This window comes from Rhinolophus ferrumequinum, chromosome 8 (assembly GCF_004115265.2).
Source record: "Rhinolophus ferrumequinum isolate MPI-CBG mRhiFer1 chromosome 8, mRhiFer1_v1.p, whole genome shotgun sequence".
NCBI lineage: Eukaryota > Metazoa > Chordata > Mammalia > Chiroptera > Rhinolophidae > Rhinolophus > Rhinolophus ferrumequinum.
Genome location: NC_046291.1, coordinates 92,835,944 through 92,908,032, shown reverse-complemented (window position 1 = coordinate 92,908,032; position 72,089 = coordinate 92,835,944). Strand labels below are relative to the sequence as shown.

Genomic DNA, 72,089 nt, shown 5'->3' with positions numbered 1-72,089 from the left:
ATGATACTATATAGAGAGAAACTAAAGAGTCCACCAAAAAATCTATTACAACTGATAAATGAATTCAGTAAAGTAGCAGCATACAAAATTAATATTCAGAAATCAGTTGCATTTTTATACACCAATAACAAACTATCAGAAAGAGAAATTAAGAAAATAGTCCCTTTACAATTGCATCAAATAAAACAAAATACTTAGGAATAAATTTAACAGAGGAAGTAATAGACCTGTACTCAGAAAATTATAAGGCATTGAAAAGAGAAATTAAAGAAGCTACAAATAAACGGAAACATCTACCATGCTCACAGATAGGAAGAATTAATATAGTTAAAATGTCTATACTACCAAAAGCAATCTTTATCAAAATACCAATGGCATTTTTCACAGAACTAGAATAACCCTAAAATTTATATGGAACCATAAAAGACCCCAAATAGCCACAGCAATTCTGAGAAAGAAGAACAAAGTAGGACGTATCACACTACAAGATATCAAATTATACCACAAGGCCATAGTAATCAAAACAGCATGGTATTAGCATAAAAACAGACACATAGCTCAATAGAACAGGATAGAAAGCCCAGAAATAAATTTATGTCTATATGATTATTTAATCTATGACAAAGGAAGCAAGAATTTGCATTGGGGTAAAGACAGTCTATTCAATAAACGGTGATGAGAAAACTGGACAGATACATACAAAAAAAACTAAGTCGGACCTCCTTCTTATGCTATATACAAGAATAAATTCAAAATGAATTAAAGACTTAAATGCAAGACCGAAAACCATAAACCTCCTAGAAGAAAATATAGAAAGTAAACTCTCAGACATTGCCCTTACTAATATTTTCATTGATATATCTCCTTGGGCAAAAAAAAAATTAAACAAACAAAAAAAATTACCTGAAATCTATGTAATTTTACTAACAATCGTTACCCCAATAAATTTTAAAAAAAATTAAACAAATTGGACTATATCAAACTAAAAAGTTTTTTCACAGCAAAGGAAACCATAAACAAAACAAAAAGACATCCTACTGAATGGGAGAAGATATTTGCCAATGATACATCTGATAAGCAGTTAATATCCAAAATTTATTAAAAAAAAGACTATACAACTTAACACCAAAAAACCCACAAAAAAATCCAATTGAAAAATGGGCAAAGGACCTGCATAGACATTTCTCCAAAAAGGACATACAGATGGCCAATAAACCTATGGCAATAAGCATGAAAACAAAAAGCAAATATGTCAAGTATGGTGGACAAAAAGAGAAAAAAAAAGCCTGTCTTTTTAAATATCATTATGAGATGCTTACACTCTCACCTGACTACCTGCAGACCTCTTGTTAAATAATAAACATATGTATGAGTTAGCTGTGTATTGTTACTTTCAGCTAAGAACATTTTGAGTGCATATAGCCTTGAAAAGAAAACATACGTATGCAACCATGAGAAAACAATGTCAAAGTTTATTAATTGAGGTTATTTTCTCTACTACAATTCTGCCAGTGACTTTATAAGAACAGATTGTTGTCACCTGGAGTCATAAGGAAAAACTTTACAAGCAGGAGGAACTTGACTAAGGCTCTGAGGGAGCAGATGAATTTCACAGGATGGAGAAGTCAGAAATGAAGAATGGCCCAAAAAGGGTCCAGATGTCAAGATTTAAAGCTCAAGTGGCCAGCTGAAATCTTCTGTCTTACCTTTACTTCAGAGATAACCCAAGTGGTTTCTCAGGATAGAGGAAATCTCCCCACCAAATGTCTGGAGGAAAAAAAAAATGCTTTCACTCAATAAAATGTTCACATACACATAGAATGAAAATTACTCTCTTTGCATACTATTAGTTATGATGCTATAGTCTCTAACTAATGGGAAAACCCAACTAAAAATATCTTATTGAATAAAGAAACTTATTAGTTTACAAAACAGGAAGTCCATTGATAAGGATAAGCTTCAGGATTAATTGGCTGTCTCAGAGGTGTCTATCAGGAATCAACAAATTTTTTCCATCTTTCTGTTCTTTATTCTTAGTGTGCTGATTTTGTCATCAGGCTGGATCCCCCTCATGATTGCAAGATGGCTGTAGTAGTATTGGTATTTAGTTATTTTCTTCCTCTGCCTCCCTCTGAGTCTTTACAGCAGCCTCAGTCTCCCTTTCTGCACACGGGTAACCTGTGCTGCCAATTTTCCTGGTGAGATGCAATGGAATGGCATTTCCAATTTCCACATTACCAATTCTGCATTGCCTATTATCTCACGGTCCCAACACAACATTTCTTAAAAGAAAAACTCCAATTGAGACAGTTTGGATGTTGTGACCAGTAGACTTCACAGGACTGAGGAAGGAATCAGTGAACTTGAAGATATGTCAATGGGACTTCTCAAACTTATCTGCAAAGATAGAAAAATGAAAAGAAAAAAAATACAATCAGAATATCCAAGAACAGAGAGACAATCACAAAAGATGTGATATATGTGTAATGGGGATACCAGAAGCAGAAGAAAGAAAGAAAGCAGCAAAAGAGATGTTTGAAGTAATACTGGCAGAGTATTTTCCAAAATTAATAACAGACAGGGAACTACATATCCAAGAAGCTCAGAAAACAAACAAACATATCTAGGCCATAATATTCCAGTGGCAGAGAACCAACACAAAAAGAAAATCTTAAAAGAAGCCAGGGTACTTGGGGGCAAAAATATTACCTTTAGAGGACCAAGAATAAGAATTACATCACACTTATCTTCAGAAACCATGCAAGCAAGAAGAGATGGAAAGAAATATTTAAAGCGTTAAAAGAAAAAGAAAAAAACCTACCAACCTAGAATTCTGAATCCAGTAAAATTATCCTTCAAATATGAAGGAGAAATAAATATTCCCTCAGAAAAACAAAAACTGAGACAATATGTCACCAGTCCTGCCTTGCAAAAAAATGTTAAAAGAAGTTATTCAGAGAGAAAGAAAATTGTGTAGGTCAGAAATGTGGAGCTATATATAGAAAAGAAGAATACTAGAGAAGAAATAAAGGAAGGAATAAAATATTTTGTTTTTCTTATTCTTAAATGATCTAATAGATAACTTTATTCAAAATAATAGCTTATGAAGAAGTGAAGCGAAGGGAATGATGGCAATGTTACAAGGGAAAGGAGGGAGGAATTGGGAATACTCCATTATAAGCTACCTGTGTTACCCATGAAGCAGTATAGCATTATTTGAAAGTGCGCTTGGATTAGTTGTAAGTCTAATTACAAACCTTAGAGAAACCACTAAAACAATTTAAAGAAGCATAATTGGTATGGTAAAAGAAGAAAAAAATAGAATAATATCAATACTCAATTAAAACCAGATAAGGTAGAAAAACAGAAGAAGACAAAAATAGAAACAAAGAACAAGGGCAAAGACTAGGAAGCACTTACAAACTGGTAGATGGTAGATAAAATCCAAATACATCAATGGTCACTTTAAATTTGAATGGTCTGAATACACAAATTAAAAGACAGAGAATTTCAGAGAGAATTTCTAAAAAAAAAAAAGAAAGAAAGAAAGAAAAAACTCAACTATATGTAGTTCACAAGAAACACACTTTAAATATAAAAACATTGATTAAAAGTAAAAGGGTGGAGACAGATATACCAAGCTAACACTAATCAAAAGAATGCTACAATAGCTATATTAATTTCAGACAAAGCAGACTTATGGAAAAGTATCATGGATAAAGAGAAGCATCACATAATGGTAAGAAGGTAAATTTTCTAATATATAACAATCCTTAGCAGGTATACACCTGATAACTCAGAATCAAATATGTGAGGCAAAAACTGATAGAATGGCAAGATAAACAGAAAATTTCACTATTATATTTCAAGACTTCAAGATCCCTCTCTCATTAATTGACAGATCCAACAGGCAGAAAATCAGTAAGAACATAGTTGAACTGAACAGCATCATCCATCTACTAGATTTAATTGATATTTATACAATATTTCATCCAACAACAGCAGTATATACATTCTTCTAAAGCTCAAATAGAACATTCTTTCACCAAGATAGATCACGTTTTGGGGCATAAAACAGACCTCAACAAATTTAAAAGAAGAGAAATCATGCAATGTCTGCTCTCAGACTATAATGGAATTAAACAAGAAATAAGTAACACAATAGACAGCTGAAAATTTTCAAAATACATAGAGATTAAGAAACACCTCTCTAAATAATGCATGAATTAAAGAAATCTCCAGAGAAGTTAAACATTTTGAACTAAATGGAAATTAAAATATGTGTACAACTTATCAAAATTTGTGGAAAGCAGTGCTTAGATGGAAATTTATAGCATTGAATGTATATATTAGAAAAGAAGTACCTAAAATCAATAATCTAATCTTCCACATTAGGAAACTAGAGAAAAATAAGAACAATATAAACCTAAAACAACAAAAGGAAAAATAAATGACAAAATTGGGGCAGAAATCAATGAAATTGAGAACAAGAAATAATAGAGAAAAATCAAAGAAATAAAAGTATTTTTCAATAAAATTAATAAACCCCTAACGAAGCTAACTAAGAAAAAAAGAGAGGAACACACAAATTAGTAATTTCAGAAATTAAAGAGGGACTAGCACTACTGATTCCATAGACATTAAAAGGATAATAAAGGAACATTATGAACAACTCTTGACTACAAATGTTGAATAAAAAGAACCAATTCCTTGAAAGATAAAACCTACCCATACTCAGTGCACAAAAATTATGCAATCTGAATAAGCTTATATCTATTGAAGAAAGTGAATCAATACTTAAAAAAATAAAAAAGTACCAAGCCCAAATGGTTTCACTGGTGAATCCTACCAAAGATTTAAGGAAAAAATATTACAAATTCTCTACAATATCTTCCAGAAAATAGAAGATATGCGGTCATCATTATCCTCATGCTTAAATCAGACAGAGACTTAACAAGAAAGGAAAACTTAGGCCAGTATCTTCTGTACACATAGCTGCAAAAAATAATAAAATAAAAAATTAAAAAGCCTGAACAAAGTATTAACAAATCAAATTTAACAATGTATAGACAAAATTATATACCCCAACCAAGTGAAATATACTATGCATGGAAGGATGGTTTAGCATTCAAAAAATAAATTAAGGTAATCCATCACATAAATAAGCTAAAGAAGGAAAACCTTATGATCATAGAACTAGAGGCAGAAAAATATTTTAAATTTTTGAAATATTCAACACCTTTTCATGATAAAAAAGAAACAAAAACCTCTTAGCATACTAAGAATAGAGGGGACTTCTTCAACCTAATAAAGAAGTCTACAAACAACCAACTCATAACATCATGCTTAATATTGAGACACTAGCCACTTTCCCCCTAAAACTGGGAATAACACAAGGATATCCCCTCTCACCACTTTTATTAAATATTGTACTGGTAGCTAATGCAATAAGATAAGAAAAGGAAATAAAATGTATACAGATTGAGAAAGAAGAAATAAGACGGTCTTTGTTTGCAGGTGACATCACAGTTTAAGTAGAAAAATCTCAAAAATCAACCAAAAACTCCTGAAATTAATAAGTGAATATAGCAAGTTTGTAGGATATATTATTGGTATTTAAGTCAACTGTTTCCCTATATGTCAACATTGAATAATTGGTATTTAAAATTAAAAACACAATACCATTTATATTAGCCTCTAAAAATAAAATATTTAGGTATAAGTGTAAAAATAGTCTACATGAAAAATACTACAAAACTCTGATGAAAGAAATCAAATAAAGTCTAAATAAATGGAGAGATATTCCATCTTCATTGATAGAAAGACTTGATATTGTTAGGATGCTATTTCTTCCCAATTTCATCTATAAATTCAATGCATATCCAATAAATATCCCAGCAGTTATTTTATAGATATTGACACTGATTCTAAAGTTTATATGGAGAGAAAAAAGATGCAGACTAGCTGACAACACTAACTGAAGGAGAACAAAGTTGGAGAACTGACACTGCCCAACTTAAGTATTTACTATAAAGCTACAGTAAGCAAGGCAGTGTGTACTGGTGAAAAATAGACAAATAGATCAATGGAATGGAATGGGTAGCCCAGAAACAGAGCCACACAAATATAGTCAACTGATCTTTGACAAAGGACCAAAGACAATTCGATGTAGCAAGCATAGTCTATATAACAATTGGTGCTGCAACAAATGAACGTCCATATTTTAAAAAGAAAAATCTAGATCCAGGCCTTACACCTTTCACAAAAGTTAACTCAGAATGGATTATAGACCCAATTCAAAATGCAGAACCACAAGACTTCTAGAAGATAACATAGGTGAAATTCAAAGTGCCCTCGGTGTGGCGATGAGTTTTTAGATACAACGCCAAAGTCATGACAGAAAACATTGCTAAGTTGGACTTTATTATTAATAAAATTGAAAACTTCTGCTCTGTGAAAGACATTGTCAAAAGAACAAAAAGATAAGACACAAACTGGGAGAAAATCTTTTGCAAAACATGTCTGATAAAGGACTTGGATTCAAAATACAAAGAACTCTTAAAACTCACCCATAATAAACAACTCGATTGTTAACAACCACAAAAAACTAGGCAAATAACCTGGACAGACCTCTGAGCAAAGAAAGTTTACAGATAGCAGATATGCATGTGAAAAGATGCTCAACATCATGTGTCATTCGTGACTTGTAAGTTAAAATGACAATGAAATACCACTGCACACATTTTAGAATTACTAAAATAAAAAAATAAAATATATGACAATACCAAATGCTGGCAAAAATGTAGCATAAAGAAATTCTCATTCATCGCTACTGGCAATGCAAAATCATAAAACCAATTTGGAAGACCAAATGTCAGTTTCTTAAAAACTAAACATAGTCTTACCATATAATACAGCTCTCCTCTATGTTTACCATTTGAGTTGAAAAACTCATACCCACACAGATTCTGCACACAAATGTTTATAGCAACTTTATTCATAATTGCCAAAAACTGTAACTAAGATATTCTTTAATAGGTGAATGAATAAACAAACTCTGATACATCCAGACAATGGAATATTATTGAACAATAAAAAGAAATGAGATATCAAGCCATGAAAAGACATGGTGGAAACTTAAATGCATATTGCTAAGTGAAAACAGCCAACATGAAAAGACGACATACTATTAGGTTGGTGCAAAAGTAATTGTGGTTTTGCAATTATTTTTAACCTTTAAACCGCAATTACTTTTTCACCAACCTAACATACGATTCCAACTACAAGCATGTTACATTCTGGAAAAGGCAAAACTACAGAGACAAAATAGATCTGTGGTTGTCAGAAGTTCAGGAGTAATAAATAGGTGGACCACGGGGGATTTTTAGGGCAGTGAAACTATTCTTTGTGGTAATAGATACATAACATTATTCATTTGTCAAAACCCATAAAACTCTACAACAGAAAGTCAACTTTGTTGTAAACTATGAACTTGAGTTAATAATGTACCAATGTTGGTTAATCAATTGGAACATATGTACCTCACTAATGCAAAATGTTAGCAACAGGGGAAACTGCACGTGCAGGGGCAGGGGTACATAGAACTCATTTTATTATGTGCTAAATTTTTCTGTAAATCTTTAACTGCTCTAAAAAAAGTAACCTACTAATTTTTTAAAGATCACTTTTCTCATTTCACTTTATAATGTATACATTATAATGTCTAACAATTAAGTTCCCGAGCTTGTTGCAACCATGTTGCTAACCTTTTTTGATATCAGAGGGATTATTCATTATGAATTTGTACCAACTGGACAAATAGTTAACCAAGTTTATCATTTGGAAGTGCTGAAAAGGCTGAGTAAAAAATTAGATGAAAACGACCTGAACTTTTTGCCAACAATTCATGGCTCTTGCATCATGACAATGTACCAGCTCACTGTCTGTGAGGGAGTTTTCAGCTAGTAAACAAATAGCTGTATTGGAACACCCTCCCTACTCACCTGATCTGGCCCTCAATGACTTCTTTCTTTACCCAAAGATAAAGGAAATATTGAAAGGAAGACATTTTGATGACATTCAGGACATCAAGAGTAATACGACAGCTCTGATGGCCATTCCAGAAAAAGGGTTCCAAAACTTCTTTGAAGGGTGGACGAGGCACTGGCATCAGTGCATAGCTTCCCAAGGGGACTACTTTGAAGGAGACCATAGTGATATTCAGCAATGAGGTATGTAGCACTTTTTCTAGGATGAGTGCGTGAACTTAATTGTCATACCTTATGTACAAGTAAGCTTTTTTTGTTCCTTAAAATAATGCCTTTGAAGCTTGACCCTTATTCTAGTTGAGCTGCTGTCCTTGGACGCCTCCTGGCATTAGCACATCTCTTTGTGAGTGTCTTTGACTTTGAAGAGCAGCTTCCAGTTTATCTGAACCAAAACTAACAAATATCATGGCTGGTTATATTTATATCTATATATCAATATAGATATAGACATATCTATACCTATTTCTCTATATCTCTCTTTATAGATATATAATAAAAAGGAGACCTATAAATGTGGCCTATAAATTAAATCTACAATCAATATGCCAAGTTGAGATGAGATGGAAAATCATTTCAAAAAGGGCCATGTCACTACAATATAGTTGTAGCCTCTATATCTGGATTTCACCCTAAATAGAAATAGCTTTGTATTATTTTTCTGATTGTCATTTAAAATGTATTCAGGGGGAAAGAAATCAGTTTAATCCTACTGCCAAAATAAAAAAGGCAGTTTTCAGTCTAATCACTGCTCCTTTGAAGGTGACACGTACTCTTTCTCTAGCTGCCTTTAGGATTCGCTCTGTTTTCTTACCAGTTTTCCTGTGATGTGTTTAGGCATAGGTTATTTATAGCATTTGTTTTGTTTAAGGTTTATAGCACTTACTGAAACTGTGACGATATCTTTTGTCACTGGGGGAAAATTCCTGGCCATGATTTTTTCAAGTATGTCTTTTACCCCATTGAAGTCTCTTCTCCCTCTGGGACTCCAATTATAACTCTTTATCTATTTTCACCATGCCTCATATATTTCATATGCTTTTTTCTGTGTTTTGCATCCTTTTCTCTCTCCATGCTTCAATCTATCCATTTTCTACTGACCTGATTTCCAGCTTAATTCTGATGTAAGTTTGTCTGCTGTGAAACTCATCTGTTCAGTTCTTAATAAGCTATTGTATTTTTATTTCTAGAATGTTCATACAATATTTTTTATAGTTTCCTGATACAATTCTTCAGATATCAACTAATTCCTTGGATATATTATTATAGTGTTCATTATTAAAGAGTTCATAGAGTCTAATAAATCCAATACCTGAATTTTCTGTGGGTCTGTTTGTTTCTGTGGGTCTGATTTGTTATTTTTAAAATGTTTAACTGTATTATAACTAACATACAGTAAACCGCACAAATCTTAAATGTACAACCCTATAGGTATATTGATTAATACTTATCAACAGTATTTAAAAAGCCCTAACAAATTAGTAAGAATAGAGAGAATCCCCACAAAGGAAAATAGACAAAGGATCTAAACACGCAATACACAAAGAGAACACATACATGCTATACAAGAATAGATCTGATAGAAGTGCAGGCTCACTGTTAATCAAGAAAATGCAAATCAAAATGGTGATAAGATGCCATTTTTCATACAGTACAACAAAAGTTACAAATTAATACAATATATCATTGATGTAGGCTGGTGAAACTGAGACTTTCATATCTATGGGAGTGGGAATGAAAATTGTTAATTGGCAGGTATCTCGCTCTGAGTTTCAAATTTATCTGCACTTTGACTCAGCAATTCCATTGTTAAGACTCTGTCATTCAGAAATTTTCAAAAAAGCAAACAAAGATATATTAGCTAATAATGTCAACATTTGTTGACAACTCACAATTTGCCAAAACTGTTCTTAGTGCCTTACGCGTATTAACTCAAATAATTTTCGAAATGACATTGAGTTGATGGATATATCCCAGTCTGAATGGTAACTGAAGTAGGAAACTAAAGTTAAAAAAGGACAATAGTGCTTGTTTTTGCCTCAAACACTAGGTAGAAGAGGCATTTTTAAAATGGCTGAATGGAGGAGACCAGGCATAGGTCAGAAAGTGTTGCCCAGGTATGTCGCAGGGCTATGACATGGAACCAGGTGGAGAAAGCCAAAGGGCTGGGCAGTCGAGGCCCCTAAAAATTTGATACCCACAGGAGGAGATTTGGCTACCTCCACACCATTATTTTCAATCATCACCATGTCTGTATGCTCCACTCTGCCAACTGGTGTGGGCTGAGGGAGAACTCTAAGACTTAGACGTACTCTCTGTCAGGGTCTGGACACCTTGTGGGAACACTGTGCACTGAGCCCCAGCCTCTCAGAGAAGGAGCCCTGCCTAGACATCAGGCAGCACCTACAGTGCAACACTATGGACAGATTTTCTGTCAAGTGTTTCTCCCTGCTGCTTGTCTCTGCCCTTCTTAAGGGCAATTCTATATCCGACTGATGTGTGTATCCTCCATACCTAGCACAGTGTCTTGCTCACATTGAACAACTAGTGAGCAACTACTGAATAAATGAATGATTTGCTCCATGGGTGGGTAAATGAATAGGTGAGTGGGTGGGTGGATGGGAGGGCAAGTGAATAGCTCACATGTGTAATAGTATTAACCCTTTCCTTATTAAATGTGGATAAAAGAGTTGCACTGGATTATGTCTAAATGTTACTCCCCTCCCTGCAAATATTTCTATATTCTGATGTAGCATATTTCTACCCTTCAAGATTGCAATTTGGGGAATTTATTTCCACCCTTTAAGCTTCACCAGTGCAGGGTAAACTATAATTAAAACAGTGCTGTTTTCTTTAACTGCTTTTTCTTTTTTTCAAAGCAGAAAGATCTTTCACACTGATTGTTTCATGTTTCTGAGAAAAACACTAACAGCTTCAGGAATGAATACAGAGTATCCATCCACTGTCATATTACGTCTTATCTGCAAATAAAATATATTTCGTGGTTATTATTTTTTATTGTTGCTGTATTCAATGAAATCCTGATGTTTCAGACTTTCATTGCCAGCAATTCTCAGCACAGTCATATACAGCTGAATCAAGGCATCGAGATGGAATAGGAAGAGCCAGTGAGGCATCCAGCAGCGTGGCTTAGCTAAAAAAGCAGCAGCTCCCTGGGGTGTGCGCTTCTCATAGCGGAGGACTGGAGGCCAAGAGGCCACGCCAAATCATGCAAGCACATTCCAAGCCTCTGTTGGGATGAGGCTGAGGTCATGTCCACTCACATTCCATTGGCCAAAACAAATTTCAGGCTAAGCCCAGAATCCACAGGGCAGGGCCGTACACTGGTCTCCTGCTGGGGAAGGGAAGAGTAAGCATTTGTTGGATGATAATACAAGTTATCACAGGGGGTCATTCAAAAGTTAACCCCTGATGGGTAAAAAGAATAAGAAAAATGAGTTACTACTTTTTGAGTACGTCCTATGTCCCAGCTGCTTTATATATACTATTTTTTTAATTTTCACCACACACTGTAAGGTGAGAGCTGTCATGCTCACATTATGTCTGAGAAAGCTACAGATAAAAGGGAGAAGATAACTAGTGCAATGTCACTAAGTCCACACCAAACATAGATGTCAAGCTAGTTCCAGCAGCCAATCTAATTGCCGGTGAGCGCTTTCAGTTTATTAGGGTACTCAGCCTCACTGGTCATCTTCTCTGATTTTGCACTTATTTATTTATGCCAATTAAGACCACACTGAAATATTCCTACACAACAAACAGAATAACTATATTTAAAAGACTCAAAATCACCAAGTGTTTGGAACTCCATACACTGCTGGTGGCAATGGAAATTGGCACTTTGGAAAACAATTTGACATTATCTAATAGTCAAATGCATGCTCTATGAAAACCCAGCAAGTCCATTCCTCCTGAATAGTGTGTGTGATGTCAATACCTGGTCTGACAATTAAGTTCGCGAACTTGTTGCAATGATGTTGCTAAACTTTTTTGATATTAGAGGGATTCTTTATTATGAATTTCTATTAACTGGGCAATCATTTAATCAAGTTTACTATTTGGAAGTGCTGAAAAGGCTGAGTAAAAATGTTAGACGAAAACAACCTGAACTTTTCACCAACAATTCGTGGCTCTTGCATCACGACAATGCACCAGCTCACACGGCACTGTCTGTGAGGGAGTTTTTAGTCAGTGAACAAACAACTGTATTGAAACACCCTCCCTACTCACCTGATCTGGCCCCCAATGACTTCTTTCTTTACCCGAAGGTAAAGGAAATATTGAAAGGAAGACATTTTGATGACATTCAGGACATCAAGGGTAATATGACAACAGCTCTGATGGCCATTCCAGAAAAAGAGTTCCAAAATTGGTTTGAAGGGTGGACCAGGTGCTGGTGTCAGTGCATAGCTTCTCACGGGGAGTACTTCAAAGGTGACCGTAGCGATATTCAGCAGTGAGGTGTATAGCACTTTTTCTAGGATGAGTTCAGGAACTTAATTGTCTGAGTTTCATAGTGTCAATGTCAATGTAGACATAACCATAGATACAGATATAGAAACAAAGAGCAATTAAAACAAAACATTATCCACTTGAGGGGACTAAAGAGAAAGGAATGTTATTAGTGTAAGCCAGGCTTCTAAAAGAGCAAGGACATGAAAGTGACATTTAACAAAAAGTTATAGAATACAGAGAAATTCGCTGGTAGGGCTGTGAGTTTTGCAGCACTTGTGGAAGGGTTTGGAGAGTCGGAAGGTAAGGGCGATGGACTCCCACAAGGGACTTAAGAGCTGAGTGGGTGAAGGGACTAGAAAGCTTGCACGCTGGGTGGTGACTCAAGTGAAAGGAATGTATTTTCTATGGTATATTGGGAAAAGATGGGGTATCATTTCTATTTAGAACCTCAGCTGGAATTGCCTGTGGGGTGGTGCTCAGGGCCACAGGGTACAAGGAGATGACAGAGATGGAGACGCCTCCCTGACACACACCCCTTAAATCATGCTGTGGGCAGAGCTGAGGCTGGGAGACTGAGCTTGGTTGTGTCTCTTTGGTACTGTCCATGTGCATTTTTTGGAAACAAAGTCAGGGACTTAAATAAATTGCTGCGAAATTTCATCTTGCTAAGTCAAGCCCATTTTCTCAGCCAGCTGAGGTCTTTTTAATGTTTTAGTTTTTGACTTGCCAACTTCAGACGATGTGTATTGACGTCCCCTACTGGTTGCTCTTTATTTACCCCACCCAGTAAGGGCTTCATCAGCACAGCATCCAGTTAGGTTAGGCCAAAGAAGGCCTCAGCATGAGACAGGTGGAGAAAGAAGTCGGGTAAGCACCCCACAGCCTACCCTGCTGCCACCTTCCCTCCGTGGCTCTGTGGGGCTGTGTTTCTCGAAAGCAACAACTCTCAGGAGGTCCCCACAAAAGGCCCAGGCCCAGCTCTCATAACATTGTCCCTACCCTGCTCTTTGAGACCTGACCATAGAGGTCATCCTAGGATGCAAGGGCCCAATCCCTCAAAACTTTCTGTACCTTCATTTCTTTTAATTGCGTCACCATTGTCACTCCAGGGCCCTAAATGATTCACCCGTGAAAGAAATGATGGCGTGTTAGCACTTGACACGACCACTTCCTTTCCCAGAGTTCTCCAAATGTGGAAGAGTCGTGTTATATTTGGTTCTTCTCTCAGTTGATTGTCTTTGTAACTTTTAGCAAGGCACTTAGGGCAGACGACCTTGATGCCATCTACATCTCAGTGCCCTCTGTGTGAAGTGAGAATATCAACATTCTTCCCCTTCCCTCCACATTTCTCCTCCTCCCACTCCCCCCGTCGCCCATGGACCTGGACTTGCAAAATGTCAATGTTATCAATACCTGTAGTCAGTTCAGTGACCTTAATGGTCTATGTGTGTTTGTTTGTTTGTTTGTTTGCTTTCTATAGGCTTATTCTGAACCTGAATACCAATTAACTGTGATTGTGTGTGGTCGCTATGGAGCTATTTCCACTGAAGGAAGAGCCCAGTGGTGTGGGAGGCTTGTATCTCCTGTTCTTAGGGTCTCCATTTCCCAAAGGAAAATGCCCCCATACGTGTGGTGCAATGAATGATCTTTTCTCATACTCTATCAGTGGCCCAAAATAAATGCCATATTTCAGTTAGTTTCATGTTCGGACCATGACTTGTTTGTGTAGTTTTTTGCTTGTTTTTCTGGGGTTTTAGCCAACATTTTTTTTTCCCTTGTGGGGAAACAGTGTATGCAGTTTCACCACATTTTCAGGTGTATCCAGTAGCTCAATTATCTTGTCTCCTGCAGCATATTATCCCTCCTGGAGTTCACCATCCTCCAGAACTAAAAGAAAGCCATGGAACCTCCCGGCCCTGCCCTCCAGCCACACCCACTGTCCCTGAATCCTGGGGCTCTCCTCCCTAGGCATTCTCCCTTGTTCTGATACATTTTATTCTCCAACAGCTTTCTTCTGTGTAAGAAGTAAACTTTTTGAGTCTTTACATATCCAAAATCTTGATTCTTCTTTCACAGACAATGATCTTTTAGCGAGGCATGATTTCAGGTTCAAAGTCAAAACTCCCTGGATTACATCACTCTCGTCCCAACATTCTGCATTCATGATGCGAGTTCTGATACCAGTCTCTGAAATATTTATTATTGTTCTGAAATTAAATAATATATAGATAAACATTTTTAAAGTCATCCCTTTCAGTCTGAAGACCTGCATTCTTCTTTATCTCTGACTATTTCCTCCTCTTCCTCCTCTTTGTTCTTCTTTGTCTTCTGTATAACTTATATGTAATTTTTTTACCTTCTACGTTTTCTGTTTATTCTTTGAGGAATTCATACTAGTTGGACCTCCTATGTCATCTCTCATTTTTTCTCTCTATTTTCTCTTGTTTTGCTCTCAGTCTAGGGGAATTTCTTAAGCTTTAACTTTGAACACTTTAATTAAATTTTCATTTCAGCCTCTGCACTGTTTCAGGAATTCTTTCTTTTTATTTGCTTTTTCTTTATCATAGCACACTACTCTTATTTTATAGTTTTAATATTTTTTCACATCTCTGAGCATATTAAAATTCTGCCTCATTTCTTTGTTTAAGTTCTCTTCTTAATTACTTCTGTTTCTTTTATTAAGGTTAGTTTTTCCTTTTGTTCACCTTGGTCCTTTTCTTCCATGTTCTGGTTCTTCTGCGTGGCTTGGTTGTCATATATCACTGTCTATCAATGTTTAAAAATGAAAGACCAGGCTGAATATTCTAAACGATTAGAAAGGATTTCCTCTTCTGTTGCCTGAATCCATGTGTTTCCTGATCAGCCTTTTTTCTGGGAGGAAAAACTCCAGCTGAGAGATCTATGTTTCTGGATTATATGGTCTCTGCTTTAGGGTGAGTGGAAGAGGAGTTTCCTGACAGGCGATGGGCCCCCAATCCCAGAAAGAGAGGGTTTTACTGAGCGGCTCCTTCCGGCACTAGCACCCTCAGCTTTCTTAGAGTTTCTTAATTTCCTTAAAGATAGCCACACGTTTTTGTCCCTAAGGACAAACTTCTGTGGCCAGCCTGACGTTTTGTACCAAAGGTGGGGAAGGGGGGAGAAGTTGCCCTCATTTCACATAGACCTTCAGTTAATTCCTTCTCTGCATCTCTACTTCCAACCCCCACCCTCCAACCTGCCTTCTCTGATCCCAGACCCCTATGGCTCTGATAGTCTTAGTACCCACCCCCTACACACACACACACACACACACACACACACACACACACACACCTGTAGCCTCCCCTGGGCTTCCTCTAGCCTGCAGCCTCCATCTCTCTCTCTGTTTCCTCCTCTCAACGTACTCCACAGCCCACTCAGCTTCTCAGAATTCTTGAAATCTCAGACATTTTGAAGGATACCCTTAGAGCCTCTTCACTGTGTGAGCTTATTCCTTCTATTATCTACCCCTTTAATATAACTGTAATGGGCTATTGAAGGCAGAGAGTGAAAGAAATAGATACATGAAAGAATCTACATGAAAGAAATAGATAAACAGTCACCCATGCCCCAGTGGCCTTGGCATGACCATTCCCATCTGCAGGTGGACATAGTCACATCTGGTTGTGATCATGGCACACTATGTTTGTGTATGTCTGTATTTCACATCATATTTTTACATTTTTTTCCCCACAGTGCCATGAAGACTTTGCTTTATCATCTGAATGAATATGAGATTCCCAAGGGAACCTGCACCATCCCCTGCATAGCACACAAGATGTAGGTGTCATTAACCCCATTTTGCACATGAGAAAATTTGAAAGCAAAGTCACAAGTGGTGAGCCAGGAGTGAGAAGCCATGTCGGCCACATTCCAAAGCCTGCTTTCCTTGCTCATGAGATTGTTCTGAGGACTAAATGAGATCAAATATTTGGAGCTCATAGCAAAAGTTTGCCAAATGTAATTACCATTCCAGGTCCCCCTCCTTCATCACAGAGCTACATACCCCAACTTCCTCCTTCCTCTTACAAAAAGGATAAAAGCCACAATGAAAGGTCTAAGGAAAAAGCCACCTCCTTCCCTTAGAGGGCTCAGAGCTCAGTTGGGGGCAGCTGGAGATGCAAATTTTAGTTCAGTTTCACACCAGCAACTTATGCCCAAAAGAAAAGGACTGTAACCCAGACAAGGCCACCTGATAGTTGGTCATTCACTCTCTAATTGCTGAAAGACTTCCATTTGTACATGTTCTGATGGAAATGTTTCCTTGTGTCTTGGAGCCTCCAGCATGAAGAGCCCCAGCACGCTGAGCAGTAACACCAGGGCATCAACGAGGGACACTGGATCCGGCAGGGACACCAGGTTGCCCAGGAGAGGTGCCAAGGAGAGTGAACTGGTAGCATTCCCCACAGTAGAGCTTTAGGGTTGGACAAACCTGGTTCAAATTCTAGCTGTCACTAAGTACCTGTATGAGCAGAAGCAATTACTTTACCTCTCTGTTCCTCAGTTTCCTTTTTTGTAAAATGAGGAACAGGGAAAAGGAAAACAAAACAAAACAAAGCACCACCTACCCTGTCATGTAATGCTGTGATGACAATAACCACATGTGGCAGGGCCTAGCATAGCACCAGGCCTGGCACATTCCAGGTGCTCAAGAAACTGTCACTATCTGTATAATCCAACACCTGCTGTGATCCGTTTCTCTGGAAAATCGCACATCTCCGAAAATATCAGAACCACCCAGGCTGACTAATATGCTGTGTCCTTTTTCCTGACTGATTCTTCTCTGCCTGAGATTCAAGCCGGCCCCTGCCCTGACATTTCTCTGCTGTTTCTCTCTCTCTCTCTCTCTCTCTCTCTCTCTCTCTCTCTCTCTCTCTCTCTCTCTCTCTCTCTCTCTTTCCTTCTTTCCTTTTTTGTGGTCAGAATCTTCTTCGCTCTACTCTTTTCCATAACAGGTTTGATTTTAGAGCTGTCAGCAACACATAAGATTTTGCCTGCGGTCACTTCAAACTATTACAGACCACCTGGTGTTCCTACTGGGTCTATATGCTGTTCCTCTACCTTTAGGGATACAGTTGGTTAGGAAGCTTTCAAAGGCAGACCATTCTGGGTTCTTAAAGATCTGCCCCTGGACGAGATGTGATCATGAGTTAGGGGCCCAAAACTGTAGCTCTTGTTCTCACAGTGTCATCAACTTTGGGCACCCTCCTCTGTGCCTGGCATGCTAAGAGCCAGCCGTTAACAAAATCTACAGGGAAGAGAGATCCAAGATGGTGGACTAGATAAACACTGTGCCTGTGTCCTTCCATAAATACATTAAAATTACAACTAAACTATATAATAACCAACCTGGAGAACCATCTAAAGTCTAGCTAAACAAAAGCCCTATGACTAAAAATATAAAGAAGAAGCTATGTCGAAACTGGTAGGAGGGGCTGCGATGTGGAATGGGCCCCAACCACCCTGTGGCAGTTGGGAATCAGGAGGGCTATCTTGGCCGTAGAGGATTCCCCCCTCCTTGGAAGAGCAAAGATCCTTAGCCCCCCACATGAGGCTCCCCAGTCCAGAGTACTGGTGCCAGGAAAAGGAGCCCCCACATCTGGCAGTGAAAAACAGTGGGGATTCCAACAATCCTGGTGGGATGAAAGGCTTCAGGAAACCCAGACATCCTCTTAAATGCCCTGAGCACAGACTCAGTCACTAGCAGGCACTCACCTTGGACTCTGGCAGAGGGACAGTGACTCAGGAGGCATTGGGGACATAAAAGGGTGCAGACCGAGGTGTGTGGCTTCAGGGGAGGACTGGAGAACAGTTGCCATTTTCCTTGTGTGAGCTTTTCCTCCCAAGCAGCTGGCATACAGTCGCCACATTTCCTGTGTTGAGCCCATCCCTATAGGTCAAATCTGAATCTGATTGGTCTGGTGAGCTCCACAGCTCTGCCCTGCTGATTCACAGGGACCCCACCCAACCCAACTCCCCCAATGCCAGAGCCACTTCCTCTGTGAGGAGCCAACACTCTTTCTTGGAAAACTATCAGAGTCTGGCAGGCCCCCAGTGGTCAGCAGCTGGTTCTGTGTGCTCTGGGACTGCTGCTGAGTAGCTCCAGGCTCAGCACTGTCATCAACCAGAATTCACATTAACCTGGTGACCACAACTCTTCTCACTCTAGTGAGTCCCTGAGACCCTGCAATTTGCATACCACTCAAGGCTCTCTCAGTGGCTGAACCTCAACAGAGACAGCATGTGGCAGCAAGCCTCGGGTGTCCTGGCTTTTTGTAGAGTTATCCCAGGCCCAGTAGTGGTGACAGCTGACTTCAGTTCACGGCAATGACTTTCCCACACATCTCCAAGTTTAGCACAGGCAGCTAACAACTGCAGAGAGCTTTGTAGCTCCTACCAGGTAGTCCCCATACAGTCACAGTCAGTGGCTGACCGGGGCCAGCACCAGAGACCCTCCCAAGGGGGCCCAGAACCAACATACTTGAAAGTTGGCTTCAGACCACAGCAGAACACTGTCCAATTTGCCCCACAAGCTATATACACAAAGGATGATTTCAACAGGCACTAGAGCCCACTGAGGCAGATCTCAGTCAGTGGGGTAAGGCCCCCCACACAGCATCCCATACGCTGTGGATGTGGCCAAACCCCATGACAAGTCAGTCTAAGGGTCAATCCCACCCACTGATGTGCCAAAAGCAATCAAGACTCAACTTCAACAGAAGGGCACACACAACCCACACAGGGAACACTCCTGGAGCACCTAGAGCAGGTGACCAGGGAGATTGTGCCACTGGGCCCCTCAGGGCACCTAGTACATAAGGCTACCTGGGAGCCTGGGAGACATAGAAGATGTACCTACTATGTAGAAACAAACACAGAGAGGCAGCCAAAGTGAGGACACAAAGAAATGTGTCCCAAATGAAAGAACAGGAGAAAAATCCAGAAAAAGAATTAAATGAAATGAAGGTAAGCAACCTACCAGATACAGAATTCAAAACAATGGTTATGAGGATGCTTAAGGAACTTAGCGAGAACTTCAACAAAGAGATAGCAAGCATAAACAGGACATAGAAACAATGAAAAATAACCAGTCAGAAGTGAAGAATACAGTAACTGAAATGAAGAATGCACTAGAAGGAATCTCCAGCAGAGTAGCTAAAGCAAAGGATCAAATCAGAAATTTGGATAACAAGTTAGGAGAAAATACCCAATCAGAACAGCAAAAAGAAAAAGAGAATCAAAAGAAAAAAAAAATGAGAAGGATTTAAGAGACCTCTGGGACATCTCAAGCATAACAACATTCACATCATAGGGGTACCAGAAGGAGAAGAGAGAGAGCAAAAGATTGAGAACCTATTTGAAGAAAGAATGACTGAAAACATTCCTAATCTGGCAAAGGAAGTAGACATCCAAGTCCAGGAAGCTCAAAGAGTCCCAAACAGGCCCACACCTAGACACATTATAATTAAAATGGCAAAGGTTGAAGACAACGAGAGATTCTTAAAAGCAGCAACAGAAAGGCAACTAGTCACTTGTAAGGGCCTTTCCATAAGACTCTCAGCTGATTTCTCAACAGACACTTTATAGGTCAGAAGGGATTGGCACAAAACATTCAATGTGATGAAAAACAAGGACCTACAACCAAGACTACTCTACCCAGCAATGTTATCATATAGAATTGAAGGACAGGTAGAGCTTCACAAACAACAAAAAGCTAAAGGAAGGAGTTAATCTCAACCAAACCAGTATTACAAGGACTGTTAGAGGGACTTCTTTAAGATGGAAAGAAATCAAAATTATGAATAATAAAATGGCAATAGCTACATATCTATCAACAATTACTTTCAGTGTAAGTGGATTAAATGCTCCAATCAAAAGATATAGGGTGCCTGAATGGATAAGAAAACAAAACCCTTACATATGCTGCCAACAAAAGACTCACTTCAGATTGAAAGACACACAGATGAAAAGTAAAGGGATGGAAAAAGATATTTCATGAAAATAGAAACAAAAATTAAAAATCTGGGTAGCAATACTTACACTAAACAAAATAGACTTTAAAACAAAGGCTATAAGAAGAGACAATGAAGGACCCAGCTATTCCACTTTAGAGTATTTACCCGAACAAATCCAAATGCTACTTCAAGGGGACGTGTGCATCCCTATGTTCATTGCAGCATTGTTTACAATGGCCAAGATGTGGAAGCAACCTGGGTGTCCATCAATGGATGAATGGATAAAAAAGAGGTGGAACATATATACACTGGAATATTGTTCTGCCATGGAAGAGAATGAGTTCTTGTCATCTGCAGTGGCATGGATGGACCGGAAGGAAGGGTGTTGTGCTGAGTGGACCAAGTCAGACAGAGAAAGACAGATATAATGTGATTTCGCTTATGTATGGAGTCTAAGTACAAAATAAACAAACAAAACAGAAATAAACTCAGAGATACAGAGAACATTTTGAGAGTTGCCAGATGAGAGGAGGACTGGAGTGAATAAAAGGGAAGGGATTAAGAGTTACAAATTAGTTGTTACAAAGTAGTCATGGGGATGTAGGGTTTAGCATAAGGGATACAGTCAATAACAGTGTAATAACTATGTGGGTGTCAGATGGGTACTAGATTTTGGGGGGTAATAGATGGCAGGGGATTGGGCAACGGGTGAAAAAGGTGAAGGCATTAAAAAGTACAAATCGGAAGTTACAAAATAGTCATGGGGATGTAAAGTACAGCACAGGGAATATAATTAATAATATGGTAATAACTACGCATCGTGCCAGGCGGGTACTAGGCTAGTCAGGGGGATCACTTCTTAAATTATATAAATGTCTAATCGCTATGCTATAACACCAGAAATTAATATAGAATAATACTGAATGTCAAAAAAAAAAGACTGGTAGGTGAGATCTATAATAAACATAAAACACTTCTTTTACAGATTTTGTTACCAATTTAAAGCAAAATATTAGAAGTGGAATTCATACCGTGTTTCCCCAAAAATAAGACCAGGTCTTATATTAATTTTTGCTCCAAAAGACACATTAGGGCGTATTTTCAGGGGATGTCTTATTTTTCATGTACAACAATCTACATTTATTCAAATACAGTCATGTCATCCTCTTCTGGAACATCGTCATAAGGTACTAAATGCATCCGTTTGGCTGATGATCTTAACTGGGGCTTATTTTCAGGGTAGGTCTTATTATCCGCGAAACACAGTAAATGGTAAATTCAATATATGATATATATGAAACAATGTGAAACAATATGATATATATATGAAACAATGTGAAAAGTAATTTCAAGTTCTAATCCACAGAAAATCAATGGGATTCCAGGTCTGGGTCCAAAAATATACAAGAGGAACTGGATCATCTCAATTAACAAAAAACAAGGCAACTACTGAGTTCTAATCAAAAGGACTTAAGAATCTACTACAGGAGCTTTTACTAATCATATTAACTTAAGCATAGTGGTACTCAACAAGCAATCAAATCAACCAATAAAAAACTCACTGATTAGGTTTTGAGGTTACCAGGCAACCAAAATATTTTGAAAACTTGAAAGGAAATAATTCAAGCATCTATCCTACTTTTCCTCTACAGGAATTGTAATTAAGTGTAGAAGATAGTCGATCAATGCCTTGTGATAAATGTGTGTGGGGGGAGGTGGGCGGGGGAAGATGGTTGATGAGAGTAAGTTTTACTTTCTAGAAGATTTTCAGCTAGTAGATAAAGTATGATAAACCTAGAATACCACCACTTTGTAAACCCTAATGAAATAATGGATCTCAATAATGATCAATAAATCATGGTTAGAAGAAGCCAATCAATCATAAAAAGAACGTTATGAAGCAAATATAGAAAATTGAATACTGATTGGATATTTGATTATATAAAGAAATTAATGCTATTTTTTTAGGTGGGATATTAGTAATGGTGATTTGTTAAAACAAAACGTCCTTAACCTGTAACAATGCATACTCAAACATTTACAAATGAAATAATATGATGCAGAGGTTTATTTTTTAAATAATTTGAGATAGTAGAAAGAGATTAGGCAAGTGAATGAAACAAGATTAACCGTTTTGGTGAAAATGCCTGAGGGTGGGTAATGTGTACTGAGGGGTTTATTATACAGTTCTTCCTATTTTATAAAATGTATGTTTGAAGTTTCCTATAATAAAGATAACAAAATTAAAAAACAAAATCTAGAGGGAAGAGGGCCCAGCCGCTCAGTCCTAGCAAGAAACATTAGGTGTGCTGCCCCTCAGCCCTCTAACCACCTCCCTTCTAGATTCTTCCAGAAAGATCTGCGTGCTGCTGGGAAAGGTCTCTGGCCAAGGCTGCAGAGCCCATGCCACGGTTCTCTCCTTGCTTCCTTGGACCCCACCCTCCCCCTCCTCACTCACAGCTTGTGACAGCTGGTTTTCTCTCTCTACTCCTCTTAAAATATGCAGAGCCACAGTTTGGTTTTCTTAAAAGCTGCCAACTTGCCAAACAGATAAGTCAAACTACGTTTCTGTGCTAATGCACAAGAATGGGGAAAAGGCCCAAGGAGAATATATTTGCAATACACATGAAAAGGTGTTGTTGTCTGTTGTGTATAAAGAGTTCAAATAAATCAACAAGGAAAATATTAACCACCCCTCTGAATGAGGAAACAGCATGAACAAAATATTTACCTAAAAGAACATGCAGTTTATAAATAAGCATGTGACAGTGTATTCAGCCTCACTAGTAACCAAGAAAATGCAAACTCGAATAAATACAAGTGTTTGTCATCAACAGAATTATTATTGATTTAAAATCTAATGCTTAATTCTGGCAAGAGGCTCTGAGATGAGCACTGGTACATCTCATCATTGATTGGACAGAATATAAATTGTTGCAGCCACAACCTGTGAATGCACTCAAGCCTTAAACACACTCCTAACCTTTGATCTAGTAATTCCATTGTTGGAAGATGAGCTAAGAAAAAAATATGAAATGCAGATATGTATGTTCACATGGCTTATCACAGCACTATTTTAAATAGCAAAGAAAAGGAAACAACTTAGTAATTATAACAAATTAAAGAGCTTTTGTACTTTCATATGGGAAAATGGTTGTGACATAAAGTTTAGTAGCAAAAACTCAACACTTAAAATCATACATTTGGTTAAATCTCAGTAGTAGAAAGCAAATGTCCAAAATGCACAAGACAGACTAGAAATAAACATACCGTAATGTACTAGAGATCATAAGCAGTTGTCAGGGTTTGGGCTTTTTCTTCTCTCCAGCCTAATTTTTTTACACAAAGAGCATCAATTACTTTGATGAAGGTCAAAACTTTTAATTAGAAATTTTAGAGAACCAAGTAAAATGTACCCACCTCACCCTGTAAGAACTCACAGCCAGGAGACAGAGACTGCAACAGGGACTCCAAGCCTCCTCCCAAGAAGGGGGCAGCACTGAGTGTGTTAGTTTGGGGTGGGGATAAAAGCAGGCAGGGGCACCCTCCCATGGGGAGCTCCTGCCCTATGTAGTGCTGGAAAGGAGGAGGAAGTTCCCCTCCCGGACTCCATCACACCCACTCACACCTTGGAGGGCTCCGCAGCTGACATCAGCAGTCGTGACCTACAGGCAACACACAGCCTGCCAGAACACAGTCCCAATCCTGGCTGCACTACCTTGGACAAGTTCTTGTCACTGCTGCCAATCTCAGTTTCCTCACCTTTCAAATGGGCCCTTGACAATATCCTCTCTGAGGGTATTTATGGGAATTAAATGAGATAACAGTTTTATTGTTACAAGATATACAAGGTCTGAAAATGAAGTTCACGAACTTGCCATCATGTGCTTCATTGGCAGCACTGTACAAACAGCACGGCAAGGTTTCCTAACCTTGGTCTATCAGTGTCTCACAGGTGTGTTCACGTCGACGTGTGGAGGTGTCTTGCTGAGTGGCGTTCATTATTGTTGATACCGTGTTTTTGCGTGCCATCGTGAGAATGTCTGAGCTTAAATTAGAGCAACGAACAAACATGAAATTCCTTGTTAAATTTGGCAAGAGTGGAAGTGAAATCAGAGACATGTTAGTCCCAGTTAATGGGGATAATGCCATGAAGAAAACGGCAGCATACAAATGGATTAAACGTTTTTCTGAGGGGAGATAACAAGTCACTGATGAAGAGATCAGCACGGTCAGTAACAAGCAGAACTGACAAAACCACTGCAAAAATTCATCGAAAAGTGTGTGAAAATCATCGGCTGACTGTGAGAAGCACAGCAGACCAAATAAACATCAATAGAGAAACAGGAAAATCTTAACTGAAAATCTTGGCATGAGAAAGGTGTGTGCAAAAATGGTCCTGAAGGAGCTAACGAATGAACAAATGCAAAGGAGAGCCGAAGTTTTCCAGGACTTTTTGGAGAGGCAAGACGATGTTTTGGGCCGTGTTTTCACTGTTGATGAAAAATGGGTGTACCAATACGACCCTGAAACAAAGAGTCAAAGTGCACAATGGAAGTCAATCAATTCTCTATGACTAAAAACATTCCACCAGTCCAAATCAGGAGTCAAAACAATGTTGTTAAACTTTTTTGATACCAGAGGGATTATTCATTATGAATTTGTACTCACTGGACAAACAGTTAACCAAGTTTACTATTTGGAAGTGCTGAAAAGGCTGAATGAAAAAGTTAGGTGAAATTACCTGAAGTTTTCTCCAACAATTCATGGCTTTTGCATCATGACAATACACTAGCTCATAGGACACTGTCTGTGAGGGAGTTTTTAGCCAGTAAACAAATAACTGTATTGGAACACACTCTCTACTCACCTGCTCTGGCCCCCAATGTGTTCCTTCTTTACCTGAAGGTAAAGGAAATATTGAAAGAAAGACATTTTGATGGTATTCAGGACATCAAGGGTAATACGATGACAGCTCTGATGGACATTCCAGAGAAAGAGTTCCAAAATTGCTTTGAAGGGTGGACTAGGTCCTGGAGTTGGAGCACAGCTTCCCATGGTGAGTACTTGGAAGGTGAGTGTAGTGATATTCAGCAATGAGGTATGTAGCACTTTTTCTAGGATGAGTTCACTAACTTAATTGGCAGACTTCGTTGTTGAGTTCTTTCTAATCCATTAATAAATATCCAACACATAAACACACTAATAGGACATTTCTGTGACTTAATATCAGATAAACAGAATCTAATTTTTCATATAATTATTTTACCTTCTTAAAATAGCCCTCATTTCTTTAAAATTAGACACTTCTTCCATGGTTAATCTTCTAAAATATATCAAATGTTTCCCTGCTAGCTAAATGACTACTCATTATTAAACATTATTTACCTTCCTTTCAGAATGGCCTGGGGTTCTTACTGTAAACCAGGGGTGCCCCTGGTGGGGAGGGGACCATATTATGATGTCATTAACTCCAATGTGCTGGGTAAGACATTGTATTATGTCATTAATTATTAGCTATCCAATGTGTTACTAACAACAACCTAATTTTGCAGATTGCTCCAACTTCATAGATGAAAAAACAGAGCCTCAGAGAAGTTAAGTAAAATGCTGAAAGCTACCTAGCTGGAACACAGTGAAGACGCAAACCCAGATGGAACCCCAACGCCTTGGCTCCTTGACTGCCCTGGCACCGTCACACCCTCCTCTCATGGCCAGAGCCCTGATGCTTTGGTGTATAATAAATGCTACTTTGCTCTTATATCTGACCTTTATAGTTTGTCAAGCTTTCTACCCTGACTGTTTAGTTAGTTCCTTAATGCGTTTTTTGGCTTGCTCTCTATAAGGAATTCTTGTTATGTTGTGGTGCTTTTAACCTGTCCTAGTCCGAGAAATTAAATAAGCAAATGTCTTATGATTATGTCTAAAGGCCAGTGGGCTGTAATTGAGTCTCTGAGAAGTCCTCCTGTAAGTGAGGTATGACGACCCGTGGACTTGTTCTTTGGTCACCTGGAGGGTCTTTCAGCTTTCTTCCAGCTCCCAACTGCATTGCAGATAACTGAAGTTGTTTAATTTATGAACTCTGACACAAGGGATACAGACCTATATGTACTACAGACCTATATGTATTACAGACCTATGTGTATTATGTATTTGTATATGTGTTTGTACTCGTATATGTATTTGTAATACAGACCTATATGTATTACAAAACAAAACGTTAAACTGTTAGAGTAACTATTAGTAGCTTCTATTAAATGGCTTTCCTGCCCACTGTTATTTTAGAGATGTTGCCTGTGTAAAACTCTGGAATGTGTTCTTGTCTCCACGTTATAGACAAGGAAATCAAGACTCAAAAGTGTCCACACCTGGCCAAAGACATTCTGCAAGTAGTTTACTTGAAGTCAACATGTACATGGCCAGTATGAAAGTTTTACTAAAGACTTCCAAGCAATGTGAGGTTCTTCATCATTGAACTAAAGAGAATTATGAAACTTTCCTGTGTCGCACAGGCAGCCCTAATAATGAGTGATGCCTGGAATGGGTCCAGCCAGTGTGGAGCTGGCAGGGCGGCTGCATCACACACCTCCAGGGGGCAGCCTCTTACTCTATTCAGTGTGGATTCTACTGCCATCTGTATACACTATGTGCAGACAGCTAGCACGGTGCCCTGGGACTGCAACAAAGCAGCCTTATTGGGAGAAAGGAAGGGGGTGGGGGGTGGTTCGGGCAATAGAAAGCCCCACAGGGAGAATCAGTCCTCAGATTTGGCAAGTAAAGGGTGTCTCCTGGGGCTGCGATTTAATACAAAGGTGAAGTGGTCTCAGCTCCCTGCCTTTCTGGGGGTGGGGGTTATAAGGCTACATTTAACACAACATTCCTTGCGGGGATGTGGGTAGACTCCGTTTAAATAACCAGAGTGTCAAAATAAAAGTCCAGTGTTTAGTTGTCTAAGTAAAGTGAATTCTCCAGAAACTCCACTATGTCTGGAAGCCTCAGACAAAAGTGATCCAAATAAATCGCACGGCCTTTGTCCAGAAATCCTTTTTTCTAAGAATCTTTCCCAAACATTAGCCCATGAATCTGGACAGCGCCCCTGAGGGGCCAGCAAGGGAGGAACTCTTCTCAGGCCACAAATGCCCTGGACTCTGAGAGGCCACACCACTTGAGTGGCAGAGCAGCCAGCCAAGATTCAAACGCAGGTCTGTCCCTACTTGGTCACCGTCCCAGACACTGCCTGTGCAGGCCTTCATGTCACATCTGGGAGTTTTTCAGTCTTATACACAGGGGAATTCTCAACCACAACCTCTGTATCTGGTAACTACAGATGGACGCAGAAACATTAGTTAGAAAAATGTGATTCTTGCGCAGGAAAGTTGGAGCACGGAAGAGTTCAGATGTGGGCGGGTGTGTGTTTAAAAAAAAAAAAAAAGGGTGGAACCCCCACCACCAGCAGCCAAGTCTGCAGAAAAAAATAAATGAAGTCTGCCTATCTGGGGCCGGAGCCCCTCCCCTAGGCCCGCGCGGAGGAGTGTGACCCAGGGGCCTCTTCCTCCCGCCGGTGAGGGTCAGGAGCAGGCCCGTGTGACCCTCGCAGAGATCCGCCGGCCCCTCGGCCCCTGCTCGGCCGCGCCGGGCACCGTTGGCGATGAGCAGCCCCAACCCAACGCCGCCAACCACCCACCGTGAGTACCAAGCGCGGGGAGGGATCCGCGGGGCCCGGGTCCAACTCCAGGGCCGGACAAACAGGGATGCAGGGGCCGAGCCGCGGCCAAGGACACGGGGCTGTGGCTGTGTCCTGCTTCTGTGGATGAAGTGCCCGCGGGGCTCAAGCCATGACACCGGTGCTGTCCCAGGGCTCGCGGTGCCTCGGTTGGGCGGGGTCCCCTTCTGGCGGCGGGAGGGACCCTGCGCCCCCTCCGCTGACCCTGGTGCGCGGGGCTCCGCGCGCTGTGCCAGACCCTGGAGCGCAGGATGTGCCTGGAGAGGCCTGAAGGCGCTCCCGCCTCGCGTCTGCTCGCTGTTTCTTTGCGTGCTGGTCGGGAAGTGTCTGTGGCAAGAACTTTCTCCTAAGAATACATAAAGGACCTACAACTAGGAGGAGAGGCAGAGCGTTAAGCAGCCCAGAAAGAACTTGACAAGCTGTTTCCAGGCCGCCTGGGCAGGGAGGACAGGGCGCATTCGGAGAAAACTCCGGGTCCACTCCACCCTCCCTGTACTTGCTCTCACGTCCTGTCTGGTGTGGGACGGGACACACCGATGATCGGTGAAGGGAGCGCTCGCCTTGACCATTGGGGCTTTGTAATTCCTCAAGGCCTGTTTTCTTTCTTTTCGAAAGTTTTATTGCTGACAGGAAATCCCACACCCTGAGAGAGGCGTTGCGAGTATATTCAGAAATATTGCTGCCCTCCCTCCACCACCCTTTTTCTGCCATTGGGCTTTGCAATCAAAACCTAAACTTTTACTTTAAAAAAATAAGGAATATATATCCCTCTTTCCCCCAGCCTAGGCAAAGTCACTAGAAACCGGGAGGAGACAGTTTAAGTCTATAATGTAATCCCGTTAAGTAATTAATATGGTAATAATATGGGTATGGGAGACACCCACTGGTTTTAAAATCTAGGTGGTCATGAGGCCTTGGGAGTGAGCTGGAGCATGGATGAGCATGGCGAGGTCTCTGTGTACTGTGTGCCTCTGTGTGCACTGGGCTCAGCTGGGTCTGGGTATGCACAGGCTGGCGTCACAGAGTGAGGACATCACTGCTTGCTCTGGGCTCATGGGTGCCACTTACTAGCCAAAGACCTGAGGCAAGCCAGCCTCGCTTAGCTGCAGTTTCATCATCCAAACTGGGAACAAGAGGATATTCCTCTCTGGTTGTGAGAATTCAGTGTGTATAAATGGTTCAGCACAGACGTGGACACATACTAAGTGCTAGATAAATGTCAGACATCTTTGTTCATTTTCCATGGGATTGTGGATCTGTGAGTTCATGTGTGTTAATGTTTTTACATGTGTGTATCTGTGTGTATGAGTCAAGACACTCGTGAGCTCGTGTGTGGTGTGTGTATAGGGCCAGGGTTGAGGGGACGGAGCTGCTGCAGTCACTCTAATTCGGGCACTGAGGAGGGGCAGACCTGCAGCCATCCTCAGTCTGGAGAGGCCTGCTTGCCAGCCCCAGAGCCTTGCCACTGCCCCCTCCCCCAGCAGTTCTCTAGGATTCAAGTTTCAGACCTTGACCAATGACTGCAAGCACCGCCCTTCTGGAACTAATGGGGATGCAGTCCTTATTTGCATACCATTCCAGATGACCCTTAGGACTTGATTTATGGCAGGATCTCTGCTGCGGGAGAACCCTGGGGCCTGTTTGTGGCTGCTAACTCAGGCAGGATGTGTCAGTTTACAGAGGTGTTCCTCAGAACCAGAGGGTAGAGTGGAGAGGACCTGCTGCACCCTTGAGGCCAGGCCTGCCCTACCCTGCTGGGCTCAGCCGACTCCCATAAGCCCTAATGCCACAGTTTTTGCGAATGAGTCATGCAGAAATCCATTGCCTTGCCCTTGGATAGAAGAGGTCAATGCTCAGTGAGGAGATGGCTAAGTTTGGGAGCTTTATATAGAATTTGCCACCTCTGACAGAGCAGATAGGATCGCATCAAGTGCCAAATGAAATTCCATCTCAGCCATTGCCCAGCCTCTCCAGATATCAGTGGAGTAGGGAATCATAGCATCTGGGCTTTCCAAGGTTGCCATGCTGGACAGTTATTTCTGGGGACTCGCAGTACGCCCTGGGAAAGAGGCCTGTGTATCTGCAGTGGGAGCACATCAGCCCATCTACCACGTGTAGGAAGAGGACCCTCACCAGCCGGGGCGGGGTGGGGAGAGGTTGGCAAGTCAAGTCTGTTTGCCTCTTTGGGTGGCAGATGGCCTTCTGAAGCCCCAACCAAAACACCTTCTTAGAGACTGAGTGAACACAATGGGCCCAACAAGCACAGGCTGAAAACAAATTTTAACAATGAATGAAGAGTTAATAATAGGAAAGAGGAAGACACCTTCTGCCCATGTCGAGGGCAGTTACTTTATTGATCTATGAGAACCCTCCTAGAAGTATTGTATGCATATACAATTACTTTTATTTTACAAAATGAAACTTATTCTATGTATTCTACTTCATCTTGTTTTTTTCTTAAGAATATATCTTAAAGAGTATAAGCTATTACTATAGGTAGAGTAACTCCCCATTCTCAGGGCTGCATACCGTGTTTCCCTGAAAATAAGACCTAACCGGAAGATAAGCCCTAGCATGGTTTTTCAGGATGACATCCCCTGAACATAAGCTCTAATGCATCTTTTGGAGCAACAATTATTATGAGACCTGGTCTTATTTTTGGTAGTATGGATTATGTGAATACGTGAATGAATTGGTTATTTTCTTTAACCAATGCCTTCCTCGAATGGACATTTAGGTTGTATACAGTCTTTATTTAATTTTTTTCTAACCAGACACAGTGCTGTCATGACAGCCCTTGTACGTAGAGTTTTTACATGCATGTATTGTATACTTTTAGGATAAATCCCCCCTCTCCTCAGAATTTAACTTCTGGGACAGAGTGTGTGCATTTGAAATGTTAATAGATACTGAAAAATTGCCCACTAACAGGTCACACGATTTCTAACACGCGCCAATGGAAGTTACCATTTTCCCACATCCTCACACTGTGCAGGGGTGAAGGGGTGTTGTTTTTATATTGGCCAATCTGATGAGTAAAACATGTTGCAACTTTTGAGTGTGTCTCTATTATTACAAATGAGGTTGTGCAGATTTTCAGACCTCCAGCAGATAGTATTTCTGTTTCTGGAAGAACCTCCTTAGGGCCTTTGCCCATTTCCTGTCAGGTCCCTGCCCCCAATGAGGAAACATGCCCCAGAAATGAATGCCCATCCCTCCCTCATGACACGCTAGAGGCAGAGCCGGGACCAGAGTCCTGCACGTGTGGTGGAGTCAGTTCTGGGTCTGATCCCACCTCCGACACTTACAGGCTTTGGGGAGTACACAATGCCTCAGGGCCTCAGTTTTCTCATCTGTACGTGGGAGTAATAAAGCTAGTTCACAGGAATCACGTGATGAACAAGAGAATAAAGGTTTGGCACCATGCCCAGCAGTAGTGGTATCTGTGGCTGTTATTAACAGACTTTATCAGCGCAAACCTGGCCTCCAGGTGCTGGTAATCCCCTAGTCTCCCTTGCAGACAGCTGCTGTTTTGTTTTTGATAATGTAACAACAATGACAGCAGCAGCTCCTATGTGGCAAGCCTGTGGTGGGCCTTGAATGGGCCGTTGTTCACAGCCTGGTCTCACAAGCAGTTTCTTACCTGCTCTCAGGGTTATGCCCTCCCAGGGCTCCCAAGTAGTAAGGCCACAGCCAGGCTGCAGACGCCAGAGCCACAAAGGCCGAGCTGAGGGGGGTATGTGGGCCTGCTCTCCGTGTGTACCAGGTGTCGCATTCTGCGGCCCTCTCACCATGGGAGCTGTGCCTGGGAAATCACAGCTGTAGCTTTGCACACAGAGGGACTGCATGTCACACAGACACTCAGAACCTACCAGACAACCCCATGGCTTTTCAGCCAGGCCTGTGGTCCAGCCTTGGTCTGCCACTGCCTGCCATCACTCCCTTTTCTGTGGGCAGCCCAAAGCCACGCTGGGCCAGCTGCACCCTGCCTTCCGCAGCTGGCCCAGGCTGCCCCTGGAGCCTCCTCTCTTGGCCCCGCCTCACATCCCACCACTCTCCAGCTTCACTTTCACCGCCTGCTTCACGACCGCCTGCTTCACAACCCCTGGACTCTCTGGATACCTCCTCCCCCACTTACACACATGCACACACGTGCACTGTCCGTCTGGTTCATGCCTGCTTATCACTTTAGGCGTAGTTTATGCACTCCCACCTCCTTGGGCCCTCCCGACACTAGAAAACCACCCATTGGGGCCCTTGGAACACTTTCCAGCCCTGACAGATTCCTGGATCTGGCCCCTTCTCAGAATTCTGACCTCTCAAGGGTCTCCATGACCACCACCACCCCGTCCCTCCCGTCCCCCCGCTTGGGGGCTGGCACAGAGAGATGCTCAGGGAGTAACTCAGAAATAAAGGGATGGCTGCACCAACGACCCAAAGTCCGATGCTCCCAGGCCTGTATCCATTCCAAGTGCCAAAGTGACACTAAAAATCATGCACTCAGTAGCTCTTCATCCGGAACTTGGCATATATATATGGATGTCAGTAAATAATAAATTAAAATACACAGAAAGTTCAAACCAAAACAGATTCTAGAAACACAACTGACGGGCCCTGGCAGTCAGCACCTAGCTCTCCTTCCCACCCAACGTTGAGTCCCGTTTCATATTCTCCCTCCTTCCCCTTCCCTCCCTGCCCGCCTCACCACCCCCATCTTTGCCTAGGGTTTTCTTCAGATCCTTACGTAATCTGAACTTCGAAGGGACTGCTGGCTCCTGCCCTTAGTTATTATAAATTATAACTGTGATACATTCTTCCAGAACAAATGTTAGTGTGCAAATCTTAGCCTGGCAGATACTGACAAGAGCTTGTTTCCTCTGGTGCCCAGGGAGCTGGGTCCAGCACAGGTGGTAGGTTCAGCAGGGTCCTTAGGACTCCCCCTCAGCCACCCTTGCAGCAATAGACAGCCTGCGTGGTTATCGCCACCTCACTGATCAGCCACTGGGTTTGGGTGGACAGGCCTGCCCTACCGGGTGGACAGAGGCTGAGCAGAACCTGCTGCCACCTGCCCGGCTCTGAAGCCCTGCCCTTCCTCTGGCCGGACGTCTTCATCAGCTCTCATTAATGACTCTTGAAGATGGACAAATTGCAGGAGGCTCAATGTGGACAACTCTGAGAGGTAAAACTCCAAAGGATCCAGTCATGGGGGTTGAGAGGGCTCCACAGTATTGTGAGATTTACCTCTTGGAACTTGACCATGTTCCCACAATACATATCAGAGAAACCAGCTTTCAGCAGGAGCTGGGGAAAGGAACCATTTGCACTTACACCAGAGCAGCTGTTCCTAACAAGTGCTGCACTCAGGGAAACTAGTTAGCCAGAGCCTAAGCTGCTGGGGTATGGTATTACCAGAGCCTAACAGACCTGGGGAAAAGAGAAACACCCAACACCAAATACCCAACACCTGTACCCATCTGTCCTACCTAAGGGAGAGACGAAAACTGAGAAGCACTTGTGAAGCGCACAGTCCGGAGGCACATGCTCACTAAAGACAGAGAGAGAACTAACTGATCCCGGGGCTGTGGAGTGCGTCCCCTCCCCCACCCTCCACCACATCACAGCAGCTCCTTTCACCCAAGGCATCATCTCTGGCTGTCAGAAAACTTTCAAGGCATACCTAAAGCAAACAGCACGATGTGAAGAGACAGAGCAAGCCTCAGAACCAGACATGGCAGGGATGTTGGGATCATGGGACAGAATTTAAAACAAGTATGATGAGTAACCCTTTGTGACACCGTTATATTCTCTCTTGTTTCTGTTTCTCTAGCAAACTCCTAGAAGTTAAAGCCATACCTCCCTTCTCTTACTGCCAGAACGTTGTGGCCAAATACTGTATGGGGCTCAGAGGACACACCCCCTGACCCCTGCCAGGTGTCTGAAGGAAGCTGGGACTTCAGGCCATTTGAGAGGGGTGAGCCCTTGGGCAAGGCTGCCCGGTGAGCTCATTGCACCTGTCACATCCTGGTGGAGGCGTTTTATTTCTACTTTGAGTGTGGCCTACTGACTGGCACATCACTTGCAGAGAGCACAGCTAGGACCCCTCGCCCCCCTTCTCCTGCATGCAGTGCACGTTTTTATGAGGCTTTAACTGTGCAGCTGCCTGCTGACCCCAGCGCTGCCATGTTTCCCCCTTGGACCCTGGAAAGGAGAATCTTCACATTTTGTCGGTAGCTGTGGGCACATGCATTCTCAGCAGAGCCTTAAAGAGAAGGAAATTATGGTTTGCCAGATCTAAACCAGATAAAGCACCCATGTCTGCCTTTTGTGTTGGGCCTTTTGTGTTGGGCCCCAGTCTGTGGCTTCTGTGTTCACTGGGCAGAAAAGTCTACTGACTCTGAAATGGCACTTTCTCTTAAGATGCTCGTCCAACACTCTCTTTAGAACCTTACACACAGCCTTTAGCAAGTAGAGACTTCAAGTTCAGGTTCCTCTTTCTGTATTTTTTGAGCCATTTAGCCCAGATACACTTTGCATCAATTTGTGAGTAATAAGGAGGTTAGAATACCAGCTTTAGAGTTCAAGGATTTGGGTTTGCACATGGACCCGCTCTGACCTGGCTGTGGCCTTGAACACATTGCCTGGCCTCTCTGCCTCTCAGGTCATCATCCAGGACAGGGCTGGCTCCATGGTGGTGCAACTTTTGCCGTCACGCCGAGCCCCACCCTCAGAGGGCCCCACATTCATTAGGTTTAATGCTGTGCTGTTGTCATCTTAAAATTCTTAAGTTTTGAACAAGGGGCCCCACATTTTCATTTTGCACTGGGCCCCACAAATTCTATAGCTAGTCGTGGCTGGGTCATTGGGAATAATAATTATTTCTCCCTCAGGGTTTGCTCTCAGGGTTAAATGTATTATAATAGATAAAGTTCTTAGCAGAGTCCTGGCACATATTCATCACTGCTGCTCACTGAGTCTTGAGTGTGTCCTAAATTAGTGCCAGCTCCCTGCCGCTGCCCAGCTCCTCCTCGTTCCAAGGTCTTATCTCTGCCCATTTGCCGCCGAAAATAGTACCCAAGGACAGGATGGCACAGTCTGCCCAGGTCCTGGAGCCCTGTCAAGGCCCTCTGACCCAGTAGGGGAGCCATCCTGCAAAGCTGGGAAGCTGTTCCCTCCTGAGCTACGAGAGCTGCCTCCCACACACCTGCCCCTTCATGTTTCTATCAGAGTGGGCGCAATATGTGGAGAGCAGCCTAGAAAACACAGTTTCCTTACATAATACTCTGGGAAGGCCATCCTTGCTTCCCCAGCCTCACCTGAATGAACACCAGCCCCATAGCAAAAGGGGTTTCACTGTTTCATTCTCCATGAGGAAGAAAAGGCTTTTTAAAAACACTGAATGAATGAGAAGTTCCAACCTGTAGACAAAGCCTGACCTACAGAGAGAGCGCTGTGGGTCCCAGACTCACCTGCATCCCGCCCCCATTCCAGTGTGAGACCGCCCTGCCTCGGAGTTCCCCTTGGCCCAGCCCACTGATGTCTGCCCATCCAGTGCCCCTTATGTACCCTAACCTGTGCATTTGTGGGGCCCCCTTCCCTTCCCGCCTGGCCCTCACGTGCTCGATCTTTCAACGTCTTCTCTCACAGTCACAGCTTTCTTTTCCTTGGTGCTGTCATTGACCGAGTTCACTGCAGGGAACTCAGGGCTCTGTAATACTGGGCCCTCTTTCTCCTGGGAGGGTTCCTTCCCCCTCTTCCAGGCCTGCACCCATGCCTGAGCTCCTTTCGGGAACTTGGGCCATGCCTCCTGTGACTATGCCCTGGGACTGACTTGTCATTTGCATTGCTGTCCTTAAGTTCGTCTATTAGTGAATTAATTTCAGCTATGACTGGAAAACTGGAGTACTCCTTTTTCTTTTCTTTTTTTGTTAATTTCACAATCTCTCTTTTTTTTCCCCCTCCTTTTCTACAAATTCTCTAAATTACCCTGACCCACTCTCCTCTTTTGGTTATTCTGTTGCTGACTCAAAGCTTCATTTTGAATAAGTTATCTCATTTCACCCCTAGCAGCCCTGAGGGAGGTATTTTTATCTCCATTTTGCATGTGATGATACTGAAACTTGAGAGGCAACGTGACTTGCTGAGAGCTACAGCTGAGCCCTCATGCTCATGTCACAGACTGAGGGTTTTTCTAGGAAGGGCTCAGCCAAGCTCGACTTGCACATTGGGCACAGTGCTTTTAGGGACCCACAAAAGCGTCGGCTTCTTTTAAACACCAAAGGAAAAAAATGAACTTTTAAGACTAAACGTTACATTTGTCTTTACACCAATGCCACTATAAAAAACAATTTGTAAAGGAGAAGGGACCCATGAAGTCCCCACTGTGGCCCTGTCTCAGCCCGTCCAAGGCTAAGGGCTGGTACCTGCTGGTCCCTGCACTGCCAGCCTCCCACCCGACTGCTGTGTTCTAGGTGCTCTGACACGCCTCTGCTTGGCTGCCCTACCTCACATCCTCACCCTGCTCCCCTGGCAGGACCCTGGGCTGGGCAGCTGCAGTGGCTGCCTCTGTGCCTGCCTTCACCTCTGCTCTCGGGAGATGTACAGAATCAAAAGTAAATGCTTGAGGATACCCAAGACTCACTCTGCCTGTCTCTACCTCTATTTCTATCTCTAGCACTCTCTTATTCGCTTAGCTTTTTAAGCCAGGACGTTAGGCTGCGCTTCACTTGACAGTAAGTTTTCTTTGCCCTGTTTCATTACTCCCGAGACAATTCTTATTCCTTGTAGAATTATACATAAAGACCAGGAGGAAGGATGTAGGAAGATTCTCTCTAGAGCAGGGTGACTTTCTGATACTCGTGGAACAGCCAGGTGACAGCTGAGAGGTCGCTCAGGGAAAGATCTAGGCGGAGATAAAGATGGGGACCTCAGTATAAAGAGGGCCAACCCGGGGAGGCGCCCACAAGGAGCCATGAAGAACCTGGCTGGGGTCGCACTGCTCACTCAGGACGGGGGCAGAGGCTATGATGTGGGTTTTCGCACAGGTACAAAGAGGCAGGAGGTGAATAGAACTTGGGAGGGCCCGCTCTGTGTTACTCCACACCCGGGAGGATGTACATGGTACTTCGCTTAACCTGAAGGTGTCACATGGATGTGATTATTAATGCCAGTTTAGAAACACGGAGAGTGAGGGTCAAAGAGGACATTTCCTAAGCCTCACTGTGTATCACTGGCACTGTCCAGCCTTGAGCCAGGTATGTCCCTCTACCTGAGACTTGGCAGCCGTCATGTTGGGAAGGGCTTGCCCATATGTCCCTTTGCCTGTGTGCCCAGCTCCAGGCAGCCCTGAGGTCACTCATCCCCCCGCCTGAGAAGAAAAGGCCCTTCTTTATCCACCCGACCCTGGGCCACTTGTGCTGGCTCTGCCTTCTCTGCCCGCCCCCACCTGGTGGCCTAGCAGCTGGTAATAAAATGCTCATGGTGGCCCACAAGGGCACAGCTGTGACTGTGTGAGTCCTGCCAGCCATGGCCAACCCACACATAGGTCCCACTCTCCCCGGCCAGTGGGCAGCTGCCTTCAGGTTCACCACAAGGGCACTGGGAGAGAATAATGCCCCCACCAACTCCTGGAATGCCTCCACCACAGGGCCTCCCCTGAGCTGAAAGCCTTGTCTTTTGTTGAAACTTCACAAGCTGTGGGACCATCACTGCGTTGTGTGTTATACTCTGCTAAGCACTTTCAAATCGGTTTTGTTTCTTCATTCAAGGGGTCTTACTCTCCCTCTTTGACAGGGAAGTAAAGTGAAGTTCAGAGAAGTTACAGGACTTGTAAGAATTCACACAGCCAGGTGTAAGAGATGGAGCAAGGCTGGGACGCAGGTCTGCTACCTATTGGAGTGCACTGCTTGTGTCACAGAAACTCATTCATCAAATTCTTAAGCAGGGGACAGGATAGGGGGTGATGCTGAGGTGGTGGGACTGCATAGTCACTGAAAGGAAGGAACCGATGCTCAGCCTACTTTACGCTGTGCCTTGCCCTCCCTCCCTGCCCTCCACACACACACACACACACACACACACACACACGCACACACATGCTTCTTAGCACCTCCTTGCATTTCTCAGTGACAGACTGGTGTCACCCCATGTTCAAGCAGAGCAGCGTTCTCTCGGGCGTCAGGTCCTACGGACCAGAGATAACAGGAAACACAAGGAGGAGCTGCTGCCTACGGCATCTCTGGTCTTGGGCATGCTTTTAGAACTTGCTTCTACACCATCATTTTTCAGGCACCGGTCCCATCTGTGCCTTAGTGTAGAATGGCTATTGGCACTGTGTTCTGCTTCTTAAAGCCGCTCTGTCTGTGACCTTAGGTCAGTGTGTTGTTCAGGCCAGACCCCTTTAACCCACGTGGCAGACAGGGGCACACAGTTTGGGATCATTCAGTAAGGTCGTTTGGGTTATTTGGGGGCTGCGTTCAGCGTCGCCTCTCCCATGCCTTCCCTACTGAACCCACCCCAAGTTTTTAACAAAGACACCAATCTAGTAACAAGTCTATTAGTAAAGGCAACCGTCCCTCTGGCAGGTTATCTGTGCAGCAGCACAATCACGTACCACTAGTTAAATTCTGCGCCAGTTTCCAGATGTGACCCTTAAAGATGCCCCTCTTCACACCCAGCCTGTTATTACATGACCTGGGGTCCTTTATAAGTCCTAAGTCTTCAGGGAACCCTTGGGTAGCAGGTGACACAAGCCATTTCTTTCCATTTCTGGTCTCTTCAGTCCAGTGTGCCACCTCTGGATCTCCACGACCAAGCCTGATGCACTTTGATTTTAATCCAGTGAGCACCTTCTTTGTGCTAGGCCACACAGCAGACACGGGGACACACCTTGTCTTCAAAGGGTCTTCAGCCTCCAGGGGCGGCGGGGTAAAACCCGAGAACATCAGTGGGCAAAGGTAGTCAAAACACCCTCAGAGCCACTGGGCCCTCCAGGCCAGTGACCACACCTGGCTCAGATGCAGGTAACAGTGCTGGCGCCTCTGCAATGAAGGCCATGTATCCCTGAACCTCCGAAAGAAGTGCCTTCCCACCTAGGGTCCCCACCCCGAAAACTATACACAAGAAACGGTCACAGCCACAAATTTCCACTGCAGTTATCTTCATCAGAAATGACATTTCTACAAAATAAATTTGTAGCTGAGGTCTGAAAATACGAAAGGTAAAACCTGCTGTGATACAGTTGTGCTGGAGGTGAGAGGTCTGGTGACCGCACCCGAGTGTCCCTTTGGATGGTTCACTCTTAAGTGGACATCTCTGGACGCTGAAGGCTTTATGTAGCCAAGTTTGCAAACTTCTGGCGCCTTCCAGAATGGTTAGCTGATGCCCAATCACTATTTGTTTTATGTCACTGGTGGTACTATGGGGCTTGGATCGCAGAGGATCCTTCCACACTAGACATTTCCATCACATGAAGCCATCAAATGCTCTCACTATGGTGAAATGTTTGCCTACAGCCAGACCGCAGTGTACATACAGCTGTCAATCACTTTACCAATTAATTCCGTAAGAAAAGTTCTTATCAAACTTAGAGAATACTCAGACTCCGTGAAGAAAGTCTGAAAAGTTGGAAAGGAAACTGAAAGGAAAATTCTATTATGAAGCCAGTTTATCCACAAGTGTTTCCTAACCACCATATACACCCTGGTTCATCAATAGAAACACGTAGTGTTACAGTGCACCCATCCTGTCTGCTGTCCTAGGGACTGAGAAGCGAAGTATACAACAAGATCCCTCCCTCAGAGCATTGTTGGGCTCATGGGGCAGCAAGATACACACCATGACAGCAACAAAAGAAAGCATCCAGGCCTCCTAGTGAGAAATTTCTTATCCAGTGATTTCAGGTTTCACACTGAATCGCCTGTGTGTTGTTGTGATGATTCACTGAAACAGCTAAATGGATATCCAGATGTTTAAAGAATAACTTCAGGTAATATCACCTGCCAAATGTAAATCGATAACTATATTAGCTAATATTGATAGCTAATATTATTAAATTATGGTAATTTCTCCTCAACTAGATATAGTTTTATCTTGTAGAACTAAGATTTTGTGCTGAAGAAGTTATCTACCAGTGATCAGTGCTGCTTGCCAAGAATATCCTAACTCTGGAGAATGACCTAATTAGAGACAAGATGCAAGGACGTGAAAATAAAAGTACACCATTACATGTACACCATTACAACGGGCTGGCCTGTCACTTGTGCCAAGGAAATGTTATCCAGTAGCAGTCATTCATCATTACCTATCCTCCCTGCCTGTGAGGTGTGTCTGCAGGTCTTACCTTCCATCTTTAGGACACAGGACTCGGTTGTGAGCAGCAAGGCTATGATTTGAACTCAGGTGGTCCAACCCCTTAGCCATCTTTGAACCCCTGCACACCCCCACCTTTCATACACATAGGAGCTGGGAAGGTTCGAAGGAAAAAGTTTCCTTTCATAGGAGCATTGAGAGAAAAATTGGTTCAAATGGGCTTTTTAACTACATTTATTTATTTATGCCAGGCTTTGGTAGTTACCCCTAGGTTATTTCCTATTTAAGAATGGTGGAGCTTCTGAAAAGACCTTGTGGAGCATGCTATTTTAAAACAACTCATTTGAGTGAAGTAATGTTTGTTACTCACTAAGAAAACAAACAATGCTGGAGAAAGTCAAAATAGATCTTTGAGGACGCTAGTGAAAGGCAGGTAAGACCCATGGTTTTCCTTCACAGCTCAGACACCCTATGAGGCTGTGTTTCCCAGTCAGGGGCACTTCTGGACCACGTACTTCCTCGGCTTTGATCTCCGCCACCCAACTCTTCACTGTCCTTGAATCCCTCTGTTTCTAGGGTGGTGCTTTTAATAAAAGCTGCCTCTGAGGCTGTATACCCCGGAGGCACAATTATCTGAGTTCCTGGCTGTTTCTTGCCTTCTTCATCCCTTGGCTGTGAGAACAGAGGCTTACTGTCTGGGAGGATAAAAGGCTGACCTCTCACTGCCCTGCCTCCTGCCCCCAGGTCCTGGTGGTTCTTTGAGCTCCCATGAGTGGGGCCCTCCCTCAGGAGAAATGAGCACAGGGTGGCATTCTCCTCAGCCTCAGTTCATGATGTCTTTTCTGAGCCAACAACCTTCATTCGGGGACCCTTGTCTGCTGCAGAATGCTGCCCAGATCTCCTCCAGCCTCCTTGGACCAAACCCATAGGATAGCCGGGCGGTGGCCATCTGGATAGGCCATTGGTCCTGTTTGGGACCCGGCATCCCAGAGTTCAGGATTCCCTGGAGAATCCCTGTGACAGGGCCTTACCCATCAGTGTGGTCGGCCACAGAAGTCAAAGGGTCCCAGGCCACAGCCCTCACCAGCAGAGATGACCTCGACCCTGCACAAGGTTTAAGTCAGAGGCAAGACTCACGCAGGCTACCTCATCAGCTACTGCGTTGATTCTACCAGCGAGGGTGACCTAGATATAGGGATTTCACCCACGTTGGCCTCCACAACCTGGTACCTGTGTCCTCATCACCTCCCTGTCGGGTGTTCAAAGCGCAGTGAGCCCCGGGTGCAGTCAGGCTCTGTGACCCATAGCCGGTGGCCACTGCCGTGGAGAGTGTACCTGCGTTCTAACACCTGAGCACCACGTGGGTTGGAAGTATAGGCTTCAGGTATGACAGACCTGTACTGAAGGTGCATATAGGCCACTCAGGGCTCGGACTCCTTGGGCACCTTACATGAGGAAGGTGTAGGTGAAGGCCAAGGCGTAGCATGGGGCAAGCCGCAGCAAATATTAGCCTGAAAGGGACGAGAGAGACTCAGTGACACGGAGACTTAAACCAGGGCCTGCAAACTAAGGCCCACGGGTCCAATTCAGCCTGTGGCCTGCTTTTATAAATAAAGTTTTACTGGAACACAGATGCACCCATTTGTTTACATGTGTCCGTGGCTATTTTCATGCAATAATCTCCGGGTTATAACAGAAACCATATGGCCAACAAAGCCTAAACTACTTGCCACGTGGCCTTTTACCAAAAAATCTTTGCCGGACTTCTGACTTAAACCAACAAGAGAATCTCTCGTGGCTTAACTTCTGGGCCTAGAGCCCACCTGGCTCCCATCGCACCTCTCTCTGGGGACACCACAGCTGCAGGATGGACAAGCGTGGAAGAAAGAACTTAGCTGAAGTCAGGAACCAGACAGCAGCCAGTGAGGCCCACTCAGCCAGTCCTGGCTAACTGGGGCATGCATGAAGCACCTGGCTTCCGTTACCTGGTCTGCCCAGGCTGCCAAAGGAAGGGTCCCTCTTGTAGTCTCTTCTCTTGCCTTCATATCACTCCCTCTATAAATACAGTCTGCTTCCCAGCAGACAAGCTTCACCTCAACAGGGCAGGTGCAGGAAGAACGGCCACACACACATCAGACTGGCTCTCACTGGACCTGCAGCTGGAGAGCCAGCCAGCTCACCCCCGCCTTCAGAGAGCAGCGCTTCTCACCCAGGGCCCAGGCCGGGAGGTGTGCACTGCACCTCACCTACTGAGACCTCCCTGTCTTCTTAGGTTTGGAAATGGAGATTCCAAACCTAGGAAGGAAGTGTGTCCACAGTTCACCAGTTATAAAATGGTGGGTTCTGAGTTCAACTGTGATCTTCCTGCATCTACAGGGAGACGTTCCTGTTCTTTGCCTCTGCCACCGGCACCAGCAAGCTTGTAGCCCAGGAGTCACAGTCCATGCACATGTATTGAGTATCTACTGTGCGTCAGGCCCTGGCTGAGGCCCTGGGGATGTGACATGGACAAACCAGCAGCAGTCCAAAGTGGAGTTCACATTCTGGTGGGGATGGACAGATGGACACAAGATGCGTGGGTAGAGTGCTCCGTTGTCAGATGGTGCTAAGTGCTGTGGAAGATAGTCGAGCCAGGAAAGGAGATAGAGAAGGCCAAGGGGTGAGAGGGGGTGTCATTTAAAGAGCATGGCCAGAGAAGTCCGTGGGGGAGGTGATATTTGAGAAAGACCTAAATGAAACCAGGGAGCAAACACGGGGATATCTGAGAGAAGAGCGAGGAGGCAGAGCATAGCAAGTGTAAAGACCCTGAGGCGGGAGCAGGCCTGGCCTAATCAGGAATACCCAGGAGGCCAGTGTGGCTGGGAGAGAAGGGCGGGGAGTAGAAACTAGGAGATGAAATCAAACAGGTGAGGTGGCAGAGAGACAATGGAACGATCTGCCAGCACCTGCTGTAGCTGCTGGAAGTCCACCATGTTCCTGAGTCCTGGGGCCTCCAAGCCCACTGCTAGAATGCTAGAATGAGGCTCATGACCCTGAGAGAAGAGCCCTTCGGCATCTTAGCTAATTCTCTAGCAAGGGGCTAAGAGCAGGGCCCTGGGCCAGAGTGCCTTGTGGTGGGAGCTGAGAGGGAAGGACGAGGATGGTGGAAGACGCCTGAGGAGTGCCTGCAATGCAGGGGTTGGGGCAGGAAGGACTTCGTCAAGGGCCCAGTTTGTTCTCAGTGGTGTGAGAACTAAAAGCAGCCTTCGTTGTGTGTACACACACATGCACGCACACCAGCTTTCACAAGGCCCTCTGACATTGCTAGCTGTACCTTCTGGGTGAAGCTTTTCTGCAGGACAGGGCCGGGCTCTCCAGGGAATGCGTGTGAGTGCAGGACCCAGTCTCCAACACCTGCCGTCCACAGGCCCCTCAAGGAGCAGCTAGGAGTGTGACTGAGGACACATGAGAAGCCCTCCGAGGGCCAGAGGGATGTGCACTGATGCCTCACTGGTGTTCTGGGCCCATGTGAGGCGGGTGCCAGCCCAGCAGAGAGCCCGGAGCAGTGTCCTTCCCCACCAGGGTGCAGAGGTTGGCCCAGTGGTGTGGAGAAGAGAACATGGAAAGGGTGTGGAGAAGGTTGGTCTTGGCTTGCAAGCTGCCACCTGCCAGAGAAGGGATGTCCCCACACCACGCTCAGCTTCACCCAGTCTTCCCTGGCAGAAGAAAGCACAGCACAGAAATACAGGCTCCCCTCAAAATTAGAGGTGAAGAGACCAGCTCAGGCTCCTAGAGCTCAGGTTAGACCCCAGGATGCCACCACCTCAGTCTGTCCCCCACCCACCTGTCAGAGGTGACAATTGAGAGGACTTGCCCCGCCCTGGGGGAAGTCCAGTGAGCAGTCAGGTCCATCAGACTGAGGGTGTTGGGAGGGTGTTTTCACCTGCTCTACAGGTATTTGCACGCCATTCTGCGTAGTGTGATGAGCAGCCTTGGGGAAGACCAGTCAGGAGACCAAAAGCACTTAAGCATGGCATAGCAGGTCATACTGAGGCCTCCTCCCCTTAGGTAATGTGACCCCAGGGTGAGAATCCAGTTGCTACTTGAGTGACTGACTTCTCACCTCCTCTCGATGGCGCTGGCGCTGGCGCTGCGGAAGCTTGGCCACCTGCCCATCTGTGTGTACTTGGAGTCACTCGCATTCACACTTCTTATCTCTGTCCGTCCTCACCACAGGCTGGTGCAGGGGAGAGCAGAGGGGTGGAGAGGGCGTTGGCATTTACTGAGCTCTCTCTGTGCCATGGCGCCAGGGGGACTCCCGGGCCCCCAGAAGGAGTGTGCTATTTTACACCTGCTGAGAAGAGAGTCTGGGCCCTCATACAGCTGGGTGTCTGTCCTCAGTGTCCCCGGGAAAGGTATGACTAACCGTCCCTAGGCCACACCAACAGCAAATGGCAGCTCCAGCTCTTTAATTCAGGAGTCACCTGTAGGCAGACAGTGTCCTCTCAATGGTGCCATGTGTTTTGTGTGCTACAGCTTGAAGGTGACAAATGGCTTCAGGCTTAAGCACTGCCTGCCCCCATCCCCAACACACGCGCACACACGCACGCACGCACGCACGCCGAGGAGATCTGAATGTCGGTGCCCTTAGAGAACCAGCCATTGATTTCCGCTCAGGCCTCTGTGAGCTTCAACCCCACATTTGTGGGTCCCACTCCCCGAGGGGGTGCGTGGGGTGCCTTGTCCTGGGCCCTGTCTGCAGCAGCTGCGTACAGATCTTTGCCTCAGGCAGTTGGCCAGTTTGTCTGTGTCTACGTGCAAGGGCATTATTCTGCAGGGGGCCTTTTTCCCTCCCTTTCATTCACACTGATGGAAATGGCTCCTTCACCCAGGCTTGCCTCTGATAAGACTCCCAGCGGTAGAGAAAACAGAGCTCAGCCGCTTATCAGGCAGTTACAGGGGAGCCTGGGGCCCACACTGGGCCAGCCTGGTGCTGATAACGTGGGCCTGGGCCCAGCCACTCACCAGCTGCTTTCTCAGACCTGTCTGCAGGGCCCACCCCTAGAAATAGAGGCAGTGAGGTCCAGGGAGCTTCTTTGCTTTGTTAGACACCAAAGCAGACTTCCGGTGACCACAGGCAATAGGACCTTATGGGGAACAATTGGGGACAAAGATTTGGCAAGGAGGGTGGATGGAGACAGCAACTCTAGAGAGGCCGTAGGGATCCAAACATGGCAGTGGGAGCTGTGCCTCCCACATGTGTCAGGACTAGGTGTGTGGTTTGAGCCCGCTCAAAATTTCCTGTGAGACAGGTACTACTGCTCCCATCTTATGGGTAGGACACTGAGACTAGGAAAGAGAAGGTGCCGGGTGTTTTGTCTAATGTGTGATCAGGTTTGAAGCCAGGTTTGCTGGCCTCAAGAGCTCAGCTGCCTTCCTCCCTCCTGGGAGGTTTGATTGGAAGGAGACCAAAGAGCTCACCACCGCCCCACCTGTACCCCCACACTACACGTACCCCATATGAAAACAGAAATTCTCCGTTCAAAAGTTAACTTCTTTTCCCTTAAGCTTGCGTCACTGTTAAACTTCCTGTCTTTATGGTAGGATAGATTGGGTTAGTAGGCTGTGTTTGAGCAAGTGTCTTGGCCTCTCTGACCTTAGTTGTCAAGTCTGTAAAGCGGGCTGGCCGTCTCTGCCTCAGAGCCGCTGTGCCCAGTGCCCCTGGGAACCACCGGACTCCACAGGTGGAGAGCCCATCACCACTGCTTGCCCCCAGGACTCCATCCCCTGTTCAGCCGCACCCTGGGAGGCAGGGAAGGGCCAGACATGGCAGTGGGGCATCAGTGGACCCTTGGGTCCAGGTCTGGATTTGAATCCTGGCTCTGTCCTTGGCAAGCGATGTTATCTCTGAGTCTGAATCTTTTCCTGTACAAAGAGGGGATGGAAGTGACTGCTGGCAAGGCTGTTTAGGGATTTCAACCAATGGGAGGTATGACGGACTTGTAGCTGTCCCACGAGAGCAGGTTTTGGTGAGAAGCATCATCAGAGTGATAAGATTCAGGGGAAGCCTGAGACAGAGCGACCCATAAAAAGCAGCCAGAGTGAGCCCAGTGACTTCCTGGAGGCCCTCTGCCCAATGTCTCATGCATATAGATTCATACAGAGCCCAAGGGCCCTCTAGACAAGGACAAGACAGCAGCCTTCCACACAGGGCAGGGCAGGAGGGTATGGGGGCACCGGGGCCCAGTGACTGGAACCTGCCCTGGAAGGTGCTGCCACACAGGAGGTGGCCCGCAGGCTGGGTGCGGAGGAGTGAGGCCTGCCTTCAGAAGACCTGCGGGAGACCAAAGCAGCTCCTCAGAGCAGATAGACATTACAGGACAGGCTGGCAGCACGGCCAGGAGGAGCAGCTCCTCACTCAAATACCCAGCAGCGCTGTGCAGGTGCTCTACCTGAGATGGAGACTGAGCTCCAGGCCTGCGATTTCAACTGAAATATTGAGAAATGAGCCTCTCCCAGACATCAAGGCTGACAAACGCCAGAGAAAGGGCAGTCTGAGGGGCAGGACAGGAGCGCCAGCCAGGATGGCTGCCCAGGTGAGCTGGTGTCAGGGAAGCAGGAGGGAAGCTTCTCAAATCCCTTCCCTGGAATCAGTCAGAGCATCACTGGTCATCATTAGCGTCACAAGACTAGTGTATGTAACAGTTCTCTGAAGTGTGGGGAGATGAATGCGGGAGGTGGTTTTTACTGCCTAGCATCTGATAGGTGCTCAAGCCAGTGGGGTTTAGCAATGCCTGCTTTCATAACTACTGGTCTGGATCTTTCCTGCTGCATTTCACTGAACTGCTGAGAGGAGCTTTCGTGCAGTTAGCTTTTGGTGACCACCTACTGTGTGCTGGCCAACTTGCAAAATGCTGGGACATCAGGAGGAAGATGCCACCGTCTTCCCTGCATCCTGATGTGTTTGATGAGTCTGTACACAGTGACAGGAGGTCACTACTTCTGGGAGGTCAGAACAGACATGCCCTGTGGGTGGAGCTGGACCAGTGTGGATTGATGTGTGGACATTGACCAGGCAGGCCAGGAGTGGGCATTTCAGCAGAAGGAACAGCATGAGCCAGCACCCAGGGATGTAAAATAGAATCAGAGTCCGTGTGACCTCCAAGGGGCTCCCATAGGACAGGCGGGATGTGGATGTGCGAGATGGTAATGTGGGATTCTGGCTGGCTGTGCCTGTGGCTTTGGTTCAGGCCCCGAAGACCCCAGTGCTGTCCTCTGGGTGTGTCCCCTCCAAGAAACTCTCAGTTTATCTTGTGAGTTGACAAAAGAACTGAACAGTCTGTGGAGCTGCCATGCAATTTTTGGGACATAATGATACTTAAAAAAAAATGGTGCTTATCTGAAATTGAATTATAACTGGAGTCCTGCATTTTATCTGGCACCCCTAGGAGGATGGGACCTGGGCATGTGTGTTTTTGAAAGGGTACCATGTGATTCTAACGTACAGCCAGAGCTGAGAGTCATGAGCTAGAGGCTCCTGCTGCGGCAGCGAGCGAGTCCACCCACCAAGTCCCACACCAGGCCCCAGCTGCAAAGACTTCTACAGAGATGGAACATTCCTAGTCTTAAAAAGCCTCCCCAGGGAAGCTTTTGAGATTTCCTTCTCACTCATCCTTTCTATCCATCTCACGAATACCTCCTCCAATGATTAAAAACCTATTTTTTTAATGTAAATTTTAAAATCTGAAACACATCTTAGTTTTTCAATAATTTAAAAATTACTTTAAATAATTGTGTAATTGTGGAAGTAATTCAATACCCGGACATATTCAAATACAAAATAATAGATCATTATTCATAACCCTCCTGTCCCTTCCATCACACCGATGTCTCCTTCATCAACTTGAACTTCAAGTTCTCTAACCCTGACGTCCCCGGCCTTGTGGGTGTGCCTTCCTGGACCGCCCCCCTCACACCCATACCTCCATCTCTCAGTCCTGTTGGTCTCTCGTTGTGTCGTGCTGACCCTTTCTTGGGAGCTCCCAAGTGTTCTTACGAACGTGGAGGAGAGAAGCCTCTCCTTTACTTCATCCCCGTGTCATTTCAGAATTTCTAAAGAATCCCTCTTTCTGTGATCTCTCACTGCTCATTGATCACAAGGGAAGACCCAGCTTCTCTAACCTGATCTTGAAGACTCTTCATTGCCCATTACTCACCAAGCAGATTAATAATAAAGCTTACTAGTGATATTGAATGTCGTAGTGTCAGTAGAAGAAGTCATACGACAAGGAAAAGGAAGAGAGGAGAATAAACTCAAGATATGTGCTGGATTTAGTCATTCACCTTTTTTGTTGTTCTTCCTTCTCCTAAAACTGTAGCTTTTACACTTCCCCAAACACAATTCAAAATAGTTATTTGAAAGGTGTGAAATAAAAAAAAACTGCATTTGTTTCAATATAAAATCATTCATATTAAAAAGAAAATTATTTGAAATCTGTTAGACCATCTGGCTTATCCAGAAGTCCTTAATCCCAATCATTCAAACAGACCCAACCCTACAGCTGGCAAGTGTCTTTTTTGCTAACTGTTTTCACTGTTACTTGGTTTGCTTAAGAAGTTAGCACACCAGTCTGACAGAATGGAAAATCGTGTTTGTACTTACCCTTCTCCCAATAAGGCTATGAGTTAGATTTCAAACCCACTTTTGAAGTGCTGAGGTCACTGAGCAGATGGGCAAAGCATCCGTTTGCACTGAGTGCTCTTAAGAGCAGGGTAAGCCGTTTCACCATCGCTGTGGCCATTAAACACCAACCAGTTATCAGACTTGAACCATGCCACCTACAGAATCCTGAGGTGAAAAAGTCTAAGTTTGTTGGCTTTCTTTGATTAGTCTCCAGGGCATTTATCACTTTCTATGAAAGAAACATTTAATTTAGATGACAGTTGATTTGTGTCATGGGATTTCAACCAATGGAAGGAAGAGCTATGTATGTGTTTATGGTTTCTTTGCTTTTGAAATATTAATGTTGGAGAAGATTCAATCACAAGACCTGAACTGGGGGGCTGGGGAGACGGAGCAGCAGCGTGCCAGGGTGATGGATTGGGACATGCTATAGAGTATCTCCATGGGCCGGGAAAATAGGGGAGGCTGGGGTGGAGTGGTGGTGGGGCGGAGGGAGTGAAGAGAAACAGCTTTTCCTCCCTAAGCGCAAAGACAGCACAGGGGCTTGAACCAGGAGCAGGCAACTTCCTGGCTCTGTTGCCTAATGCGAAATTAGGTGAATCAGTGACTTCCTGAAGCCCCTTTCCTGTCCTGATACCCAGAGGACAGAGGAGGTCTAACAACACAGAGGGAAGTACTCAGGAAGCCCAGCTGTTCCAGAAGATAAACAAACACTCCCTGCCCCCCAAAGTCACAGGAACTGGCCCCCTGCACCTCTGCACCAGGAATCCTGCATCCAGGGGCTGTGTGTGTGTGTGTGTGTGTGTGTGTGTGTGTGTGTGGTAGTGTATGGAGTGTGTATGTGTGTAGTGTATGGTGTGTGAGGTGTGCAGTGTGTGTGGTGTATGTGTGTGTGAGTGGTCTGGGGGGGTGTTTGTGGTCTGTGTGGTGTGTGTGTTGTGTTTGTGGCATGTGTGTGTATGAGTGGTTTGGGGGGGTGTCTGTGGTATGTGTGGTGTGGGGGGGTATGTGGAGAGTGTATGTGCATATGTGGGGTGTGTGTGTGTGTGTGTGTGTGTGTGTGAAGGAGAGCTACTCTTAAGTCCATGAGGACGCTCAGAAGACTTTTCATGTGTTGAGCACTGCCCGCTGGCAGCCATACGGGTGCATCGTTCTCTACAGATGAGTGAGCTGAGGGTTAGAGGGTCGCAGGGAGCCAGGACTCACACTGGAGCTCTTTGGCGTCACACCCCACATTCCTGATGCCACGCATCTGGAAGTTCCTGGGAGCACTTGAAGACGATTTCTGGAAAGAGCAGCTTGTTGATGTGCATCTGCCCTACTCGTCAGCACTGCCCCAAGCAGTACGCTCCCAGTGTTTAGATCAAAATGCCCCTCTCTTTCTTAGCACCCTTTTCAAACGTGACTCCAGGAGAAAAAAACAAATCACGGTAGTATCCCTCGCAATATCAGCTAACGTGTTGTGTATAAACTCATCCCACACTGTGTGAAGGTACCATCTCATGCCATCCTCAGCCTCCCTTGGAGATGGGCTCACGTAGGCAGAGTGAGGCCCAGCACCCTGCCCAGGAGGGGGAAGGCAGCGTTCCTGAGGTGGCCCCTCACTGGCTGGGAGGAGGACAGAGGACACGTGCTTCCTGCTCCTGTGGCGTTCCTTCCTACAGGAATGCTTCACTGCACCTTTAGCTCTTTGTCCATAAACCGGAGGTCCTGCTGTCTCTGGGTCCATCCGGCCTCCCCTTCACTGTCCTGTGGGGAAGTGTTCTGTCTGTCTTTAGAATGCAAGCACTGAATGCTGTCATCTGGCAGGCTCTACCTGAGGCTTTGAACGGGTATCTGAGGCAGCACAGGTCCCCTGCCACCTCCTGCTGCCCCGCCATCCTGCTGGCTTTCCCAGCACGACACAGGGCTCTGCAGATCCTCCCTGTCAAACCCGGTGAAGGAAGGAGAAAAACCTTTTCCGCCTCCTGTTCGCCAAATGATGAGCCTTCTGGAAATCCAATAACAAAGTGTGGCTAACTGAATCCTCATTATTTACACATGCAGCCTGATCGAGGACATTTAGTCATGTAATTAGGTACCTAATTATGCTGAAAATGCAATTATATGATTGTTTAAGTGAATGAAGTCCTCCAGAGAGGTGGTAAGGATTAACACACGCGATCCAGCTAGAGAGCAGGGACCGCAGAGGGCATGTCAATGTGACCCTGGTGGCACAAAGGCCTAGTGGCATGTGCTTGAACCACATGTGTGAGCACACATGCACACGTGTGCATGCACAGTCAGGCATGCACGCACACACACAACACGCACACAGGATGTTGGCTTTACTTCTGTGTCCCCAGGACTCTGCAAAGGCCTGCTGCCTACTAGGGACTTAATAAATGACAGCCATTAATATCATTGGAAGCTCAGCGTACATCTGTGGGGTGACTGTTTAATGGATGAGTTGAGTCAGGGAGGTTATTTATTTAGCATGTGAGATGCAGGTGTCTAGAATAAAATGATAAAAGAGTCAGTTGGGACATGTCAGAGGATTTTTTAATTCAACATCACTTATTCATTCACCGAGCATTGTGTCAACTGTTGAGACATAAAATTCAGTCCTTGCCCTCTAGTATCTCAAAAATTAGTGTGCAACGCGTTTTAAGGGTGAGCTGAACAAGTTGTTCAGCAAACTACAGCCTGCGGACTCCATCCAGCCTGGAGCCTGTTTGGGTACAGTCAGCTAGCTAAGAATGGTTTTTATATTTTTAAAGGGTTGTAAAAACAGACACACCAACAAACAAATAACAAGGAAGAATATACAACAGAGACCATGCATGATCTGCAAAGCCTAAAACATCTGTGAGAAAGCTTGCTGCTCCTGCAGGTATATGGAAAGGAGCACACAGCCCTGTGCACTAGTCAGGGAAGGCTGCTTGGAGAAGATGACATCACCTAACTCCAAGGCCGAGCAGGAGTGTGCAAAGCCTGGAGTCTCTACAGTATTGTGCAGCACCTCCGCCTCCCAGGAGCTTCCTTCCCTCCAGCGGGCCAACACACGAGAAACAACTAAAGACCAATTTAGAGGAGACCTGAAATGAGGGTTGTGAGATTGCTGAGGTTCTGAAATGTCAGGCAATGGAACTTACACTAGATCGTTGGCAGAGGAACCAACCGCCATCTGCCAGATGCAGCTGGCCTGCCCCCAAACACCAAGGCAGTGGGTGGGACAGACAACTCAACGCCTCAGCGCCCTTGTGGCCTCAATGCCAGTAACTTTAGCCCTTGAATCACCAGAGAGTCTGTTCTGGGGACAGAATAACGTAGGAGAGAACAGCACACAGACAATTCGAAGAATGCCCCAAGCCTGTGACACACAGACACCACGGATGCCTGGACACCCAAGACTTCCAGTCATTCCCACCACCCCCACCCTGACCTCCCCTGTACAGCTCAGCTCATCCCCGCTCTCCCAGTCCCTTGGCTCCCTAAAAGCTCTGTCCACTGGGACCGTAGCCCATGCCACCAAACCCCCTTACCTCAGCCTCTTAGAATACCTTCACCCGCTGCTGCCAGTAGAAGCCTGGCTCCCTGAGGTCACTGCTGACCCTCTCAGGTGGTGGCCATTCTTCTCCGCCACTCTGGTACCACTGGGTGCAGAGTGGCGGTGGTGGCCACTTCCAACACCCTGTTACTCCATCATCCTAAAGCCACTTCCTTGTAGAAGCACATGTCATCTTCTCTTCCTGCCATCTCTCTCAAGTATTACCTCCATCACCATCTTGTGCTGTCAACACACACAGGCGACTTACCTCAGTTGCTCCATTTGCCACCAGCCACCAGCTCTTGCAGTCACACACTAGAGCAGGACATTACCTGTGACTTCCACAGTGTCCATTTCAACCATCCTGCTCTCTGACCACTTCTGGCATTTCTAGCTCATGCCCCTGTTGATTCCGCATCTCCACTCCAGCAATTCCTCAGCCCCCTGGATACCCCACATCGAGTGACCTCATCACTCCCCACTGTCCCCCACCCTACATTTCCTCACTTCCTCCCCTGCGCAGCTTAGATTCCATAGTCTATCATTATAATCCCTCTTATGTCCTCAACTCCTGTCAGCAATCCCTAGAAAATATACTCAAATCCCGCCACTCTCATCTCTTCCACTGAAGTCCATCCTCTCTCCTCTGGATTTTACCATGACCCCCGCCCCCACCCCACCTGGTCTCCTTCCTCTACACAGCAGCCAGAGCAGTCAGTCAGTTGATGTCACACTGCTCAGAATCCTCCCATGGCTCCTGTCTACCTCAACGGAATAGCTGAGCTTGGACAGTGCACTCAAGGCCCTCATTATCTCACTTCCGTGAATGCTCTGACTGTATCTTCTATGCCTCACCCACACTCCCGTCACTCCACCACACAGCCTCTGGCTACTCCATAAATCCACTGGGCTGCTCTGTCCCAGGGCCTTTGCATTTGCTGTCCCTTCTGTCAGAAACACTTTTCCAGACATCCAGTACTTCTCTCCATTGCCTTCTTCATGTTCACGACTCTGCAATTCCCACACACGGTCCCTGGCCTCTTTCCTGCTTCACTGTTTCTTGGCACTGTCTAGCATACTACATAGCTTATTTATTTCTCCTTTTAACTGTCTGTATCCCTTCTTTAGACCATAAACTCCAGGAGGACCAGAACTCTCAGCACTTTTGTTTTCTACTGTATCCCCAGGTGGTTTGCTGTTGAATGGACAGGTGTATTCTCTTAACCATTTCTCCTTCTCTCCTAATGGCCCAGGCTTAGGTAAATAAGTACAGACCGCTCCTGTGTACCTGAACTCAGACAGCTGACCATGGCTGGAAACACCCCACTCACACATGCACACACCCAAGCACACTCACACAGACTGGTCCCACCCCAGTGCCATGATCACAAACACAAATTCTCTGTCCAGAAAAGCACTACCTGCCTCTGCTCAGTTCCTTCTCCCTCTCTCCTCTGTCCAAGCACTGGCACTCTGGGGAGGGCTTCCCTTCAGCTTATTTCAATGAAGAAGTAGCATTTGAGACAATAGCAAGTGTGGGAATCCTTTTGAGGAGCTTTGCTGTAAAGGGGAGCAGAGGAAAGTGCCAGCGGTTGGAGGGAGACAAGGCGTCAAGGGAGGTTTTACTTTTAAGTTTGGAGAATAACATGCTGTCAGGGGGGACCTGGAGGGGACAGTTTGATGATACAGTAGGGAGAGGAGACCTCAGCAGTGAGGTCTATGATTGTGTGAGAGGTGATGGAGTCTAGTGCACACACAGGTCCCGGGGGCCACAGGGCAGCTGCGGACAGTGGGGAACCTGTGACTGGGCCACGCAGTGCTGTGGGGTACACAGCACGATCCTCCAAACACCGCTTTCTCTGGTGTCCTCCTGCTTTACTGTTTCTTCTCGGTCTCGGATGCCCAGCCCTCCTCCTCTCCAAGCCCCACCCTCAAGATCCTGGCTCAGCTCTCACTCCTCTTCTCCATTCACGTTCCCTGGGGTCTTGTCACTGCCCATGGCTATGAAAGCCATGAAGACGCTGGAGAACCCCAGCCAGGTCTCCAGGCCTCACCTCTCCCACAGACACTATGTCCAGTGGCCTACACTGCACCTGTCCTTCACATCTAATAGGCTCCCAAGCATGACATGTCCTGCACCCAGCAGTGACCCCCACCTGCACCAGACGTCCTCCCCCAGGCTCCCCTTCCTAGTGAATGGCAACCCCATGCTTCTTGCTCAGGCCAAAACCCTGACACTTACCTTCGCATGCTCCACATTTAATTCATCAGTAAATCCTCTTACCCCCACATTCCAGGCACATCCAGAATCTTACTGTTCCTCGTTCCCTGCACCACCACGGTCCTGGGCCAGGTGCTTGCCTGGACCATGGCTGTAGTGTCTCTCATCCTTATGCAGAGTCTGTCCTCCGTGCAGCAGCCACAGTGATGCACCTCAAACATGCACCGCCCGTACGGCTCCTGCTGGAGGCCCGCCCTGGCCTTCCAGCCCTCTCAGAGTCAGAGCTCACTGCTCACTGTGGCTCCAGGCCACACCTTCCACCCTGTCATGCTCTCATGCACCTCCCAGCACTTGGCCCTTTGTTTGCTCTATTCTGGCCCCATGGTCACAACAAGACTGCCTGACCCAGCCTTCCCCTGGCTGATGTCTTCCCTCCTCTTTCAGATCCCCAGGGCCCATTCCTTCCCTTATTTTCAGCCTGTGTTAGTCCTTTCTGGCTGCTATGACAGAATACTGTAGCCTGGGCAATTTCAATGACAGACATTTATTTCTCACAGTTCCGGAGGCTAGGAAGACCCAGATCAAAGCACCAGCAGATTCAGTATTGGGTGAGGGCCTCTTTCCGGTGCATAGATAGCTGTCTTCTCACTATGTCCTCACGTGGTGGAGGGGGTGAGGAGCTCTCTGGAGTATCTTTTATACGGTCACCAATTCCATTCATGACGACTCCACCCTCATGGCATAATCATCTCGCAATGGTCTCCTGATTCCATCACATTGGGGACTAGGTTTCAACACGTGCACTTTGGGAGGACACAGACATTCAGTCCACAGCACAGCCCAGAAAGTGCCTCTGAGAGGCCCCCCTGATCACCCTCTCTGAGAAAGCACGCCCCTCCTGCCCTTCTCCTTTCTTAATGTCTTTATAGCATTTATCATCACCTGGCCTTACATCATGGAGCCACGTTTTTAACTCACTGTCGCCAGCTCATTCCTCTAAAATGGAAGCCCCCGAGGGCAGGGCTTTGCTTGTCCACTGTTAGATTTCTGTCTTTAAAACAAGCAACACAAGAGGCCACTGGTGAATTTTTGTTGAATGGATAAATCTGGAATGAGCTTTGGAATCAAACCCCATTCCAATCCCATCCATAACCACTGCGTGATCTCTGGCAAGTTACCCAACCTCTCTAGGCCTCAGTTTCCTCAACTGTAAAGTAAGTCATTACGACATCCACCTCAATGATTCTTGTGAGAAATTGGAACAATGCATGCAATTATGAAGACAGCCCCAAAATGGTGGCAATTACATCATTATCCAGACCAGGAAAGCGGGGTTTCAGTGCGAAGAGAGAGCCTCAGGAATAGGGGTCACAAGGGAAGTGGAGGCCAGAGGGGTGGCCCAGGCCTCAGGTATGAATGGCAGAGCAAGCAAAGTCCACACAGATGACCCATGGGCAGGGGCCATGCTTTCATGGGATTCTGGGAAAGGTGACATTCTCTTCAGATAAAGCTTCAGAGGCAGCCAGATGTCCAGGGTCACCCCCAGGGAGAGGCTTTACAAACCTGGCCACTGTTCTATTCTAGGCTAGAGAGATGGTCCTTGGTCCCCACACGCCTCCCCACCCTGAACTCAGTACTGGGGAGAGCACCACTAGCTCATCTCCAGGTCAGGCATTCTATCTGGGCCTACACATCTCACTAAGAGCACAGCCTCTCCTTACAGAAATATCTTCCTATCACACCTGGATGTTGCCCACCATGTACGTGCTGTGACACAACAAACCTGAGAAGCTCACAGTCCTGCCAAGTGTGCCAGGGCTATGCCTTAGAGAATCACCAGGGTGGTCTTGCCACGGCTGCACAACACAGAAGGCTGTGTGTGTGTGTGTGTGTGTGTGTGTGTGTGTGTGTGTGTTCATGGACATGTGTGTGTACATGCATGCATGCGTGTGTGACTGTGTGTGCATGAGAGAGAGAGAGAGATGTGGAATGGGTCTTTTCTAATGTAGGAATTCAGTGAAAGACTCAAAGCTAAGGAAAACGAGCAATAAATACACTCACATTCAAAACACACCCTAGACACATACTAAGTGGAGTTCATGCTGGCACAAATGAGGTCACCCACAAGCTGTCATCTCAGGGAGCCAGACAGCTGCCACCCAGGGCATCCCTTAAGGCAGTTGTGGGAGAAGACAGTGTTGCATTGTTCCTGCCTCTCCAAGTTGCTCTGTGCCTCTTTGCACCCAAAGCCGAGTGAGAAGGGCCTGAGGGAGCCCCCAGAGCAATCAGGGCTGCTGCCCAAGAGATCCTGGCCCCCCATTCAAGGGGAGCTGTGCTGCATGGGAATTCCTGGGAGGAGGTGTCGTGGGTTCTCAGGCACTTGCCAGAAAACTGGGTCAGGGCAGCAGCTGCACACCCTAAACAGTTCCAATTGCTCAGGGCCAGGCCCAAAGGAGTCGGGCATGAACCATCTTCAGAGCACCCCCCTCGAGAGATTCCCATCCAGGCTGAGCAGGGGGCCGGTGAGGGATTGAGCAGCTGGAGGCCTTCCTGGGTCAGGGACAGTGCAGGGTGGGCATTCCTATGCCAGTTCTTCCCTGAGCCACCACTGTGCCCTCAGAAAGAGCCTGTACACCAAAAGCCCTCCTGCCTAGATGAAACAGCCATGTCACAATTTCAACAGAAAGAAGATTCCCCTCTCTTGGCATCCCCTTCCCACTGCAGCTTAAGAGGGGCCTGAGCTCAGAGCTGGCCAGGAGGGAAAAGTGAGGAGAGGAGAGCTGGCTGGGAGTGGGCCCTTTCCCTGCAGGGCGGGCTGAGCACAAGGGGGGAGCCTTATTCTTCAATTTCATTTTATTGTGGTAAGAACACAACATGAGATCTGTCTTCTTAATGACTGTTTCAGTGTACAATACTTTATATTTTACTATGGGTACGACGTTGTACAGCAGATCTCCAGGGCTATTTGTCTTGCTTAACGGAAACTCTGGACCCTTCGATTAGCAACTCTCCTTACCCCTTACCCCAGCCCCTGACCACCCCGTCCCACTCTTTGATTCTATGAATTTGACTATTATAGATTCCTTCTATGAGTAGACTCATGCAACATTTGTCTTTCTATGACTAGTTTATTTCACTTAAGAGCTATAAAATGGATGTGAGGCCGAAGATTTTCTTTTGACTAGGCTTTTGTCTTCCCGAAAGAAACTGGAAAGTGATAGAATTCACCCACCAAGCAGCCCCTGCCAAGGGCAAACACACAGAACGTGTTTAACAGCATGGAGGAGAGGAGAGAAGCTGTTCCCCATTGCAGGGCCTCTTCCTCTTCCTCAGCTGCCTCCCCTGCCTCAGAGCCCTCCACTCTACCCCTGCTCGTCTTGGTGCCTCCCTGCTGCAGGCATGACTGCAGGAGACCAGGACGGAACTGAAACTGCGAACGAGTAGTTGCTCTGAATATCTATGTGCTTAACTTGATGAGGGGGTGTATAAAATTAACTTGCTAACAAAGCCTTGCTATAATCCATTTGTATCCCATTTTCCTCCAAAACAACATGAAAAGTAGTGGTGGCAGCCCCAGGCCAGTGTGTGGAGCTCTGGTAGACAGATAACGTTACTAAGACAAGGGCCAGATGGAAAGCTGGGTCCCCGGGACACGGGGAAAAAAGCTAGACTCAAGGCTGGATTGATACCCCCAGGGAAGCTGTGGACATGGTGTACGGCTGTGATCAGGAGGGCTGTAGCACAATGGAAGAACCAGGCCAGGATGGCCAGGATGAGTGTTCAAGGTCATTTCCAAATCAAAGCTGTTATGAACCCAGCCACGGATAAAAACCCAGCCACATGCTCACTACAATGTTAGCAATAGATTATTTCAACTCCTCTAACCCTACTCCCACAGTCATTTGGGAAGAGAAGACATTCTCTGACCTTGAGGTGCAATCCCGACTATCCTGAGCTTACAGCGTTGGCTTTCACAGAAAATAAGGATCTTTCCAGCCTGAGTTCTCTGACACCCACTCAGCTTAGTGCACCTCTCTGCAAGGCACACCCAGAGATCATTGCTTCAAGAGGCCAAACCCAGCAACTTCTTTATAAATACGGAAATAGACACAGATTCCAAAAGTGCAGGGCAAAATCATTGATGGGAAATTTATTATACCTTGGAAAAAAGAAAGAAGCAAGGGATATGTATATGGGGGCAGAAGAAACTTTTCTTTTGGCTGGTCTAATAATTAAATCTACATGAGAAATTAACAAGAGAAAGTAACCAAATTTAATTACAGATGTATGTATGGGAACCCCACATACGTGAGAGAGTCAGAGGCACCGTATACATGAGAGGTTCAGAGACAGAAAGGGAAAATGAGGTATGTGAGCATATATATGACACTGAGCTCGGGATGAGATAAGGCACCTTGGGATTTCAGAGGGGAGGAAGTCATTGCAATTAAGGGAAAAGCCCCTAATTTAAATTTTTCTAAGTAGTTAACGGGGAGGCAGAAGTTTCTCTTGAGCCTGCAGGGTCTTGATTGCCTTTAGCTCAGAAATAATCTGCATAGCACAAAGGCACATCTTGGAGTGACTCATTCTAAACCCCTACATGGATGAGGATGAAGAAATCAAAGATGGCCACAGGGATAAAGAAAAAGGAAGAGATGAGGGAGATGAGGAAACAGGAGGCCAAGGGGAGAAACTGAGTCTGTGCATTTCCATTATAAGGTTCTTTCCCCTGAGACTGAAATCAGAAGGACAACTGAGGCCTCCCTTTAGAGAATTCTGGCCAGAGGACTCTCAACCACTGTAGGAAGAGAGAGGGACCTTTCCAGTGTCTGTAGGAAGATACTGAAGCCCAGGGACCCTTGAGAAGCCAGCTGAGCAGGACGCCATGATGACCTGAAGGAGCTCCAGAGAAGCAAAACTGTAGCCAGCAGCCCAGTATTCTCTCATATGCACGTCGGGCCTGGTCCCTGAGAGGCCAGAGCCTCCCTTGGTCTCCACCTGCAGAAACAAGCGCCTAAATGCGGACGTCTAGAGTCAGGCCACAGCTACTTCTTCATCCGCAAGGGTAGCCCCGGAGACGGATGAGAGGAGCTCTGGTCACTGAGTGCACCAGCTCTTTCCCCGCTGTGAACTTCATTTCTGGAATTGAAAACATCTGCTTGGAGTGTCTCTTTACCAGGTCAAGCAAAGGGTGTGGGAACACGAGATTCAGGTCATTCAGAGAATGTGGCTACAGTCCCACTGTCCAGCGACAGCTCAGGTGACTTGTGGGGGGCAGGGGGATCATCGACACCCAACAGGGTGGGCTGTGGGGCAGGCAAGGCAGGCAGGGAGGGACCTGCATGGACTTCTAGTCTGAGGTCAGTTCTGAGAGCCGGTTCTGGAGACCCACTCCCACTCCTTGTCTTTAAAAGTGACACATGTTTATTGTAGATGGTTTGGAAAGTACATAAAACTGTACCTTCCAAGAAAATAATGCCACCATGACCCCTATTCCCCACCCACAAGCCACCACCTCGACATCTTAAGTGTAATTCCTTTCATTCCTTTTTCTAAGACTTCAAAATAATTAACATAATTTGTATTTACAGGATCCTATTCCTTTCCCTGAAATCACACTGTAAGCGTTTCCTCTCGTCACTAAGAATCGTCATGCGTCGCTTCAATAACTGCATAATGTTTTATCATATGGGCATATCATAATTTACATAATCAATTCCCTAACGTGGAACATTTAGATTGTTCATTTTCATTTATTTTCCATTTTAAACCGTATTGCAATATGCTTTTCTAAGCGTGAATTTTTGTTTCCATTTCTCTAGGATCAATTACTAGAAATGGAGTTTTTGACACATTTGCCAAATCGTGTATAGGAGCATTAAAGGTGCCCGTTTTTGAGAATCCCACTTTGATGGAGCCCATGCCAACACTGCCAACAATGACAATAAGTAATATCCAAATAGCGACCATGCAGCCACCAGGTGCTCACGCATACAAGGAGCCCACACACTGGCAATGCCACAAAGCCGAGGTGCTAGAGCTGCAGCACTCCCCGAGATGGTCCAGGTGGGGTGCGGAGCTTGGTCTCTCTGCCCCTCACTCCTTCTTCTCATGTCCACTCCACACCTGGTCAATGGAGAATGCACACGTGTGCTCACCTCACAGGTATTCAAGCAGGCACCCAGCTCTGAGCCCGGCAGGTGGGGCTCCCTGTGTGCCCTCATTCTCCGCACATTTAGATGGAGCTTGGGCTGGAAACTGGAGTGCCCAGGGCCTTTTGTGTTCCAGCCACTTTTGGTGGAGCTCGGAGTTGGGAAGCCAAGAAAACACAGATAGGGATATACAGCCCCACTCTTGACTCCTCAAAATATCTCCAAGTATCCATTTACTTTGCCATTTGGGTGCCCTAGATACCTTCCTTTGGAAAAGCACCTCCCTGGGGCACCATCAGAGCCCAGTGACACTGAAATACATCAGCAGTGATTGTCTTTCTTTCTGTAGACTCACTGAAATCACTCAGCATATAAATGGTCATCCCTGAACAGCTCAGAACCCATTCAGAATTTCCAAAGCGCCAGGATGGGGAAATTGTGTTACTGACCCTTCTGAGTCAGAGACCCATACCAAGGTCTTTCTGCCCAGTTCCATTCACGTCAATAGAAAGAGACTGAGTTCAGTAAAGCAGAACAGAAACTTTATTCTTTGGGCAAAAAATAGAGAAGCATGAGTTTATGGTCAAATAGCACGTTCTCCTCAACTGGGAGGAGCCTTCTGCACTTACAGACTGTGGCATGGAATGATTACATTCTTGTAGGCACGCACAGTTATCCTGTTGCACTCGGCCCCTTTGTTCTCATCCCTTTTGCACGTAATGCCCCATCAGCATCTTGGTTTTTGCACTTGGCACCTTGGTCTTTGCGGTTGGAACCCTTTTCAGTTCCTGTAAGCAAGCGTAGCTCGTGACATAGTTTAGGTGTTGAGAAATGTTAGGGTCTTTTAGATGATAAGCAAGGGACAACTGCAGTCCCTGATCAGTCACTGATCAGAGGGCATGTGCTCCTTCAAGATCCTGGCACAGGGCCCCTTGTCCCCTCACCCAGCTCTTCCTGGGGCCAGGCAGAGTCAGCAGAGGTGAAAAATGCTCAGAGTTCACTGTGCCAGCTTTCCAATTATATCAGCTGGCTCCTGAAGAAAGGACACTGAGCTCAGAGTTGTGGTGGCGGCAGCTGTGACTGTCACTGCTTAGTTGCATTGCTGAGGGGGTACCGGGCCCCCCAGTTCTTGCAAAGGAGAGCTGGGTAATAGCACTGGAACTGAGTGTGTGGTCTGCAGCCACTCTTACGGTCACAAGCTCAGGGGTTCTCTGAGGAGAACTCCTGGACCAGCAGTATCCACTAGGAATGTGTTAGAAATGCACACTCTCCGGCCCACTCAGACCTGCTGACTCAGAATCTGACGAGGTGGGGACAGTGGTCCAGTGATCTGTGGCATGACGATTCCCCAGGCAATGCTGAGGCACACTCAAGTTTGAGAACCAGAGCCTTGGATGTCAGCCCACAGGAACCCTATCAAATAGGGGGTTTTCTGTCTCTATTTTGCAGATGAGAAAAAGGGGACTCCAAAGGTGAGGTTATTAGCCTGAGGAATTCCACCTGACACCATAGGTGTAACCCCACCTCACGATGGGGAAGGTGGAGCACGGGTCCGCTTGAGAAGACTAATCAGATTCCTGAGGGTATCGAACTCCTTATTTCTTAGGGCCTTGCCTTGTTGGTACTCAGTGAGGACAAATACGTCAATCTGTTTCCTCTTTTTTCATAAGTCAGTACATTCCTACGAATGCTGCCGTGCTCCCTTTTTTTTTTTACACTCTGGCCCAAGAATGGAGACATAGCATTGTTTCCTTTTACTTAAACCTTATAGCTCAACTGAGGCAGACAGACTGGTCATTGTGTTCAAATAAAGCTGTTTAAAAAAAAGAAAGAAAGGAAAGAAAAACCCTCTGGGACAAAAGCAGGGAGATACCGCTGTGAGAAACCCTGGAACCAGATACTTTGGGTTGTGGGTCACGGCCTCCTCACCTTTCTTTCCAGGCCCCTCAGTGAACATATCCCCAAACAAATGCCTAGATGTGAAACACGCCTGAGCAAGGTTCCAACGTGCACACATGGAAGAGATTCCCTCCCTGACACTGCCTACACTCTGCTTCAGATTGTGGAGTTTCTGCTCTTCCCCAGTTTCCTGACGCTCTCTTATCAAGAGCAGAGAGGCCACATCTCCTTGGCATCTGGCCTCAAGGGCCTCAGCACTTCAACCACCATGCAGTGTTTTGATGTGGCGGGTGTGTTGCAGCCTGCGAGGCTTCGGTGCCCTCCAGGCATCCGTCCCCGTTTCCATGCAGCAGCAGCAGGGAACACGGGAGCATGGCCAAGGAGGAGGAAAGCACGGTTAGATCATTTCACAGGGTGTCAGAGCAGCGTCATTACATTGCACAGCGTTTGGACAGTCCTGGGAATGGGGAGGTTGTTTATAAAGTGACATGCAGCGACAGTGAGGGCAATCATGTTTACCTAGAGACAGGCAGGCACATTCTAACCAAGGTGATCAGATTCTGATAGGCCTTGCCTGGCCAGGTACCACCTTGCCCTGTGAATTCAGTCTGCGAGCCAAGTAAATGGACACATGCTTTTTGCACAGATGGGAAGGGTGGCCGTGCTGGAGGATGCAGGTAGGTTAAGCCCCCCACCCCAGCATCCAACCAGCTGCTGCCTGGAGCCCAGCCCCTGACAGACAGGGACCAGGCATCATAGCAGTTAGGACCAAAAGCTCTGCTGACTACTCCCCCGTGAGCTTTCCCTCCATGTCCTTCTCTTAACACTGTGCTCAGTTCTCCTCTTAGCACTGCTGACCCCAACTCTCGGCAGACCAACCCGGGGACCTCGTCCTCCAGGAAGCCTTTTGTGAGAACATAAGAGAACAACCCTTCCTAAATGTACCCACAGATTCATTTGCATCTGTCCACTGCACAGTAAGCTCCTTGAAGGCAGGAGCCTTGCCTTACCTAGGGAGCACATTGCTGCGACATACTGGGTGCTGGAGAAAGCTTGCTGAAGGAAAGAGCAAACAGAATCATGAGCTTCCTCACGGTTGTAGAATCTGGAAGTCCTGGGGCTGAGTACGACGATTGAGTCCCCGCTACAAAACCCCAGGCACATCTGTATTGCTCATTTTGCCACTTTATCACACAGAGAGTGTTGGCAGTTTAACCTTTCATATAAATAGGTTGTGTCTCCTCAACCGAGTCATAAGCTTTCTGAGGACAGACCCCGTCCTCTGCACTCCCCTTAGAGCCTGGGTCTGGGCAGGTGTTCGCTGCTCAGCCAGCACTGGCTGGCTTGCAAGAGAGGTGGATGGACGGGTAATGAGTTATTTATTTCTTTGGGGGCACTTGTATCCTCGGGCCAATTCTTTTCCAGTTGTAGCGGGCCCGCTACATCTTTTCTGATCACGATAACAACAAACCATCAAAGAAAAGTAAATGTATTTGACCTTTATCCTACCCAAAAGAAAAGTCAGTTAATAAACTTCAAATGTCAAGTGATTTCTACTTCCCTTGCATAAGGAATTTGAGGCCAGACTCTGAAGCAGAAATGAGAAAACTCCAATGCGAGCCAAGGAGAACTTTCCATGACCAAAAAGTTCCTGCCGTCCTCCAATAGCTCTCCTCCTGAACCCAAATCGGACTCACACAAAGGCCTGAGAGCACTTGGTAAGCTGACTTTTCTAAGCAGATCTGTGGGCCTCTTAAAATAGAAGGTTCTCCGTGAGTAGCACAGAGCTTGGCCAATCATCAGGCAAGAGATGTGGCTGCCACTGCACAGCTGTCACGGACACTGTATCACAGCAGGACCTCTCCGAGGATTCCATGACAAACCTGTGTCTCCCTTCATGATCTGAAGACTGAAATAATCCTCTTTCCAGAACACCCCGGCCTCCTAGTATGAAGCCATCTTCACTTTCAGACGCATTCACTCTCCCAGAGTCCTCTGCCCTGCGCCGGAATTCCTGCCCTTTGCTGGACCACTTGGGCGATGGGACACGGGATGTGGACACTCTCTCCACCACCCCTGAGGCTTCTGCTAATGGAAAAGCCACGAGCGGGGAGGAGTGGGAGGTGTGAAGAGGAGCCTTGCAGGAAAAGAAGAGAACTTCCCAGCACAACTCCATCTGAAAACACAAGAGAAGGGATGGTCTTGGTGGCCACAGAGGAGGGTCCATTTTTGTCCCTGGGGTCAGCACCTGACCACTGCTCTGTGTCAACATCTGAGAAACACCACCTCCCGTCCTCTCCCCAGGACGCAGCTGCTGCCACAGTCCTGCATCCTGTTAGCTGTGCCCGAGCTGCCAGCTGGAGCAGAGAAGGTCGCCTACATGAAAGGCAGGCCCTGTGTGCCCTGCCGCCTCCCAGGGACCGCTGCCTTTGAAGAGAGGACAGGCAGCTGGCCACCCTGTGGACCTGCAGCACCAGTAAGGATTAGGCTGCAGCCCAACTGCAGGTTGCACAGGACAAAAGTTGTTCCCAGCCCTGGCAGCCGTTGCTACTGTGCTAGGGAATTTCAGGTTAAAATACAAGCTCTGCCCTTTTGTGGCTCTGAGATTTCAACAAGTTACTTGACCTCGTTGAGCACACATTTTATTCTCTGTAACTTAAAGAAAGGAGAATACTTCCCTTATGCTGGCTTGCTGTGGGATTAAATGAGGGAGCTTGAGTGGCAGTCCCGCCCAGTACCTCCGCCTGGTAAATGCGCCGAGAACCAGCGCGGTGCCCTCTGCCTTCCCCACCTCCAGGACACCTATCGTCACCTCCATAGTCCAAGAACGTTCCTCCCACACCTGGAATTTCCCGAGACTTCCATGAGCGCACTGGCCTGCCTCCCCACTCCTCCCTGCACCCAAGGACGGTGGTGAGTGTAGGAGCAGGACAGCCCTTCCCTCTCTTCTCCCTCTCTGGACCCACGGCTCACGGGAAGCTCCTGTGGTCCCTGCACTTGGCCATCTGGCCTTGGCCCTGACTTTGTGGTGAGGCCTGCACTTGGGTGGTCACATTGGAGATTCAGAAGAACAGAGTTGTCGCAAAACTCAGCCACTTTACTGCCAACACCCACATGAGGTTTCCAGAAATAAACCCAAGTCTAGGTGGTCAATTAATCTATGACAAAGGAGGCAAGACTATGCAATGGGATAAATTCAATCTCTTCAGTAAATGGTGTTGGGAAAAGTGGACAGATACACGCAAAGAAATGAAACAGGACCACTTTCTATATACAAGAAGAAACTCAAAATGGATTACAGACATAAGTATAACACATGAAACCATAAAAGTCTTAGAAGAAAACATAGGCAGTAAACTCTCAGACATTACCCTTAGTAATAGTTTTACTGATATATCTCCTTGGGCAAGGGAAATAAAAGAAAAAAATAAACAGATGGGACTACATCAAACTAAAACGTTTTTGCAAAGCAAAGGAAACCACCAACAAAATGAAAAGACAGCCTACTGATTGGGAGAAGATATTCACCAATGATACATCTGATAATGGGTTAATATCCAAAATATATAAGGAACTCATACATCTTAACACTTATAAAAGAAACAATCCAATTAAAAAATGGGCAGAAGACCTGCGTAGACATATATCCAAAGAGGACACACAGATGGCCAATAGACATATGAAATAATGCTCAATGTCACTAATCATCAGAGAAATGCAAATAAAACCACAATGAGATATCACCTCACTCCTGTCACAATGGCTATCATCGATAAATTAACAAACAACAAGTCTTGGTGAGGATGTGGAGAAAAGGGAACCCTTGTGCACTGTTGGGGTTGCAAATTGGTGCAACCACTATGGAAAACAGTTTGGAAGTTTCTCAAAAAATATAAAATAGAACTACGTTGTGACCCAACAATCCCACTTCTGGGTATTTATCCAAAGAAATCCAAAAAACTAATTTAAAAAGATATATGTACCCCTGTGTTCATTGACACATTATTTACAATAACCAAGTTATGGAAGCAACCTACGTGTTCATTGATAGACGAGTGGATGGAGAAGAGATGATACATATGTACAGTGGAATATTACTCAGCCATAAAAAAGAATGAAATCTTACCAGTTAGTATAACATGGATGAACCTAGAGGGTATAATGCTAAGTCAGACAGAGAAAGAAAAATACTATATGATTTCACTTGTATGCAGAATCTAAAAAGCAAAACAAATGAATAAACAAAACAGAAACAAACTCATAGATACAGAGGACAAATTTGTTGTCACCAGATGGGAGGGGAGTTGGGGGGAAGGGTGAAAAGGTGAAAGGGATTATTAAGAAGTACTAGTTGCCAGTTTTAAAAAATATTCGTGGGGATGTAAAGTATAGGGAATATAGTCAGTAATATTGTAATAACTATATATGGTGTCAGGTGGGTACTAGACTTATCGAGGTGAGCACTTCGTAAGGCAGGTATCTAATAGATATCACTATGCTATACACCTGAAACTAATATAATATTGTATGTCAACTGTAGTCGGAAATAAATTTTAAAAAATAAAATAAAAACAAATAAAATACAGATCTGATAATAAAAAAGAAATGCTTCTTCAGATAGAAAATTCCTAACATCCTGGGTATTTGAGCTTGTATAACCATCCATGCCAATTTAAGGGCTATTCTTTCTTCCTGAGCTGTGAGGTGCTTAGTCATTGAGTAAAGTCCAGAAGAGCAGACTCCGAGTCCATGAATTCTTGTATGTATGCATTTATTCCAATCATGTATTCAGCAAATATTTATTACCTACTATGTGTTGGATGCTAAATGACAGGTTGCATTTGTCCACCCTGGACTGCACAGTCCCCCATCCACTTGAAATTTCCTGCCCCTCCTGCCTCCAGTCTCAGTACAGTGAAAAGCTTCAACTGCCCCGTCACCTGCCTGTCCCTCCGTCCCCCTGCCCAACTCCCGGCGTGTGCCTACTCTCTTTGCTGACTTGAGGCCTCGTTCTGCCCTGTCCCCACCTCCAGGCTGCGTGCTCGCCCCACAGCCCCTAGCCTGGCTGTCCTGAGGTCCTCCAACCTGGAGCCTCTGCTTCACTCCACTACTGTGTTTCCCCAAAAATAAGATCTAACCGGAAAATAAGCCCTAGCATGATTTTTCAGGATGACTTCCCCTGAACATAAGCCCTAATGCATCTTTTGGAGCAAAAATTAATATAAGACCCAGTCTTATTTTCAGGGAAACACGGTACTGTCCCTTGTGACATCAACTGCCTCTTATCAGAAAGAGGCATCTGGCAGTTGCGCTGGGGAGAATGACCTCATTGCACTATGATTAAAGTGGTTTTCTGAGCGGAAATAACTATTATGAAATAGCTCTCTGTTTTAATTGTGTAGTCATTGTAATGGGAACATGGGATTTCCATGTTAACATTGATATTTCCGTGGTCTAATAAATCCTTGCTCTCTCTCGTGTCCCAGAGGAGAGAGGAGGTAACATGCAGGTTCCTGATCTGCTTGAGATCCTAGCCCTCTGGCCAGACCACTGAGCTTCAGAAAAACACACTCAGTAACTTGGAGAGTGCCACGGGCGGCCCTTCCCACAGGGGAGAGGATGCACAGATCTATAGGAACCTCCAGTTGGGAGCCCTCCGGGAGGGGTTTCAAGAGACAGAAAGGAGGTGAGAGCACAGGCTCAGCCCTGGCTGCCATTGGACCGTGTGACTATGGGCATGTCACTCTCTGAGCCTCAGTGTCCTGCCTGTGAAATGGGCTTATAATACCACACACGTCATGGGATTGCTGTGAAGATCACATGATATAACAGATGAATGGCAACTAAAGGGAACACCTGGCCTGCACAGACACTCCACATTCATGGACACTCCACACGTGGTCTGGTTGTACCATTATCATGAGAAAGCTGAGGTCTGAAAGACAGGTGATGCCAGCACTAAACACAACAGTGCAGCCCACCTTCATGCTTCTACAGGAGTCTGTAAAGCACCTACCAGGTGCAGGCACCACTCTCCACAGGAATACAGCAGGGTGTCCATCCCTCACACGCGTGTAGCCCCAGAGATACCATAACTGTGTCTGGCCCCACTGGTGGTTCACCTGTGTTCTCCACCTCCGTCCACAGCCAAGGAGAGCCTGGGCCCAGCTCTGTGACCTGTGGCCAGAGGCCTGTCCACACAACACGCAGTTCCCTGTCCACTCTGGGCCCCCCATTCACAGAGCTGCTCACATGTGTGCAGAAGGTACAGACTCAGCTGAGATAATACTGGTCGGGCAACTTTCTCTCTCAACTTAGGCTCCTCTGTTCTGTTCATAGACACTGACCCCACCATGGACCAAAAGACACTGGATATCGCCATCATTGCAGGTGAGCTGTCCTGGGGCTCTTCAAGCAGCCAGGAGGGTGAGAGGAAACACCAAGGAGAGAACCCGCCTTGGGAGCAGGGGCGTGGCCAGGGCTTTCCCTCTCTCAAAGGTGGTTTCAGATGGGGATTGGAAGAGTCTGGCCCTGTAAAAAACTGTCCAGCACAGTGTCCTAGTGGGTGAGGGTGAGGTGAGAGCAGTGCACTGAGGGCACCCATGTCAGGGCCCTCACAAGGCCGTAGAGCCACAGAAATCAGGAGCTGGAGTTAGAACCACTCTAACGGGGGAGGCGGCGTGGCTGGACAGACCAGGGCTCCCTGGACTCCCCTCTGTCTCCCCATCCCACCTCGTTCCATGTCCTGGACCCATGTCCCCATCCCCCATCCTAAAGCCTGTACTGGCCCCACTGGTCACCATTGGGACCAAACTGCTTTAGGAAGGACTAGATTTGGGAGGTGTAACCTACTGTTTCCTTCTGAGATTCCCACATCTCCCCAGCTCATTAACAGCTCCGGGATTTTACAATTAGATATCAATAAGTAGAGGCAGGCCCTCCAAGACTGCTGCTCAGTTCTGATGTTCTCCAGCTCATTGGAGCCCTGACCACTCCAGTTTCTTACACAATATTATTAACATCGTACGGACAGAAGTGCTGTCCTGAAGGCAGCAGGAAGTTTAGGAAATTGTTCCTTGAAGGTGGGACTTAGTAGGAACAGTTTTAACCTCCCAATATTCTCCAACAGCCTCAAAACCCCCAAATAAACCTACATTCTGAGTCAAGGAAGAGGGCTTGCTCTGTCGCTTTAAAGCAAATGCCTAAACCTGTAACCCGCACTCCTGGGGGCCGCTGTTAGACCTGCTGAAACTCTCCAGTCATCCCCCTCACCCATCGCCCCAAGGCCGTGCCTGACTTGGTCCTACTGAACACGCCCCCAAACCTAATCCTCCAACCCCCACCCCGACTCCTCCTGACTTCAAACAGAAACGAAAAACTAAATGCTCCCCACACCCCACGCCCTTACACTCGTCCTCTAGGATCCCCTCCCTCTTTAATTTTTTGGTGGGCCAACCCCTGCTCCCCTGCAGACTCTTTGAAGACCCTACCTCCCAGGAGCACAGAGGAGCTGGGGCGGGGCCACAAGCAGTAAAACTGCACTTCACCCCAACTGTGCTGGGTGGCCCCAGCTCGGGACGCAGTCCATCGCCTAGTCATTCCCCCTGAGTAGTGCGTGGCAGGCACCTTCCTGGTCTTAGAACATTAAGTCCCGTGCCCCAGGAAACCCATCTGTTGGGATTTTCCTGGTTTTAAAACCGAAAGTCCTGAGTCCCTTGAGCCCCTCAGTTTTAGGCGAACCCACACAGTTGCATTATACAAATTATGCACAGAGGTCTGATTTCCTCAGCGCATTGTGCCTTGTCCCCAACAGGGACCAAGGCCGAGATGCTATTCCAGCCTCAGTCTGCAAAGTGCTGAGTCGGGGGAGGACAGAGAGAAGAGAGAAAGAAGGGGTAACTCAGATGGGCACAGATGAGGGGTGAGCAAACACAGGGCAGGGAGAAGAGAGGCAGGAATGAGCCAGCCCGTCTGGGGTTGGTGTTTGCTGCAGCAACGCGTCTGTCCTGCTCCAACCCATGTGTGTCCTGAAGCCCTGCTCCAGTTCCAGACAGAGCTGTGCCTCTCTTCCCACCTGCAGGCGTGATCGCCGCCGTGGCCTTCGTCCTGATCGGCCTCCTCGTCCTCACGCTACACTACATGTACCGGCATAAGGGCACTTACCACACCAATGAGGCCAAGGGCACGGAGTTTGCTGAGAGCGCGGATATGGCCCTGCAGGGCGACCCAGCCCTCCAGGATGCCGGTGACAGCAGCAGAAAGGAGTACTTTATCTGAGGGGCACCAGGCCTCATCTCCCTCAGCGCCTCCGACCCCACAACTTCACTCTGCCACCTGCACCACCACGCAGACTGCAGGAGCACCCACCTGGGCCCAAGATATGTACCCGGCCTGGGGACACTAGATGCCAGAGAGCTGGGGGGAAAGAGGAGGAATCGAGCCAGAAGAGGCCTCTCCCAGGGACCCAGGGATGCTGTGACCGCCCCGGAAGTCGGTTTTTGCTCTGCCAAAGGGAAAAAGTCTTGGTCCTCCTGGGCGGTGCAGTTTGTCATCAGTGTGATATGACAGCCTATGCTGGGTGTGAGTGGGGTGGGTGAGCCTGGGGGTGGGGCGAACAAGGAAGTGCGTTATCAGTATGCTAACTGGGGACAATGACATCAAATATCAATCCTTAACATTTGGGGGAACAGCAGGTGACGGAACTAAAGGTACTTTTGTCTCCCATTGATCCAGCTCTAAGTGATTGGAAATAATGTAACTGAGTACTTAGCATTACTATAATTGTCGAAGAATAAACGCCGCCCAGGCCGGGCTTTTCACCTGTGTGACTGTGTGTTTCTGATAGTTTACGTGCATGGTGGGACCACACAGTCCCCTTCTGGCTCCATTGTCAGTCCGCAGCCCAGACAGCACAGGGGCTCCTGGGCCCACTGAGGGAGGGAGGAACCCAGGAGTAGAATCCGTTTCCCCACACAGGCACCAGCTTCATGAAACAAATGTAAGCGTGGAATATCACTCTAGAAATAGGTTGCAGCAGCCCCCAGGTCTCTGGCTGAAGCACCGATTCTCTAACGCACAGTATTGGAAAACATGGACCTGTTAA

At 45.9% G+C, this 72,089-nt stretch overlaps 1 protein-coding gene across 2 annotated transcripts; it reads left to right on the top strand.

Moving 5' to 3' along the window:
* Positions 1-27,706: 27,706 nt before the first annotated feature.
* GYPC (glycophorin C (Gerbich blood group)) lies at positions 27,707-71,805 on the top strand. 2 transcript variants are annotated; one of them, XM_033112882.1, is made up of 4 exons: positions 27,707-28,179; positions 68,473-68,672; positions 69,326-69,376; positions 71,067-71,805. In XM_033112882.1, exons 2-4 carry the CDS (start codon positions 68,606-68,608, stop codon positions 71,261-71,263), a joined length of 315 nt encoding a protein of 104 aa, XP_032968773.1. In that variant the 5' UTR covers positions 27,707-28,179; positions 68,473-68,605; the 3' UTR covers positions 71,264-71,805. The 2 variants fall into 2 exon arrangements, with proteins under 2 accessions (XP_032968773.1, XP_032968774.1); XM_033112883.1 differs by lacking the exon at positions 68,473-68,672 and having other exon boundaries at positions 27,721-28,179.
* Positions 71,806-72,089: the final 284 nt, after the last annotated feature.

Excerpts from the sequence above, each read along its gene's own strand:
- GYPC (XM_033112882.1), top strand. The coding sequence starts at position 68,606 with ATGCACAGATCTATAGGAACCTCCAGTTGGGAGCCCTCCGGGAGGGGT. Across the intron at positions 68,673-69,325 it reads TTTCAAGAGACAGAAAGGAG|ACACTGACCCCACCATGGAC; the intron begins GTGAGAGCACAG and ends TTCTGTTCATAG. Across the intron at positions 69,377-71,066 it reads GGATATCGCCATCATTGCAG|GCGTGATCGCCGCCGTGGCC; the intron begins GTGAGCTGTCCT and ends TCCCACCTGCAG.